Consider the following 72,089-nt stretch of genomic DNA (forward strand, 5'->3'; position numbering starts at 1 on the left):
CTCTTATAATACATCTCCAATATTTCTCAGATTTTGCCAGTCTCATTCTTGCTGTCACCACAGTGTATTCCTTAGTCATAAACAGAGGGTACTACATATTATAAGGAGCCTGTATTCAGAATGAATGCAGAATTCAAAACAGTGGAGTCACCAACATGAAAGAAGGCCATAGGTAAGTTCTCGATGGTTTGTAACGTTTGGCAAGGTTTGAGGATCGAAGGCACTGTTTCATTTGCTGCAACAGAGTTTGTGCTTTATGGGCCATGCTGTATTATCAAAGCCTTTTAGCTGTATATGAAATGGTACTCATAAAGAATGTGAAAAAGTAAGGGATTTTTCTGTGCTGTTAGTGAGAGGAAGGTGGCCAGGTGCAATACTATGTTTAATAACTTAAAAGCTTGTCAGAGGGTGTTAAATTGCTGTTCATGTCCAGAGCCATCTTGGATTGGGTGTATTGATCATTTGTAATTGTCAAGCTATTATTTAGTCATAATCTTATGCTCCACATAGAACTATAAGCAATATGGGAACATAAACTAAAATAAGAAAACAAACCCTCTTATTGCTGCTATCTGTTCTAGCTTTCTCCCTTAAAAAAAATTCTCAGTACTAATCATTTTTCTTGTGAGATTTGGCTATTCAGCTTCTGTCAAGGACAACCTTATGGTATTTTGGTTAATTCTTCTGCCAAATCTCTCTGCTTTGCCTGCTAATGATGTGTAAAAGCAGCTATGGTCTCTTCCTCTTGCATGGCCAGTTTATAGCACTGTGTTGCAGCATGTGTCCAGGTGCCAGTGATCTCTCTGACATGCTATTTATTGTATTAAATAAATAAAAGGGCATAAAACAAATAAAACAAATTAAATAAACAAGGGTGTAAAACAAAACATAAAGAGGCTGCTTCAGAAGACTCCAAAGTGTGGCTGACACACACACACACACACACACACACATATATATATATATATATATATATATATATATAGTCTCTCGCAGAATGTTCTAGAAGCCTTCTGGCCAATCACGGGCTGTTGTTCTGCATGGCTACTCCCAACTGCTTCCAGAGCCCTTTGAAAGTCCTTTGCTCCTCACCATAAGCTGCCTGGATGTAATAAATTGTGGCTTCTTGTTTCTTGAGGCCCAGTGTTTTTTGTCTGCGGCGTGGCTGTGTGGGTACTCTCTAGCCTGTTCCCTCCAGGACCAACTCACACACTGTGTAGGTAACATCTTTGTTGCTGCTCTTTGAGGATTGTTCCACAAGTTGAATTTTCAACAGTCAAATCACCTAATACACAGTTCTGTTTATTGGGTCATTATCCTGCCCTATTTTTCATGCAACATTAAACTGACTGACTTGGTTTATGTTGTGCTTCCAGATTTTCTGCTTTTGTTTGCAGAGTACTATAGTCGTCAAGTCACTGTTTCTCTCTCAGCATAACAGAAGTTGTATTTCAGTCCTTCAGACCTCCTACTAAGTTCACAGGGAACTATTATTTCCAAATTTTCAGAGACCTTTCTTTACTGCTTTATTTTATAGTGGACTTTCCATAATAAATACTTATCTAAATGTCAATTTTCAGTGGGGAAGTATGTGGAAAACAATACTAACATCAAGAGAACTGTACCATGACTTGCATGAAAAGAGGGAGAGCAGAGGGGTTGGGTGGCTCAAAACTAGTCTGACAGGAAGCAAGGTGATAGAGGGGTTGGAGAAGAACACTTCATTTATTAAAGTTCATGTTAAATATTTCAAAATTATAATGAGATCTTACAGTGAGATCTTTCAGAATCTCAGGGTAATCCTTTGCTTTCATTCCTCATTGGATTCCTTGTGCTTCTTTTACTGCTCCCTTCCTTTTCCCTTCTTTTTCTTGCACTTGTCTTTTCTGCACTTATCTTTTGTGTCCCACATGGCCTACTCTTCTCCCCAAAAAAACTTTTGGCTGCCAAGTTCACATCTTTCAAATTCCTCCCTAAAACCTATTTCATCAGGGAATTTTCACTTTTTATCCAAGCCAGATGCCTTTCTTGCTCTGAATATTTTTTTCATATCTTTTCTTGTCTGTCTTAAGGCCAGCATATCTGGTAGTAAAGGATTATCAATAATTTTCATTCTTGAAACAGAATGAGAATTCTTTACAAATTCACTATTTTGACTGAAGTAGCCTAAGGGTCCCTCTATCTTTCTGTTGCCATTCTAAAGCTTCCTCTCTCTTAAAAATATTAGTGAGTTGGAGGCAGGGAAAGGGGCAGGGATCACCTTACTGTGGCAAGAAAATGGCCCTAAGGAGTCCAGGTTTCTAGAGTTTGCTTTATGTGATATAAAATTGCTTGAAACAAATAACTTTCCAATAAAAATTTCAAAATAGTGTCCTTGGTCATACTTCCATGAATATTAAAGGTGTGCCTTCATTTGTGTTAAGAGAATAGAAAAAGAGTTCACTAGGAAAAGAAATAGTCACACTTAAATCTGCTGGAATGTTGCTTTACATTATTTACCTAGACAGCCATTGCCTTCAAGAACTATAGGAAAAAATATCATGGTTTCAAAAATAAAATAAAAATGTACTAACTGCTGCTGACACTAGCAGTCAATTTTCAGGGGCCTTGAAAGGACATGCTCATTTCTCTCGTTAAATTTCATCCTCTGTGAAATACTGACTGCAACCTCACTAACATTATAATGAATATTTACATAGAGAACAACTAGTGCACTTCTCGTGTTTCATTCCAGTAAATTTCAATGGTTCTGCTTTGGCACATAATGGGAGTAACATGATAATGATTCAATCCCAGAAAGAAAGGGCCTCCTTAATCACCTGTGTAATATTTGCAGAGTTTAAGTCCTCATTTATTCCTGTTCAGATCACAAGTCATCATACCCATGTACAGATGTAACTCAAAGACAGAGCAAAGATATTTCACCATCAGATGGAGATGCTAATACTATGAACATAGTTACAAACATGCCTAATTTTGAAAGAACATTTCTTTTATTAACAGAGTGATTAGTACTAATGGTGAGTGCACTTCTTAGAGAAATCCACCCCTGACTTTTGAGTCAGTAAACTGGCAGTTGAGGAACAAATGGGACCATATTATTTTTTTTTTTTTTTCTGGCTTGGGCATCATCATACACTGTGAACAAATGTACTTATGTAAGTCGGACTGGACTATGAAATTTATTGAGCTCTTCTTTTCCTCCTTCAAAAATATTTCAGCTCTTTAAGAGAATGACACACGTATTGAATTCCTTAAGCTTACTAGATGCCAAAGGGTGTATCTCCTTACATAGCCATCCCTTGGGAACAACTACAGTGTGTCATCAGATAAATCCAAATCTCTATTTGACTCTGATGAAAACTTTGAGTGTTAAACCTCGGCTGAATGTCAGTCTTTGCCTCTCTCCCTTTCTCCCTCTCTCTTTCCCCCATACATAATATACACATGAAAACACTTCTCTGACTCAAGGCATTTGAAATATGGCAACTTCAAGTCACTACTAGAAGTCACATTTTGATCACATGGAAAAAATAAAATAGACAGAACGACACCATTGCCACCTTTCTTTTACCCGTCAAGACTGTCAAATGGGAACTAAAATACATATTTACAATAGTGTTGGGAACACTATTAAAATATTTTAGACATTCTAAGGAGAAAAATATATATATATACATACAAGGGTCCAGTTTGTCCTTCTCCTATAGACTGGTATTATGCTGTGTTTTACCTTTCCTTGCATTATATTCCAAAGTCATTCTTTGCTAGGGCTTGCAGTCACAGGCACTGTGGTAGGACTGGATTTGCTGCCAAAGGACACTCTGACAAGCCCTAATCTGCTTCTAAGACCTGAATGGTTACAGTGCTTGGACCACACTAAATCACCAAAAAAGAACCCTGTTTTGCTCCCTTGTGTCCTTCTTCCAGGTAAAGAAGTTAAGTCAGGAAGATAAGGAATATAATTTCAGAATCACCCTCCTGATCCAAGAGAAAATGTAGAGGTAAGATTAATGTAATTTGACTTATTTATCCTTCTTTGAGATTTCTAATCTTAAATGCAAAAGCAGAATTTGGATGGTAGAGATTTTTGAAGACCCACCAACTCTACAAATGGCTTTTCATTTCCTTTAAAATATTAAATCCTTCACTGTATCTATGTTTTCACTAATACTGTGTTCATTGAAACTTTTAAAGATTTTCAGATAATTTTGCCATTCTTATCTTATTTTTAAAGATTTTTTTACTTGATTTGTAATTTATTTTATTTCTGTTCTTTCTTCTGTCTACTATCGTCTGCAGAAAAATCTCTGATAATTATTTCACAGTACACTATTACTTTCGATTCTTTCTTCCTTTTACTTGTTTCTTATATGGGACCAGAATTCAATTTGTTTGAAAACTATGGCTTATGAAGCTACTTTAGAGGCATGAATATAGGATTTGGAATAGATACCTTCCAAAAATAGAGAATATAGAGGCTATGGAGAGAAATACCACAAGTTTTATGTCCAGTTCTTCACGGAAAAAGGCGTTCTAAGAGGAGTCAGAGGGTGAAAGTCTCATCTGTATTTTGTTTCAACTATCTTATTAAAAAGAAAAATAATTAAAAAGTGACCAGTGTATCCAAATGAACGAAACCCTTTTTCCTTTTAATACTGTGCAAATTCTCCATACCTGCTGCTTAAAAACTTTTGTTGTGCCATGTTCTTATTAATGGGCAGGGTTTGTACCATGTACAAGGTTGTTTGTAAGGCTGAACCTGTGTAAGAAAGAGTTGACTTGTGGCTCTGGATTCAGTCCTGAGAAAATGTGAGCCTGTCAGTAGCCGGCTGTGTGCTGGCTGCCTGTAGGGCACCATCCCAGGGCTTATCTGGCAGCTGCTGGTGCTGGGACATAGGTGTTCAGAGAGGGTCCTTATGAGAATAAGCAGCTATAAGGAACAGATGAGGAAGCAGGATGATTAAAGACAATGGATTAGAGGAGGAAAGAAGAGGGAAAAGAACAGGCTAGTTACATGACAGTATGTGAGTACAGGAAAAATGTATCAGGTATAAATCACAAAGGAGATTGCCTTCCCTCGCCTCCTCTTCTTTCTCTTCACTGTTTCTTGCCCATATGTCTGTTAGATTTGTTATGCACTTACCACTGCAAAGCCAAGGGCTGGCTCTTTGCAAATTGCTTACTGTTCTGTGTGTTCATGTTTTCCCAGTTATAATACTGGCAAAATATATACATATAGCAGACGTAGTTTATTTCTGATGACCTGAACACGCCACTGGTGCCTCTGATACATTTTGCCCAATGGTAAACCGGTATAATAGAAAAGACTAATGAAGGGAGAAGTACCAGGTTTTGTAGGTGAATTTTAATATTTTTCAACATACAGATTACATTCATGTAGCATGATGAACAATTTTAATAGTCTGAGAAATTTATCTAGAGAAAACATAGAAACACCTTCTAACTACTCTTTAGTGTTTTTGTTGAGGCCACAAAGCAAATGCAAGGAGAACTTGACATCTAACACTGACATGAGCACATAAATTCAAACTGTACTTGCAGAATATACTGGAAAAGGAAAATTTTCATAACACTACAGTGAACTGCCACTGCAAACAGGAGTAGATATTTCTTGATTTGAGTTTTAAAATGAGTTAGCTGTGAGCCAGACATTAAGGATTTCTTTTCACAATTAATCACATTAAGTTTTTTCTACGCTATTCCCTATATTGTTAATGTAAGAGGGTACCTCTTATACAGTCAGAAAGCAGAAAAGTTAATGCATCACTTGGACAACAAAACAATTGAGAATTCAGATAGCTTTCCAATTAACACTGAAGATGTTAATTTCTGCACCTCAAAGAGCATTACGAGTTCTTTTGAGGAATTTTGATGGTGACAGTCTTAACTTCTGTGTATTCATGAAGTCCATATTCTCCCCTAGATAAAAGAGAATGAAGAGTAGCATTTATGCTAATGTTTTTTATATTAATTATTTTCTGATGGGATTTTCAGTGGTAGTGTGCAATTGGCCGGATATATTACAAGTACACTAGACATATTTGGAAGACAGCTGTGCAGCTAGACTGCTGCTGGAAACCTTTTGAAAAGCTACATCAACAGTCTCCTGAGAAAAATTGCAGAGAGAGTAGTTTTACTTCTGTGAGTGGTGTTTGTAAAGCTCTTCTTCTGATATCAAGAGTTTTCACCAGAGTCAAAAAATAGGAACTTCATCTCAAGTAAATGGGGGACAAAATTATCCCACGGTAAAAACTGAGACAGTGAAAAAGAGTTGCAATCTTTGACATGTTATGAGCATGTTTCACCTGTATGTTTTCAGTGATGAGATGAAGCTTGTTTGTATTCCTAACTATTTGATATTTGATGTAGTCAAACTGTTTAGACATAACTGATTGCTCTGTTGAACAAGGGTTTGCTACAGTGTAATGTTACACAGATTTCACTGCTGTCTTATTAGATAGATATATAAAAAAGACAGAAATCAGTGCTCAGGATGCTTGCACTGGGTGAAAGTGTTTACTGATTCCCTTCATTTTTGAGGAGGAATTTTTTTAGTATATGACATTTAGTAGCTTAATTCTTAATGGCATTGTCACTCCAAGAATTATATGGATAATTTTATTTTGGGATCAAGGAAGTCAGTGACTTAACAGAACCACATCCTAATTTTTTCCATGTAGGTTTTGCACACATATTTCCACTTCTCCTAAAAATGGTTGTCACATATTTACAAATTTTCTCATGACAGACATCCATCTGGTGATGATTTTTTCCTTGTCCTATAGTGGGAATATTTTTATTGGTCTGATAATTGTGACTTTGAACCCGAAAACTTTGTTAGCATGAAAGATTCATTCCTTCAAAATGTACTGTTATAGAGAAAATTTTTTGATAGTCTGTTATTTCCAGCAAATAAATCCAAAAAATATTTCTGAAAAAGACTGTAATTCAGAATTGATTATCTCCCAATTATTGGCACCCTCACCCAACAAAGGCAAAGCTGTGTTTGATAAAAATGGTCTAAATTATTAAAGGGTTTCAATTTCCAGTTTTCTAAAGCTCTCAACGTTGGCTTGACTGTTTCCTTTGAAGTCAGTGGGAGCTTTGCCATCAGAAGCAGATTGTGCCCAGTGATGAGCAAGTATGAAAACACTAGCCTCTGTCTCTGAAGAAACTACATAAAGAGAAACTCTAAAGTGCCTAACCTATACATATTTTTTTAATCACTTCCATTGTTCATTAGAAGTGTTATGTATTTATCTTAATAAAAAAAGAAGCCTTACATGTACTAATTTTTTCTCATTGCTTTAAAAATAGTTTGTTCTTGTACACATGACATTTTTAACAAAGAATACAAGTAAGACTGGATATGATTCAAGTTGAAACTAAGAAGTTTGAAAAAATTGATTAGTTTATAATATATGTATGCTACTCTGCTTCTATTCTGGGAAAAAAAAAACAAAGGTCCAAAGACTACAGAGGGTTATTTTCATCAAAACTTTTGGCCTAGCTGGCACATACTGTAAAAACATTAGTTTCACAAACTTTTAACTGAAAAATCTTGTTTAAATCAAGGATTTTGGAAAGTCTTGTGTTTTCAAAACCTAGCATTTAAAGGGGATTTCACAACCCACAGGTTAATCTTCATGAAAATGGTAGTTTCTCTATATATGCAAAAACTGTAAACCATAAGCACAATGGTCAGTTTTGCTTACCATATACTGCAACCACAATATACTGCAAGTTAGTACTATTGAAAAAGTGTGCCTCTAAGAAATTTTCTTATTTATTTTGTGGAGGAATTGCTGGTTAACATTGCCTCTGGCAACATGATGCCTCTAAGCACTCTAGAGACTTATTTGCCAAAATCTCAAACTGGTCATCCTAGTTATGCATATTTTAAGTCAGGGTATGGAATTTAATTTTGAATTTCCTGTGAATCTACACCTTTAAAAGTATTCACTTACATTTCTCGTCCATTTCCTGACATCTTAAAACCTCCAAAGGGACATTGAGCAGACAATGCGCTATAGCAATTAACCCTGGAAGAACAGGAAAATTAGTTTCAACAGTGCAAAACAATTTTTTTCACTTCTGAAAAATCAGAGGTTTTCTGTCACCTCTCAAAAGCCTATGGTCATAGTCACAAACAACATCTAAGTATATATTTGCAAAAATATATGTAGTTTGAAGTTCAGAATAAATGAAGCATCAAAAACAACTACAGTTATTATCAGAGTACTAAAACTCAGCAAGGATCTTCACTCTAAGAGACAGTCATATCTTTCTCTGATCACTGCAATAACATTTCTAATTTGTACATAAGCTCTCTCACAAAAGGTTATCCACAGATAAGTGTTCTGCAGAAGAGTTTATGTACCCTTCCAATAGATAAATGCAGGATGACTTCACTGTATATTTAGGGAGTTTTCTTTGGTTCTATTCAGTTAAACCTTCTTCTGTACTGTGATTAAGAACAAAGACACAATAATGAGTAAGAAAGCAATATCACAGGCAAATTTTTAGGTATGAGGAATTCTGGCAGAATGTGCATCCCATTTCCTAGCTGAGAAGCTCTTTTTTGTCTTACAACCTTGTCAAATCAAATATTCTCTATTTTCATATATTTTATTCTATCCTCCTTGCCAGTATACTGGTTTCAACAAAAGAGATTCTGTTCATAGCTAAGGATTCCTAGACCACCAATCATGTAAGAGCAAATCCCAAATATTCCACTTCTGTTCTATATTTTCTCCCATATAAAGAATACCAACTCTGAAGGCAAGCTTGTTAACTTATTTTTGGAAAGCATATGTTCTTAGATCACAGGACTTGGGCAGGAATTTGTGCTGGTTGTGAGTGCTTACAGATAAAATGTAAATTGGACACAGGTTTTGCATTCAAGTAAAATTGGTTGTTCTCCTTCTGATGCATTGAAATAACTGTAAGGAAATTCAGGTCTTTGTCAGTGATTGTCATTAGACCCTGCTATGCCTCCAAGCTCTCACTCTTTCATTTCATAGCTTTTTCTTTTCCAGTTCCATATAGGTTGCCTATTCTTTTCTACTGCTGGAAATTGGCCTTGTAGTTGTTCTCCCAGCTTGTATATAATTTCTTTGTTCAATCACATTTCATAAATCTTTCCCATTACGAATGGGAAAGGCTCTGCCCAGGCTAATGGCCACTGAACTTCAGATAATTAACTTCTTTACACAATACCAAAACTTATCTCATTATCTATTGGGCTATCCCCAGATCCTGAAGTAAAGGGCACTCTCACAGCATTTTGTTTTGTTTCCTTTTCTTTTTAGCAAGTAAATTTCCTTTTTTTTGACTAAGTTTATTGGAAAATGATATGATGACTAACAAGAAGTAATTATTTAGAAAACACATGAAATGGGGAAACGTGGGAAAGATAAACAGAAGAGACAATGATCTACCTCTATAAAGAAGACAAGGAATTCATATAAAAAAAGACCACCCAAAATACGGTGAATGTGTCTTACAATTAGTGCCATTGACGCCCACAGATCTAAAGTAAGAAGTAAAGAAAACTTTACTTACCATACTGTTCCAGCCTGAAGGGCAGCTGCAAATGTCAATGCTTTGTCAATGTCTTTGGTAAAAACTGCTGCTGCTAAGCCATAGGTGGTATTATTTGCCCTCTTTATAACTTCATCTATGGTTTTAAACTTCATGATTTGTTGAACAGGTCCAAATATCTGTATCAAACACATGTAAACATATGAAGTGAACTGGAAGAACTTATTATTTGAAGTAATTGATATATTTTAAGTTTACTTCTGTCAGATGGCCTTATTCCTGAATTCATTCAGTCAAGAGTGAATAAAGTTCTAAAAGATACCATAAATTTGCACAAAGACTTTTGCAATATGAAGGAAGTCAAGATTACCTATTTTAAATAAATCATAAAACAATAAATGAACAATGAAAACAAATAAACAATGATCAAAAGGCACCCATCATAAAGGTAGTTAACATGGTGTCACAATGTCCTATGTATCTATTCTGGTTACCAACAAACTCGTGTTTTCTCTTTTTTTAAAGTCAAGAAAGACATTCAATTTTTCATTCACCTAAATTTACTATTAGAATTTTATCCCTGTAGGTAGCTGCTCAACTGAGAATGTACTCCAAGTGAAACAAGTAATTTTGCTTTCCATGTGGGTGACAGGTAAGAAAATAGTCCTTCAGTTCAGCTTTCCTGCTACCGTTGTTCAGAGTTCTCAGCCAGAGGTGCCCATCCCTACCACAGAACACCAAGACTACGTAAGCTGAGGGAGGCATTACAACATCTAACTAATTCTATTTCCATAGACTGTGAGCTTTCTATTTGACTGAGTTTTTAGTGTTGTTTCTAGCTAGTGTTCTAAGGATTGATTTCTGTAGATCAGAAAACCGCTGGACATTCCTCCAGTGTTCAAGTTGTGAGCTTTAAAACTCAGATGTTCTTTAAACATTAATATTAATTACACTGCCTTGGCTACTCGTAGCTTCTTTGTTCATTACAATTAATATAATGCGAGGAGCAGTTCTCATACTGCTGACCAAAGGGTAACTAACAGAACTGCGAAAAAATTGTAACTGTGCTGTTTCCTACTTGACTCATAGTATGGTGGAAAGAATCCAAATTCTGTCTCAAAGAGGTCTATCACGTTTTACAGCCCTCTTCCTGTCACAATTGATTCTAAATGCTGTGGTCATTTTAACTCAGGCTGTTGGCTCTTGCTGGATGTAGTAAGTATGTTTAGGAGACTGCATTAGCTTTCTAATATGAAGTAGTATAATGGACACCAATTGCAGCCCAATTGCAGCAGGTATTAAATAAGATAAATGTAAAAAAAAACACAGCGAAGAGGTCATGACTTGACTTTGAGTCTTTATGTAGAGAACTAGCTCAGATGGCAGCTCAGCACTCCCAAATGTTTTTGGTTCCTTCCAGACAGTCACTGGTGCCCTAGCATTGTCATCTTAGTTGGAACAGCAGCAGATTCTCCAATGAAGGATAGACACATCTGCAAACTGATCGAAATTAAGTAATCCCACAGGGGCAAAATGAAATGCTACAAACAAAATGCCTCTGGAGCATAATCCAACTAGTTTCTCACATTGCAAAGCAGCTGCCTAGTGCATACAAGCACCAAGTGGCTCCTCAGGCAGTGTAAAACATTCACAAGTTGTGCCTCCAAGGTTTACGGGTCACTGTGACTTTGATATGTGAGAAATTGACAGTATGGAGCAATGAAAAGAATCCAAACCTCAGCATTTATCTACTGCAAGAGCCTTTGCTGGCAGGGCAGCCTCATACTCCTCTCCCTTCTTGAGCAATCTGGTGAAATGGGCACCAGAAAACAATGAAAGAACTTTAAACACCACCAGGATGGAAAAACAGGTTTAATGAGAGAATATTCATGTAGTCACTTGACCTTCTAAATGAATGTTTTGTACAGATATTTAAACAGACGACTTCTAGTGAGAGAAGAGACTGCTGAAAATTAATTTACCTCTTCTTTGGCGATGCGCATGTCATCTGTAACATTAGAAAAAACTGTGGGCTGGATGAAGTAACCCTTGTCTCCCCACGGACCTCCTCCACATTCCAGTTTGGCTCCTTCTTTCTTCCCACTCTCAATTAGCTCCAGGATTTTTTTATACTGCTCCTTATCAATCTAAATGAAAAGATATTTCAGGAATGAAAGCAACACACACTGATAACAGCTGGTCTTCTAGCTTATTAACCTAAACCTGCATCCCTATGAGCTGGAGAAAAATATGGCTTTTTCTCTGTGGTAATACACCACAGTGAATAGATCTGATGCAGGCTGTAATTTTTTTGTTCCTAGAAAGAATTACTCTAGAAATCATAACAAGGAATCTGATTACAAAGAGAGATATTTAACATAACTACCAAAAAGGAAATGCAGCTACATCCATTATTACAATTTTCCATTAAATGGGATCATACCAGTTCTAAAAGGAGTAAATTTTCTAATCTATAAAATAGTTAAGTTTCAGCTAAAAGTTGCTAAGGATAAAAATAAGTCAAAAAAGGCAAATTTTGAGACTGGAGGAGAAAAGACTCTTTATGCTCATTCAAATATTTTCATTATTGCTTTTCTCACATGTTTAACTCGTTTAAATTTTTAGTAAGAGTGTATTTACATCTCTCATTTAAATTGTTAGCATGAAATTCAAACTCAGGAAAGCCCCAATAATGTGAGAAATCATTTCTGTTAATTTTATATTAGCTGTACACCAGACAAATGGAGTTTACTTTTTTGAATCTTCCTGCCCTTTGACTTTTAAATTTATTCTGCTGAATTTATTTTCTTGTACCAAAATATATTCCAGGATATCAAAATAAGATTTTTTAATTTCCCTAATATTTTGTGGCTTGGAGTGCATTTTTTCCAATTTACTATGCGTCTTTTATTACTCAAAATGACTGTGATAACCAATAAAGAATATGTTACTCTATCAAATGCATGGGAGTGGTTTTGTCTCCTACTTTGTCTCTACTACAGCACTTTTTTCCATGCTTTTATTCCTGCAGTATAAGCTGATGTAGGAATAAAACTAGATGAGAACTACTGTAACAGTGTTGAGTTCACAGCATTGTGATAGCAATACTTTTTGATGCTGCATTTTAACATTCATTTAATGGGAAAGCTGTTGGTATGATCTTTTAACAAAAGGATCAAAAAACCCAAGCTCTTGCATTTTAATTGTGTAATATTCTAAAACTGAGAACAACATAATAAAAGTCTAGTGCCTTGAAAACGGGGAAAAGACATTGAAACTCTTATTTCTTCAAGCTAGTCACTTATAGTGGCACTATCTGAATGAAAAATTAGCAAGCTCTAACATGACATGCATGATTGTACTTGCAGTTTTACAGATCTGGTATTGGAGCTTTCTCAAAGCATTTCAATTTTTTATAATTGTTCCTCTTCAATAATAAAAAGAGAAAGAGACCTTAGGCCTGTGATACTGGCACAAGCAACAATCACTCTGATTTCTTCTTCTTCTTTGTACTCCAGACTAACCTCTACAAAACTGTACTTAGCCTTGAAACTGCTGCAACGGTAGGTTTAGAAAGACATTGATTTGTGATGCCATGACAGAATTAGGCTGAAACCATGTAATATTACTCACTTGAGGGCCTTGCTGTACACCAGGTTTCAAAGGATCCCCAAGAGTATACTTCTTTGCTCTTTCAATGCTCCGGCGAACAAACTCATCATAAATAGGCTCTTCCACAAAAATCCTAGATCCTGCTATACAACATTGTCCCTGGTGATAGAACAGACCAATATGGGCAAATTCCACAGCAGCATCCACTGCAAAGAAATACAAAGTTCATCAGATCATGAACCTGAATTTTCACATCATAAATTCTTTACTACCATTTGTCACCCATCTAATTTCCCATTCTAACACCTTTTATTTTTATGGCCCTTTAAAACACAGATATACAACCCATTTACTTATGTCCAACCTACCCTTCTCAAGAACATCATGGTACACCTAGCTGAACACACACTCAGATATTCTGTGGGAAATGTAGATTTAACATTATTTGCCCTGTCAGGAGTATCAAGAAAAGTATTCAGATAGAAAGTTAATAAACCTGTTTAAGATCCTTCTATCTTTTTTTCATTCCTCATTCATGTTTCATTAGGATGATCATTAATTACATTAAGAATGAACAGGCTTTCAGAGCTCCAAATCTATTCAGGAGCAATTGATTTTGGTGGCAATCTAACTTAAAATTATGGCATGACCAGAAAACATTAAAAATTGCTTCTTTTTTGTAAAGGTTAAAATAATTTGTTGACAAAGAAAGGAAAAAGTGTGTTGGATTTGTAATAGTAGTAGTTCATATAATAAAATTGCTACTAACAATCTGCATCTGCAAATATAATGTTAGGACTTTTTCCTCCAAGTTCCAGGGTAACTCTCTTCAGATTGCTCTTCCCTGCGGCTTCTTTTATCAGTTTGCCAACCTAAAAGGTAGGAAGAGGACAGCTTCATGTCAAAAAGTTTGTAATGACTTCTATAATACCTTTCTGATTTCCTCAAAGTGAAAAATCAGTTAAGAGATTTCTACTATCCCAGTAATAAAATGAATAATAAGTTAAAATAAAACAACTGAGAAGAGTCAGGGTACAGGGGGCTTGTACCCTGTGAACTGGAAATGTTTTCTAGAAGAGTTTCCCCCTGTAATATTAACTGCCAAAGATACATGGTGCTTTTTTGGTTACTACCACTCTGCTTGCACTTATCCCTAATCTAAAGCAGGCACAGGTTGCTTCTTCACCTGTTACTCCCATTAAGTTAAAATTGCTTTGTTTTATGCATGAGAAGGCTCTTTAATGCACAAAGTTTGTAAGACAATCTACACTGGCTGCATGGACACTCTCTTGTTTCAATTTCTCTCTTGGATGAATAAAGAGGAGAAAATGAACACTGCAAGCTTACCTTGAGCAGCTAAGAACCCTTACACTGCTTTTTTCTACTGATGACATGATTGAAGGAACTCCTTATTATGAACTGCCCTGGAAAAGTTGTGAAGGAAAAATCTGCGAAGGAAAAATCTGCTTGTAGCTCTTGTGGCTTTGGTCTCTTAACTGCCTGTGTGTAGCAACCATCAGGAAAATTTTCTCCCTCTGTCAGCCTTCCTGCCATCATTTCTCATTGACAAGTTGCACTGCTAGAAGAGAACAGTCACCAAACTCTAGAATACACCCTCTGGTCCATCTGCCTTTGGAGGATCACTGGGCGCTGGGAACTATAGTTGTTGTTGTCTATTGGGAACATCTGTGGGATATTTCTCAGATGTCAGGGGTTTGGGTTGTTTTCATTTCCCATTACTGTAGAGCTGAAGGTTTCTGAGAGTAAACATAGCTCTTGCACTCAGTGTGTACTGATCCCTGACATGAAGCAATGATATTTATCTTTGGAGTCTATATCCAAGAAGTTAAGAGACCAGATGGCAGCTTTTCCCTTTAGCATGCATTTAGACAGACAATATAATGAACTGTATCAAAGAAATAGCTAATCCTTAATCCTATATATAGCCTGCAATGAGAAATATTCAATTATAGCACTTACAGTTCTTCAGAGTGAAGGTTAGGGAAAATTAACAGTGACCTTCCTTTTAAACAGATACATATTCAAACCCTTTTTTAAGACCACCCAGATGGTATTAAGTATCACTGAGATACCAAAAATCTGTCACCTCACCTAAATGTGTGTAGACTGAAGAATGAGGTTTCCTATGTACCTTTCTGTCATCCTGCTGTTATTAAACTCAAAGATAACTGAACTTCTTAAAAAAAAGAATGTCATGAATGAAAAAGTTTTGGTTTAAAGGAGTAAGACTTAAAATACCCTTGGTATACTGGGATCTACTGCATCTCATGGACTGCCTTTGTTTAAAGGGCTTTCCAGCAATACAAACATAGTTTAAATATGTTTAAAGTTAATAATAACCAACAAACCATTAAACAAACTTTGTTTAAAAAACCAACAGCCTTAAGAAAGAAGAGAGTTAAAATAATTATACAGAATAAGTTAGACATTAAATCATTGCTGGGAATCAGAGGGGCACATTTCCTGCTTATATTTTCTTGTACTCATTATAGTACCTCTGTAGAGCCGGTGAAAGCTACTTTATCTATATCCATGTGGTGAGAAATTGCTGCTCCAGCGGTGGGTCCAAAGCCTGGCACAATATTCACTACTCCAGGTGGAAATCCTGCCTGAATTGGAAGAAAGAATCCTGTAAATTTGGGGAAGGATAATAACTATAAGAACATGTGTTGCATGGTCTTCCCTTTTCAGTTGTCCAGCCACACTTTCTTAGCCATATATTTACTCTCAGCCCTAGAGCCCCACAAGGTTTCATTCTCACCTGATTTACACCCTCTTTCTGTTACCTGTATTTTAGGTTATTGAACTCTTTTTTTTTTTTCCCCAAAGCATATATTACTTTCATTCTTTGTCAGTGTCATTTCTGAAGAAATATCTTTTAAAATTTTCTCACTCAGATGTATAGAGAAATATTGCTTACTTTCATATCTGCTTCCTTAAAGCTGTTTGAATCAACATACGTGCCCGCTGACTTCTGCACATTGACATCCATGCTAGATGGAATTTAATTAATGATCTGCTAGTGAAATTCTGTTAAGAAAAATGATGGAACTCTGGATGTAGGTTGAAAGTACAGTGGGCAACATGAGAGTTTACAGCAAAAAAGGGGAAGATTAGCTACCAAGCATGAACAAGCAGGCTGAGATAGGCATAGCTTAAATATCTTGCACATTTTTTATTCAAATAAGCTTTCCCTGTGGTTCAAAACAAATGCATTGTTTCCCATAAATCCTTTATTAGATATGTTTCATTCACAGCAAAATAAGTTATTTTCTTCCAGCATCTTGTATTCTTGTATGCAAAGATATGCAAAGAGTAGATGGAATTTTGTTGGTTTATGAAGCAGCTGCACAATCTCAATGACACTTGAGGAACACAGAATTAAAATATCAAATAGATTCATATCCTGCATTATCACTTCAATAAGTCTCTTTATAGCACAAAAAGGACATTGGAATTACATGCTAAAGCTCCATGTTTTTTATGGAAAACGGTGAATTTCAGGTGGTGAGTTGGAGCTCCTGAAACTTATGTCCTGTGTTTTGGATACCAGGTTGTTACTTTTGTTCAAGGAACTTTTATTCCTTACAGTTTCATGCTCAGATACAGTCTGTCAATGCTTGTTATGCTCATTTAGTTTTCCAGATAAATATTTATCCTGAAATTGGTGAGACAATGAGATTCTTTCCATTTGCTTATCATTGTCTTTCTTCCTTAATTTGTGCAGAGAAATCTCCCTTTGAGCATTTAATTTCCATGTTAGTTTTAGGAAGTCTTCTCCATATCTTAGTAAGGGAGCCTTGTGAGTACCATTAAGCAAGATAGTGAAGGTTACCAGAAGTGACTATATATATATATATTTTTTTTAAGAGGGCATTTGGGAACTAGAAAGTTAAATTAGACCTTCAGATGTTTTCACAAGTCTAAAGCTGCTATTGAAGTGATCACTGGCAGGGATTTGTCCCCCAGTGTAATTTTTATGTTCTGGATATTTGTCACATTCCCACTTCTGAGTTTTCCTTTCAAGAAATCAGAATATCACAATAGATCTCTCATTAGATCATAACAGAATTATTTTCCCTGTAAAGTTACTTTTTTCAGAGAAATACACTTTCAGATACTTGTTAAAAATTAATAGAGAAGGTTTCTCTCATATTTTTAAAACTATTCCTCCTCCCCATTATTATCTAATAGCATTTACTATGTGATGCAAGAATAGCCGAACATGGCTCCAGTCTGATAATAATTTAGTTTCTGTGTAATATTAACAAACCAGTCAGTGTGCTGCGCTGAATCACTGTTTTAAAGCAGAATTATAAAATGTGCCAAGTAATTTCCACTAAAACTCTGCAAGGTTACTGAACTGGTGATTATTGACATCTGTGTCAACCTTTGAACATCTTAGATTGTATTTGTTTATTTTATTGGGAAGAAAAAAAACTGTTTTACTGTTCTCTTTGGGTGTTTGCTGGACTGGGCACAATAGTTAGCTTTGGAGACACTAGCTTTCTGAAGAAACTGGCACACCCCCTTTTCAGGAGCACAAAGTGTCTTCTCACAGTTTCTGTGTGAAGACAATTCACAGGTTTGGCAGCAGTTACCAGCTTGATTTTACAGCTCCCTGTTAATAATAAACTTAGGTGGATGAAAACTTTGTTCCAATAAAAAAAAAAAAAAAAAAAGGAGCTGTACAAACAGGTTCTTTTATGTGATAACTGTGCTAATAAAGTCATTGCCACCTGTTGCCCTGATTTTTAAGTTTTTCTAAGCCTTCTGATGTTTACATTCTTGTAACGAACTTTCTCACACACTTTATGCAAATAACTTATTGTTTTGCATTCCTTTATGGAAGAAGAGAAATTTGATGGACTGTTGGTTTGTCCAGTGTCATTGGAGAGGCGGAACTTACACCCTCCAATCCACTGTTACTTTTAGAAATCTGTAAATATTAAAGTAAAAAAATAAAAAGTCTTTTTTTTACCTTAGAGCAACAGTGAATCCGCATCATGTTGTTTCATGTCCTATAGTGACAGCCACCCACCTCCAAACACTCTGCACTTGACTCCTTGTTTGCTTTTGACTCTGAGAGGTACTGTGCTTTTGTAACACAAAAATATTTACTAAAGAATGGAGTTTACTAAATTGATGTTGTGGGATTTTTTTGTGTGTGTGTACTAGGCTGAAAGATATGCCCGTTTTTGCCCTAGTTTGGTTTCACTGGTTTACAGCAAGGTAAGTTCCACAGTGCAAGACTAGGCATGCAATGAGCCTGTCTTATGTTACCTTTGTGGCATTTCAGCTGCAGTATACTCTTACACTTCTGAGAGGGGCAAATAACCCTGTTGTTGGTGACTTACCTCTTTAATTAAGGATCCCATGTAAAGGGCACTGAGTGGAGTTTGTTCTGCTGGTTTGACAACCACGGTGTTTCCACAACAAAGGGCAGGGGCAATCTTCCAGATGAACATAACCAATGGGAAGTTCCACTGAAAGACAGATGAGAAAGTGTATCCTATTTCTAATACATCACCAAAATACCTTAGCTTTTTCTATTATAATACTGCAAATTTTCAGTTGGGTGGTTGAACTTTTTGTTGAACTCCTTTCAGAAAGAAGATGTTTTGAAAAAAACAATTGGCAAGCCATGTAGTACAAACTGGGGATTTTTGTGTATGGGTAAGTCCAAGGGATGCAAGGTTTTAGTTACAAGCTCAAGAGACAATGAGCATACTCCTTAACAAAGTATTACAGGCAGTTTTTGGATTAGTGGTGCAATTAGGACTTTTGCTATCTTGAATGGTCACATCCATCATCAATTCAGCTTTTGAAGGGAGGGAAGGTAATAACAAATAATGCTGCCCCTGCCCTCTCCCCTGGAGGTTTCAATGGCAGCTGTCTGTTGTGAGCAGCTCAGGCTGACTGAAGAGCAGCTGAATGCTTTGGATGCCATGTTCTGCAGTGTGAGGGATGACATGACCAGGGGAAAACAGCTTTGCCCCTTTGAGAATATTTACTATAGTATGGGTGGCATTGAGGCCATGAGCCTCAGCTCAACAGATACCTTTTTGAAATGGGGAAAAAAAGCAGTTAAGAGTTACTTATTATGTCAGAAAGGCTAGGATGAATATACATGCAACACTTCTTATTTTTCTCTCCTTGTCTCCTTTCAGACTCACCCCAGCCCCAGAAATAATGGGAGCATAAATAATATAAAGTGAGGGATTACAGGGTTTTCTGCATATTCATTGTTAAAGTGGAACTGCATAAGTGAAAGGAAGTGGAAATGGTGAGCTGTCAAAAGCGGTTTGCAACATACACATAGTCCTCATAGTTTTGGTTTATAGAGAAAATTCCAGTTTGTTGCTTCATATTTCAATTGAGGGAAAATGAAGATATACTCAAAAATATTAAACATTTTATAAGGGAAGTCATTGTTTGTACTAACTGCTGCTTGTACTTCCAGGAGATAATTATATTTCAAATGGCCACATCTAGTGTTTCTAGCTCTTTATCATAGCTTGACTGAGTGTTTGACTTGAAATGTCTTGTATCTGACCTACAAGAGGATCTAAACCAGCAGTTTCCCAAGCTCTCCTAAAGGTTGGATACAAACATATTCAAGCAATGAATCAATGTTGTGGTCTAAAGATACAGCAAATTTTCAAAATCAGCTTAAAGATACTGGGAACATAAGCAGGATCCACATGTCTGAGCAGACCTTATAGACAAGATGACTTTTTCAGAATCTTGAGTTGTCAAGCAGATCAGGTGAGGCTGCTCATAACTACCGTGTGCAAGGTGGTGGGTGCATTAGGAGAGCCTAGTGCATACAACTGTTTTCACAGACACCCACCAAAACTACACAGACTTCACAAATAAATTTAGAACTTGAGCTGCTCAAGTGTTTTGAATGATCAGACTGAGATAGGCCTTTTGAAACTTCAGTTGAAAAGAGCAAGTTCAAAACTGGGAATTCAGATGTGCCAAACAGGAGCTTTATTGGACACATTCTTTGTGTTGTAACTCGTACCACCATCATGGTGACTGAGTCTTAGCCATAAACAAAGATCCAGCTGTCTGAATGCTGTACAGGGCATAACAGATATTCTAGGTCTTAAAGAGCTTATTGTTTATAGGCTTAAACATAATAGTCTGTAAATGTTACACTCTCCTGCTTTTTGTTTGTTTCTAATTCTTTCACTTTCAAAAAAACACAATTCAATTTTTCAAAATATTTCATAAGTCAAACTTTTGAGATTTATTTTCTCTCCATATACAGGGAGGAGAGGGACAAGGTTGGACCAAAGTTACTCATTGCACACTGATGAATCAGAATTACAGAAGTCAGGATAGTCTCTATTTTCAGGACCTGAAAATTTCTGGTTAGTAATGTGTCACAAATGCACTTGCATAGGCAAAATTTCAAATGCATTTCCATTTGTAACAAGGAACATTTGTGTTTACATAAATGGTTCCAACTTACAGGAATAATTTGGCCACACACCCCAATAGGCTCATGTCTAGTAAATGTAAAAAAGTTTCCATCTATGGGAAAAAGAAATAAATTAGGCATTCAGACAAAGCATTTATGAGAAACAGTTAAATCACAAAGATGACAAAGTAGGGTACCAAACTTAGCTGGACACAATTTTACTTATAAATGATATTTTCAAAATCTTAACTATGCAAAAGTCATAAAGTACATCTGGATTCAATGTCTACTTCATAGCTCCAAGGTTTGATTTTTCCAGTCTGACTGTCTTTTTGCAGTGACAACCCTGCTTCTCAATGTGGTATGCACAGCACACCAATAAGCATTCCTCATTTCTTTTTTATCACCTTTTTTTTTTTTTTCTTTCAAAGTCTTCTCTTTTAAATCCTAGGTACATATCAGACATTTTTTAATATTAGATCTTAGCTTAAATCAAATCCATTAAATATAAAACTCTCTTTGATTCACATAAATATGTGTTCCATTAAACCTAGTATAGAGGTCTACAGGAGGCAAAAAAGTTGGAAGCATTTATCATTCTAGTGTTCCTTAATTCCTTCTTTATTACCTTTTCCTTAATTCCTTCTTTATTACCATTCTTTTCTTTGTCTTGCTGAGAGTAGGTAGCTAGAGAGACAATGTTTTCATAGAGCTGCTTAATGGGAAAGAGGATGGAATGTTATTTTAGCAAATGTTGTTTCCTCATTCCTATCTGCTAGTACTTTTCCTAATACATTATCCAATCACTGAAGTAAATATTATTTCTTTGTGTTAATCTTTGCTTAAATATGTAGACACCCAGGTCTCACTATTGTAGCCTTGTATAAACTATACATTGCTATGCAAAAGTAGTGTATTGCATTTCTTAGATGCACACACAGGTTAAATTTTTTGGTCCATAAACAATACTTGTTAGTAGTATATAGAACAAGAAATAAATATGAAGATGTACACTAAATGTTTAAGCTGAGAACTATGACAACTCTTTAATAACCTATCTTAAAAAATGATAAAAATTTTCGATAAACTTTCTAAAATATTTTCCATTGGAGATATTTTCTGTATTGCACAACTTTTAGACAAAAGTCAGTTATTTACAGCTTGCGTTGACCTCAGTTCTGTAGCTTTGTTATCTTAGAACTACTCACCCATTGGAACAGTACGCCCATGGATTTTATCAGCCCAGCCTGCACAGTAGCGTAAAGTTTTGATACAGGCACCCAAATCCATTAGATAGGCTGTGGAAAAGAGCTTCCCACCATCAATGGTTTCCATTGTCTGCAGACAACAGCAATTAAACAGTTAATATCGAATACTGATAATGGTTCTTTTGCTTGTGTTTTGTAATTTAGCTTTTGGAAGTTCACTTTGAGGATTTCAGCTTTGGAACAAACACTTAGATTAACTCCCCTTTGAAGAACACATTTTGAAAAACTGAATGTAGCACTTTCAAAGTGAGAAATTTTCATGGTGGTTTATTTGTATTTAGCTATGCAGATAGCATGATCACAATGCATTTGTAGTGGTAAGATTTACTCAAAAGCATCTCTCCCATATGAATCAGTTACACAGTTCTACTTTATGTTAAATATTATGCAAGCACAGATCAAGAGATTAGGAAGGAGACAGTGCAAATAACTGATGCAAATAAAATATGAGCAAGACTCAAGTCTTGTAAAAAATACCCTAAATACACCTGGAGTGTTTGATGTGCAAAGGAAAGATCTGAGCCATCTAGAATTCTTAAGAGAGAAAAATTCATTGTGAAAAATAAATACTTACACAGAAGAGAGTCTCTAAATAGGGTTCTTTCCAGCTAAATCTAAGGAATGTGGTTTGGATTAATTTCCATGCCCCTTTACTATTGGGACATAAAGATCATGAACAGTTCTTAAATAGTGTCAACATATTTTTGACACTTTAAGAATATTTTCCTCAAGGTTTCCAAAACAGAGAGATTGAAGACTTTCCATTCTAGGAACAAACGTATTCAGCAGGAAGACCCTAAACTATAGTTTTAAGATCTAAACTATAATTTCAAGATGTAATCAGATTGGCATTCTTTAGCACTTCCAGATGGATCAACAGACTGGTCCTCCAAGAGCACTTTTTCATCAACAACTCCCCTGTGAAGTCCACATTTTTAGTTAACCGGACATGTTTCAGATACCATACTTGGGATGAGAGCAGAACAAACAGAGAAGACAGCAATCCTTGATGGCTCTTAGCAACAAGGAACTGATTAAATGAGATATGCCCTTGCCATTCCAGGCAATATATGTGGCACTGTTTTCATTCTGTTTGGATATGGGAGAAAATTCTTCCCTGGCCTTAAACTTATGAAATCTGTACATCTCTTCAGCATCACAAGAGACTGGCTTCTAAGTAACGCAGTTCTCAGTAGCTCTTCCAGTACCTTGCTTTGACTTACTCTTTCAGTTGTCTATCTATAGGTCTGCTGAGCTTCTGAAGCATCTTATCAACAGATAAAGCACTGAAATGGAATAATTTTCATCCTGGTCAAATGCATGAACACAGAAAAATGACTTTGCAATGAGATTTGGACATCTATTTTGATCTATAGTCTGTGGTAATATGTGTTGCTCTATAGTACTAGTTTTGCAGGTAGGATAAACTGAGTGGAGAAAATCTTGCTTCATCAAAATCTGGAAAGCACGTTACTCATACATACCTTTTCTAAAAAGGGAAATAATTAATAAGGTGATTAGGTTGTAGGAAATATAACTAAAGTCAATAAAATAGAGACTTGGGAGGGGCCTAAGAGAAAGGGAATTCTTTTATATTATGAAAGTGGCAAATGTAAACAAAAACTAATTAAATGTTCCATCTTTCCTGTGGAAAAAAGATTGTACCTCCATCATCTTTGCATTTGTAATGCTTTAGACTGTACCATGAAGAAAGAAATGCCAGCTCATCCAATTATTTAATAGACAAGAGGGCATACTGCTCTATTTAGAATATAGCTGTCTTTAAATTTTGTCTCTCTCAACTCAAATCTAGAATTTTAAAGGACATAAGTTCCAGTCACACAAGGTTTCTCCTGAGAAACTCTACTATACAATGGGCAACAGTGCTTTGCAGTTGGTTTAAATATTATGAGCTTGTCTACAGTGTGCTTTGTGGCTAATGGCTAAATAGTTCAAACTGTAACTAGATCAGTCTGACTGATCACCCTGAATGCTGGATTCCCTTCCTTCTCTAAATATTTATGCTGTTGGCAGAAAACCAGGATTCATCTTCAGCACAAGCAATTATCCCACCTAAATTTTAATTTCAGAATGAGCTTGAAATAGCAGAGTAGCACTATAAGTGCTCTCTTCATGATAGCACCATAAGTGGAGTTTAAAACAAGCAGGAGAGGATACTAGCCTTTATCAAATTGGGGTGTATTTCTATTTTATATGTCACTTCTTGCCTTAGTGCACAATCTGTAGGTGAGAGCATTACAAGTTATGTGTCTTTTGTTAAGTGTGATAAAATAGCCAATTCACAGTGGTTTGTAAGGAGAGGGCATCATTCCCCAGCACTCATATTATCATTATTTATAAAATATTCCATCACTGTCTTTGGTTCTCCTTAAGCTTTATCATGCATTACTATTTACAAGCTGGCATTAATGAAGGACCAGTGATAAGAAAATATAGAATAATGAAATTCAAATTTTTTGCTGTTCTGACTTGTGTCATCTATAAGTATGGAGCCAGGCTTTGAGTTTAGGCCTTGATTCAGGCTTTGATTTGAGTTTAGGCCTTGATTCAGACTCTGGTTTAGACAAGCATTAACCATGGGATCAATGTTAGTGTACCCTTAAGAATCAGTGATTCAAATTACTGTGGTTGTAGGCAGTTTAAGTATCACTTTAAAGCTAATCAAATAGTCAAGTACTTTGTGAATATAGGGTGTTGATAGACCAGAGTGCAAGCCAGCTTAGAGAAGTCCTTTTGCTACAGAGAAGAAAAGCAAGTGTTGAGACAGCCTAGCTTTCCGAAGAGCAGGCATGTTAAACTCTCCTTTATCTTTCTGTAGAAATCAGGACTTTTCTTCTTGTCCTTTTGTTCACATATCATACTCACAGCTAAAATCAGACGATCTCTTTCGACCAAGTCAGCTAGTTTATTCAAGAGTCTTCCTCGCTCTGAAGCATCCATTGTACGCCAGGTTGATCCGAGCTCAAAAGCCTTTCTAGCTGCTTTAACTGCCTTGTCTACGTCCGCCTGTGGGGAAAACAAAAACACTTATGTGATCAATAATTGGTTCTGTCATAAGCCTTTTTTTGCTGTTCAATGTGTAAAGTTTAGCAGAAGTTTTGACATAAAGTTGAAGTAGGAGGAAAAAACCCCAATCATATAAAAATTAGTACCAGTAATGTTAAATACATGAGTTATTTTCTTTCAAACATTTCTGTTGCTATATCAGGAATGTGAAATTCTATGAGAAACAGATGGGTTCTTAAAGTTTCCAAAATAAAAATACATGAAAGAACTCTATTTTTAAAATTTAGATTTTTAAGCCCTTCCTATACACCAAGCACTTACATTAATGATAAAATCTCTTTTATTTATAAAGAGATGCCTGAGTCTGTAAGGTAAATGCTTAATTACTTATCATCTGAAAGTATCTTACAGGGCAATGAAGACCAGGTTAGAAAGCCTGTTCGTTAGGATGTTTTATAAAATGAAGACAAATTTATTATTAAGGAAAATAAATCAATAAGTTTATTTTTTAAAAGTTTTAAAAAACATTTATGGATAAAATGACTTTAAAAATAAGCCAGGTTTAAAAAGCTAAGCCTAGGTATTTTGAAGTCTAAGCACTGTCTTTGCATATACAGCTAATTCATTGGTCCATTGATGTTTTTTTGTTGCATATTTTGTTACTTATCATTTGGTTTCCAGTATAGAAGAAAAATCTACAATGAAACTGGTCTGTGCAAAGGGTGTTCCAGGATTTAAGAAAAAACACTTACAATTTCTTGAAAAAAGGCTTTTTGTACTTGAAATTCTTCTATATTTCAAAATTCTTGTAAAATTTACCAATGAAAACAGCGACATAGAAAAGAGGTTTATTCTAGATTTCTTTTTGTCAGAAACAAAAATTTTTGAGAAAAAAAAAGGAATAAAAAGGAGTTTCTATATAGGCCACATTTCCTAGAGAAATTTGCATGCAGTGTTTGAAGGATATCTTTCAAACATTTTTTTGTCCTGCTGATTGGTAGTATCTCCTCCATGGAAATCATTATCAAGGTTAACTAAGTCAGCAAATTCAACTAAGTCAACACTATAGTCAATTGTTTTAAACATGAACTAGATCTTGAATCTTTAACTGATATTGGTAGTGATCAGCTAATTTTAAGAAGCTGTGAGTGGGGTGTGTTAGTGGCTTGGAAAGCCCAGCACAGACCTGTGAGGCAGAAGGCCACAGAACTTCCAAAACTTTTTCCAGAAAATTTTGGAAAAGATAGGAAGGAACTATGTGAATAGCACAGCCATTACTGTAGGGTAATACTGACCAGTCACCTACACCAGGTAGCTGAAATCTACCAATTAAAAATTGATTTTGTTCAGAATCTTTCAGCATGTTGTCAAACACCTCACCACTATATGTGACCCCTATCATTAATTTTCTACATCTTTGCAATAGGACTCAACTGGAAAAGGAGAAGGGGAAAAAATATCATATGAATATGAATGGCGTAAATTAAAGCTACCTTGTCTGGTGTTCCTTCTACTAGAAGTGCAGAAATAATTAAAACCGAGAAAAATAATACAAAAGTAATAGAGGGCTGTGAATGAAAAATAATTTAAAAAGATTGTTCTTCAACTGTATGAAATATAATTTCATTGCATAAATCTACACTGTGAGTATAAAAACTCCTTTCTGAGCCAGTTTAGATTTTTTACAGAAGTACATTTAGTTTACATAAACTGATCATTTGGTGAGCTGCTTTATTATTACTAGGGGCCTTTAGGATTAGGAATGTGTCTTGAAAGAGCCATCAAACTGGAAGAAAACAGTTCCCACCCACATATATGTCTGCTCTTTGTAATCTCCTCTTGTTTTTTAAAATACCACTCCAAGGCAATGGACAGCCCTTTGTCAACCCTATTGTAAGCACAAATTAAATTCCTAAAATCTCTTGGCTCATTATCTGAAGTCTAGCCTCTTGCATATTAGGTTCATAATGGCTGTGTAATTTACTAGATCTGCACAATTCACAAGGCAATTTAGTTAATAGCAGTTGTCATTACACATTAGTTTGCAAAATTATTGAAGAGAAAGCAAACCTGTGTTTTGAATAGTATTATCTCTTTTATTTAATGAATTGTTAGAGAGCTTGTAAGGAAAGAAAGATACAAAAATTTTTAATGATAACTGAACAGTTGCAGGTTATGAGTTATTTAATTTAGGGATGATAAATTATCAGTGTCTCAGCACTACTTATAGATAGCTGGTATTAAAGAAAATAAAAACCTTTGAAAAACTTCAGGTGTTTAGATTTTTAAAAATTATTTAATTTCAGGTGAAATAATTAAAAGTCAGACTTTCTCAGCCATGTTTCTCTAAGAAAATGTTTAAAATGTGACATCATTATGACCTTCTTACTAATTTATGGTCACCATTGCTCAAGTACTAGATAACATTAGAGACAAAGATTATTAGTTGAGATTACAGACCAGAGTGAGAAAGATTTAATGAGAAGATGATTCTGAGCATATTTCTCAATAGAGAATTTTATTTCTGTGTGAATTTCTGTACAGCAATTTAAAACATTCTAAAAAACCATGTGCTTATTATATTGGCAATAACTTGTGGTGAACTTATAACACAGACAAACTTACAATTTTAACATTAGTTCTACTGGATAAAAAGTTGTTTAACATTTTGATGCTAAGCTTAAAAAATACCTCTTATACAAAACATTCTAGAGAGGCATATTTTTTGACTAAAATGAATATATAATTTTGTGAGAAATGTGAAAAAATTCACTTTTGGATGCAAGATTAACTTTGAAGTAGAAAAGTAGAAAATTAAATATATATGTGCAAGAGCCAGACCAGTAATTATAAAACCAGCCTTATTTCCAATTACAGTCATCTCGTAACATGGAAATAAAATCTTCATTTCTTGTATTTACTTTCTCAGAATATATTAAAAACCCCTTTCTTTGGTCAGTACTTTTAATGCTGTTAAGCACACTACTGTCTATCCTATTTAAGAAAAACTACTACCTTCTTTACATCTAAACTATTAGTAGCGCTAGACAAATCCTGTTCATAAGAAAAACTCCTAATACAACAAAACTACAGAGATTATGGCCTAAGTTTTCATTATGTCTTTGATTACATGGCATTTATCTGAAACTTTCCACCACAGAATCTCATAATTTTTTTTTTTTTAAATATGTTTCTTTACAGTTTTGAACAATATATTAGTCATCTGCTTCACTGACTCAACATACTTTAAGGAGGTCAGTTTTGTGGAATTAGTGACTATTTGATAGGCCACAATCAGCTTGAAAGTAATTTTTAGGACTATGTTCCAATATGTTTTTCACAAAACAAAATATTTGTAGGGGGCAGTGAGACTACATATAGCTAAAAACAGTCATGGTAGTGATCATCTTCACAGAATTTGTGGGAAATGATAGGTATTCGTCCTTTTTACATTTTCTATAAGGAAAAGCCATTTATAAATGTGTCATGAACAAGATTATATTAATTTTTAATGAAGAAAACATAACAGAAAAATAAAAAAATAAAATAAAATACCACCTATTTTTTTAGATGTCAATTATCACAGATAAGAAAAAGAATCAATAATATTACTAAAACAAATCAGCAAAAAAATTTCTTCAGAACTTTTCTCATATGAGCCTAAGGTAAATCAGTTTTTCAGTGCCTCTTTACAAAAAATGTCATGGTTTATTAAAAAAGAGTTTGTGAAAGAAGGTATACAGGATGAAGTACTTCCATCTGAGGTGGTTCTACATTACACGAATGGCTGCTTGCCTTCCTACTTTTAAGATGAACTGAAATTAAAATTACAGTTAAGAGCAATAAAGAAAACCCTACCTTGTCACCTTCTTCAACCTCACAGATTTTCTCTTCGGTTGCAGGGTTAAAGACTGCAAATTTTTTACCACTGACTGAATCATGCCATTCATTGTTTATAAATATCTGCAGCGGAAGAAACAGTGCAATATTAGTAACACATATGTAGCTGTTGTCTCTTCTATGTTTTAGTGAATAAACCTACCTTTCATAGCTGAGAGCTGCCAGATTGATAGATGTCTGAACTAAAACTGGATAGCTGTTATTACATTATTCTGAAGAGATGAGTAATCACTTACACACTTAACCGGACAAGTTTTTAAAAATTCACTTCCCTTGGAGAGGAAAACTTTCTCTACATTGCATTTTTACATTGTTAATGTCATAAAAGTATGCTGCTGTAAAGTGGTCCTTCCTCTTGGTGAAGTAGAAGGGAGGTTCAGCCCTAAATGACCTATGGAAACTTACCTGAATTTCCTGTGCCCACAGGGTTGGTAACAATACAGGCCCTTTCTGTTACATGGCTTGACAGAAGTAAACCAGTCCTTGTATTTAATAAGTACAGTATATTGAATTAAGAATATCCTGGATATCACTGTTTTAATTAGCTTTGCTTTGATTTACCTCCAGTCTCTCCTGCCAAAGGAAAAAAAAAAAAATCCCAACCGAAAACAAACCAAACCATCCCCCCAAACAAACAAGAGCAATAGCAGGATATTTTGAAATTGAAGCCAAGACTGAAATAATCCCTGTCATAGCCAATTGTATGAGTTAAAGAATCATGGAATGGATAAGGCTGGAAGGAACTACAGTGGGGTCATAAGGTCCAATTTCCCTGCTCAAGAAGGGTTATATTGGAGCACATTGCACAGAATTGCACCCAGATGGTTTTGTGTACTTAGGACATACAAAAGGACCTCTGGCTGAAATTTGAGGTACTTATCTCTGTTCACAAAAGCAAAACACAGCCTGGGTCTTACCTGTGGATGCACAAGATCTATCCTACTCTAGAGCCTGCCATCTCTGGAGCACTGTTGGTAAAATAATCAAAGTGGTTTAATATCTTTTTAAACTGTAGGTTAACCTTGAAGCAGAAAGGAAATGGCCATTGAAAAGACCTGATAAATGCACAGCTGTTAAAAAGAGGAGGATAAGTTGCTAATAATTGTTGTGTACACTTGGAGTGGGCATGAAGTATACAGTCCAAAGTTAACAGCACCTGTCCTTCTCTGCCTGGTCCTCTGTGATCTCTGGGTTCTAGTCAGTGCTGAAACGGGTGTGCCATGCTAAGCTGTCCTACCAGTACCTTGAGCCCACCCTCCTGATGGTGGTGGGCTGGTGCCCTCCCTTCTCCGTGGCTTCCAGTGCCATTGCATTCTAGGCGTGCGTGTGAGATCTCGAATGTACTCACCTGCAAGGACATGTCAGGCTCTGACTCACTGTACCAGGTGTTTTGAGCTCAAATTGTGCTTCTCTCTAGAGTCAAGGCATCTTGCCCCACAGTTAGTTACTGGAGTCTGGCAGTGAGATCAGCTAGCACTCTCCACTAGGACAAAGAACCTAGGGTTGATGCTTAAAGTTACAGGAACTTTGAAATAGAAAACCAGAAAATACTTTGGTGTAGGCAAAGTATATGACAGGTGACTCATGACATGGCAGAACAGTATCCAGATGCCAGAACTGTAGGATAAATGCTTTTTGTCACAGAAACTTGAGGAATAAATCCTTCTACCACAACCACATATGTTATTAAAATGTGACAGATTTCAGGGAATAATTTTTCTGCATAGTATTAAAACTGGTTGAGTAGTTGTTAGTAATTGGTAAATAGTTTATTAATAGCTATCAAAATTGATAAAATTAAGATCCATAAATGGATATGGCAATAATCTGTAAATATATTAATATATTCCTGTATTATATTAATACAGTTCTGTATTTTTCTGCTTGTCATTATGTGGGCAACATACTGTGTCATTGCCACCTCTGACCATCAGGATGGACCAGAAAACTCCTGATTTAACAAAAGCTGTCTGTGAATAAATATCTAAGTCCATAGAAATTTCTGATCAGTGATGAAGCAAGTTATAAGAATACCCACACAAAATTCCAATTGTGGTGAAAGGACAGAGACAGCAGTTAAGTGGTTAAAATGACAAAAGCCATTGCCAAGAAAAGAGGCAAAGTAAAAGGTAAATATTAACATAACACTGCTATGATGTTACAGTATGCCAAATTCATATCTGTCTGTGAAAGGAATAATAGAAAAATATACCATTTTTGGAAATATTTAAAGTGCTTGTTTAAATACTACATTTATTGCCTCAATCAATATCACCCATAATATTAGTTTAGAATTAATTTCTTATTAATGTTTCTAATACCATTCCTGTTTAAAACATAACTTCATTATATTTGATATATATATATATATATATACATATATATATATATCTATATATACACACACACACACACACACAATATTGTATCAGAGTTGTGTAAATCAAGCTACCCGTATGTCTTTCATAAGCTAGATAGTGGCCTTGCAAAATGGGGGTAAGAAAGATGGGAGAGGAAAAATATCAAAACTCTCATGTAAGATGTATTAACACATTTCAGGGCATCTGCACTCATTAATGTGCATGCAGCCATGCTCATAAAATGCTGTGGAGTGTTTTCTACAAACAGGATGTGGAGCTCTAAATCCAGGCAACACTGAAGTACTGGCTAAGAGCAGCCTCTAGCAACAACCTTGACCTGCTGAGGAAAACAATGCTTGGGATCACCTTGCAATAGGTTAGAGTGTTTTGTCAGTGAGTCAGAACTCCACTGTCAGTTCTTCAGACACAAATGCAAAGGACCTACCCCTCTGTGGGAAGTGCTGTGCACTGGATTGTCTGTGGTGACTGCCTACGGCCCGCCAGGTTTAGGGCTACAAATTTATTTTGCAAAGATTTAGAAATATTGTTACAGATGTTTTGTAACTCTTACTTCACTGAAATTTTAGGAGAGAAGATTTTTGTTATTATTTCAACAACTCAAAGAGTAACAACTGTTCAGATTTCTTTGCAGTAGAACTGGAAATACAGATTTCCAGTAGATGAGACTGTACACTGTTCGAGCGTAGTATTTTAAATAAAGCACAGGCAACATCATTCAAAAACCATCTGATGTCTTTATTCCTCAATGTCATAGGGCAATAAAATCTTGCATTTCTGAAATTATTGATTTCAGTTCAAATGATCTAATACCATCCATTGATGTTGAAGTTACCTGTAGGGCTACAGTATTTCTGTCCTTGTTTCCACAGTTGATTTCACCACTCAGGTGACCTGTGCAGAGAGTGGAGACACAAGACCTGAACTTTGCCCTCTTTTTTTGTTGGTTTTTTTTGGTCATCTCAGTGGTTTCTTTTCCTTCAGTTCTGGAGTATTTAGAAAGAATTTTAAATTAATTTCAGAGTACCTGCTAGATGGGAAGTGACATATTGGTGTCTGTGCTGCATAAGGGAAGAAAGCATTTTACTCTGTACAGCTTTGCTTCTGAAAAACAACACCATGGCTTTGCTGAAAGAAATTTTAGGGTCTTTACATTAGGTGTCATTATCTTATGAATCATAACTTTTTGCTATGCAGTCTGTACAGGGTTTCAGGCTTCAGTCCCTCTGCAAAATAGCTTAGAAGTACAGCTTAAAAAGAATAATTCTGCTGTTCCATTGATCCCATATTCAGCATCTTTCTATAAACTCCCTGTTCAGGAGAAAGTTCAGGAGGAAGTTCTATATAATTCATTAATAATGATTTTACATTATAATTCATACAGAGATGTAGTCAAGAAAGGTAATGGAACTATCTAAAAAGTGGACCTTCACTAACTTAGCTGTTAAGGATAGCTTTTAAAACATGAAAATAAAGGCCTAAGCTATCTTCTGTTTAGATATCAGAAACTCTTCCAAACTTACCGTATAAGAAAAAGCAAAACTTCTTCCCACCTTAAATCTGCCCCTGGCTATAACAAAACTTTTCTTGACAATCCTTTTCCAGAGATAAAAGCAACCACCAGATTTGAGCCCTTGCTCATCTGACTGGTCTCAAGCTTTCTCGTGTGGACTGTGAAGCAGGGAATTTCACAAAGAGCACGTTTTTACAGGCCAGGAACAATGAGGAGACACCAGGGCTGAGGCTGGACACATGCTGGAGGCAGTTCAGCACCACTCAGTGTGAGGTGGTGAGCAGTGCTGAATAACTGTTGTACCTGTTCACTCCTGCTTATACAGATTGTGATAGCCACTCAGGTAATCTTGAGTACAATAACTCACTAAGAATTTACCTGGCAGTAAATTTTACAGATACATCTAAGCCTTAAAATTTTGTGCCCAAGACAAGTCTCATTTCAAGTGCCAGAATCTCTAATTTACTAGTCTCAAATTATGTCATGGAATCTCACTGTATTCTTTGAGCGATAAAATTAAAATATGTGGCATTTCTTAAGGTACTACCAAAGAATGAAAATTGAAGCTTTAAAGAAATATGTCAATACAGATGCTGGTGTGAAATCTTTTTTTTCTCCCCTTCAAGTTTTTCCTTAGAAGAATTTTATATTTGGCAAATATTCTATGTAAGTTTCTTTCTCTCTCTTGCAATATGCTATTATTTATGCAGGAATTACATTTTACTGCTGCAATGGACTAATAATCAGAGAACATACTCTTTCTATTAAATATTATGTATCTTTTTTTGATTTTCCACTTAGTGACTCTGTGTACACAAAGTGAGCTGATCGTAGAAAGAGTCAGTTTCTATAGTAACTTTATAGCTCATTACCTTTCCCCAGATATTCCAATTACGTTTTTGAGCTTTTATGCCTGACTTTTGTTTTTGAAGCTAGTGGCTGCAGCATTTTAATGTTCAGCTTTAATTTTTTTTTTTAATTTTTCTTTACTCAAAGTGTCTGACCCTTCCACAGTTCCTGATATTACACATGTGGCTGAGCAAGAGAATATTGAGCCCTTCCCGTCGTGCAATGTGACAACCTAATAATTAACTAATCTTAGTTTCTCAGATTAAAGGAGTACTACAGGGTTTAGTGTATGTGAAAGTATTATGACAGAAAGCATTTGTCAAGTAATCATTGTCTAATTCCTCAGTGTTGACTAAGTAAAATATTTACTAACACATTTTTAGCTAGCTACCAAAAGTCATTGGGTTAATGGAGATATCTTTAAAGGAGGTTTATTTATGAAACCAACTCAAGATTACTTTATGGTTCAAAATCCAAGCCAATTTCAGTGTTTAAAATACATTTGAATTGATGTCTGAAAATCAAATTTCATGAGGAGTGTTCAGTGTTATACCATATGTAAAAGGCTTATTCTGAAGTATATCTATACTGATCTATAGATCATTTAGTTAAGGGAACTTTGTGAACAGCCATAAATGATCCCAAACATAGAAAATAAAATAGAAAGACTGTTAAATAAACAGAGTCCTTGGAACATCTCCTGCAGTTCTCTCTTCAGATCCTTTTGTTGATGACTGGTAGAAAAAGATGAATTGGAGGTTACAAAGATGAAGGACGTAGTTCTAGCTAATTTAGACAGAAAGTTTAATACATAAGCAGCAATTAGTGCTTCCCTCATCTTGATCCTTCCAGTGTTATTGGTCACCCATATTCCATGTTCCAACTTACATGGGACAGGAGAGGCATGGGATGGGTACACAAGAGAGCAAAGGCCTTATTAAATTTGGGCATGAGTGTTGTGTATGGGGTGACATTTCTGTTTTCCCAACTCCCTATCCCTCAGTACACTGCTGGGGCTTTCAGAAAATCCTGTGTGGTATTTGAAGAGAGGAGGAAAGCATTGCAAAAATCAAGCCTCCCCAGATGTGTGCTAGATTTTGTAAACAAGGGCGTTGCTTTTCTACACAGTTAGAATTTGTATGCAGCTTTTAAGGAAAGGGTACCTATCGTCAAGGCAAGATAAATATTTATTATGTGACACTCTACTTGATTGCACACTACAAATTAGATTTTTCAGCAATGCTGGCTGTCTTTTGGTTGCTTTTTTGTACAAACAGAATAGATTCTTAACAACGAAATATTTTAAAAGGATGAAAATATTTACAGGAATTTGTGTATTGCATATTCTGTTACATCACTTGGTGTTTTTTGAATATTAGTTTTAATTCATATTGTTGTTTTCCTTTAGAAAGCTAAAAAATCAAAGAGTAAAATTTTTTTTGAGACAGGAAGAGCAGTAGCAGGCTACTACATGGCAGAACTACATATCTTTCCTGTTAAATATTTACAAAGTAAGATCCTGTGTGATTTATTCAAGAAAGAAATGTAGTGGAACATAGTTAAGTTTTTTCCATTAGAAAAAAAAAAAAAGATAGCATGGAATTTAAAATAACTAATTTAGATTAATACCTACTTTAGGAAAAGAAACTAAACAGTGGTTCTAGAAAATAAAATTATTTCCCTTGTTATGGTATCAAGAAAAATAAAAGAACAGTAACCAAGAATTTCCAGAGTTAAGAGGTTCTCTCTGATCAATTCAAACCTGAATGTTTCGGAGGGCAAAGTTTCTATCAACACTTTTCCAAAGTTCTAGCAGATATGTGTGTTACAATACAATATTATAAAACCAGCAAAGAGTCTCTTAAAGCTGGAAGCACAAGTCTGGATTCAGACCTTTTTTACATGTATATTTCTAACTCTATATGGAAAGAATTTGCTATTTCAAGGAGTTTATGGTAATATTGCATTGTTAGATTGGTAGACTATATCTAGTTTATTAGCTACTTTTTTACTTGAAAAACAGATTCAAAACCAGGTTCATTTTCTCTAATGTAAATATGTGACCAGAATTAATTTTATTTTAGTTTTGTTTTCACACATCCCTTTCCATGTAAGCTTATCTGGTATAATTATTTGAATCTGATTATAACACAATGCAATATGCTAACATTTTAATTTGCTGTTTTAATTCACTGTTCTGAAAAATAATATAGTAGAAATGTTTCCTTCTTTGTTCCATTTATACCTTCTGGTAAACTTATCACTGATGAAAATTTGTTTCAGGAGAAAAACAACACCCACACCAAGCGGAATATGGAACAATTTTATCATGCATGCACACATGGGTGCTTTAAATTAGGTTAAAAGGTTAACTGAATATCACTTGCTAGTATGTGTAAAATTAGAATTCAGACAGAATAAACATAATAAGCACTGATTTACAGTGTCTTCCATAGTTCATATAAAGTTAAAATGAGCACATCCTACTGTCTGAAGTGAATGCATAAGAAAGATTAGGAAAAGCAAGTGCTACTAACCTTGGTGTACTTAATTTTCAGATCTTTTAATGGTTCTGGCAGCGCTGGCATAACTGGCGCAGGATTGCCATCTGAGCCTTGTTTCTTCATGATTTCAGCTGAGAAGTTCGAGGATGTTCCTGAAACACAGGTGAAATAAGGTATAAAGGGAATACAGTGATTTTTGCCCTGACTGAGCTCTTGGCTTTATTTGTGCTTTTTATCTGAACCAGCCATGGTACATTTGCATACAGGAATATGATTGGGTGAAAGAATTCATCGCAAAGAGAAAATGACACTACTTATTTTTATGACCAAAAGCCTTTTCAGTGAGCTGAGACCTTGATGAAGCACATGCTGCTGAAACAATCTGCCTAAGCAGACACTGCGAATTCCTTACTGGAGAACAGAGCTTAAGACCTCCTCATCTTACCTGTAAAATTGCTTTCTCTCAGCAGGCAGGTATCCAGATTCTAAGGGAACTCCTTCACGTACTTGAAGGCAGGTCAGAAGGTAAAGACAGACTTGGTAGCTCTGAAAACAAACCAAGCCCTGCTTACTAGGAGGTTGATGAGAATAATTACCAGAGCTAGAAAGCACTCATTAAAAACAAGCCACCTTAGGTTACATTTTAATATGTTCAAAGTACATTAGAAGTAATATAATAATGTTTGTTTTGTAGATCACAGAGATAAGAAAATACTAGGGTGATAAAAAATCCTTCATGTGTTTTTCAAAAATGTGAAGGTGGAAAAAATTATCAATCCAGAAAAAAATTCTCCTTGAGTAGATCTCAACAAAAAATTGTTTGTTTTTTTTTTTTTTTCTTCTAGACAACACCACAAATTTAAGGACAAAGTTTTTAACACAGTGCCCTTTGAAATATCTGAGTCCGAAACAAATTGATAAATAAACTAGACTTTTCTACCCTGGATGGAAGCCACTTTTCTCTTCTGATTATTCAAAGAAAAACATATATCTTGCACAGGCAAATCATTTTATAAGGTACAAGAAACTCCTTTTTTCATCAAGTCCTGCCTTTTCTGATTAGTGGTCTCACAGAACCTGTTTTTATATGCTAGGATTCTGATTAATGCACAATGGATCCACGCCATAGAAATAGAATAAAATTATCTTTTTGCTTTCATTAAGTACATAAATGCTTGGAGAATTCACAGCTCACAGTTATTTCATGTAGTTCATATTTTGGAACAGCATTTTCAGACTTTAACATTTTGGGTTACATTTTTTGTCTGCCTTAGGGAATGCCTTTGAGTCTCATGTCTCATGCAGAAAGCAGAATGTGTAAATAGGTTTTGTTTATTTTTTATTTGGAATATAACTTTGCAGTCCTATTCTTGTGCAGAATTGTTTTTTACAGACTTACACACTAAAGTCTACTCTAGCAGTCTTCCTGCCATTAATTTCTCCATTAACCACAAATAGTTTGTCTCTAGTTAACACCTCTGCAGATTGCTCAGATTTGCCTAACTGGAGATGCAAAACAGAGATCAGTGGATTTCTCTGGTTTCAGGTAAAGCAAAGGTTTTCTCACAGATGAGAGTGTTTTAAATGCATTCTCATTTAGGTACCATTGTATCCCCAATTTTAAAAGAAACACATTTTAACTAGAAGTTAATTATTATAATTCCTTAGGAAAATGATAAAAAATATCTTTGCATATCTATAAAGGATGGCCTGAAATCTCTGTAGGCAGGCGTTAAAGATGCTGGATGACAAGTCTAATTTTTTCCAAAAATGCTAGTTATCACTGTTTTGTTTTCCTCATCATTTATTCATTTAAGACATACTTTAACCTTAAGATATACTTTAACCCTAACACTAACCCTAACACTAACCATTGTCTCTTTTTCTGTTTCCGTCTTTCACCCTTGGATTTCATGAATCACCTTCACTTTCCTACTTATTTTCAGTCTAAGAATGCTTTTAGACTAGAGCAGAAAGTATTTTATTTTCCTCATATATAAGCTTCCTGTTTATTCTAGCTTTCTGCTATTTTCATTCTAGGACTTTTTTCACATCCTGAGTCACAATTCTTTCACATTTCACCTAAATAACAATATGCAATTCAAAAATTATAACTATTTATAGGACTGTACTATTATTTCAAGTAGTGAATTATACAAAAATTGGATAATACAGCTATTGAAGCTTACATAATTTTGTTGCTAATGTTTTCTTGGAAATGTTATATTCTACCTAATTCTTTCCTTTCTTTGGTCAATAATTTGCTTGTTACTTGTTATCTTTTCACTGCCAAAGGAAGGATCCCTAGAGACTCTACACCCTGGCAAGTATGTGATGTATTTTCTAATTTTGTGATAGCTCTTTCTATATTCCAAAGCGTAACATTTATTCCAGTTCAAAACTAGTGACTTCCCCTCTTTAATACAACAAGTTCAGAGAGGAACAAGAGTAGAGGTCCACCATGCAAGTTGTGATTAAGCTGTGATATGCTTTGCTGAATGACATTGGCCGTGGTAAAATACGAGACCAATGGCTGCATGAACTTTAGGTTTGACCTGGGTCACTCTGAGTCAGGAAGTTAAGTGAAAGTTTTATGCTAGAAAAAAACTGTAAGTAGTTTTTCTATGTGTCTCTTCTCAAAGATTGGACAAAAAAAATTAATAAACAAACACAGCATACCAAATTACAAGTTCTCCTCATGTGAGACCATACAGTGGGACATCAACAAAGTTGTAACATTTTCACTGAGTTCATTGCGGTCTAGGTGTGCAAACTATTGGGCCTATATTGAGTCCATATTCATTATATAAGATTTAATTTAATAACCAGAACTGCACAGATGAAGGCAGAGCTTCTAGTTAGGCTAGCTGAAAATCCAGCTAATGAAACCAGTGTGTCACAAGAACAAGCCAGATGTGACCTGTGACTGGACTCTTGTCCCTAAGCACAGTGCTAGCTCCATCTGTAATGCCCTGGCCTTTCCTACCCACCCTGAGATATCAGTCCAGGAGCAATTTTTGATTTTACTTGGCATTTTTATATTGCTGTATGCTGAACTAATACTGTCTGAAAGCCATGATTTTATTCTATGCCCTTCTAGCATTTCATAGAGAAATATTTACTTTATATTGTAGAGGAAGATTATTTTGGGAATTTCTTTTATCCAGAAATTACTTTGATTTTTCTAAAGGCCATAAATTCTTGGGATTTTGCCCCCCATAAGTAGGCACAAGCTTATGGTTTTTTCCCTTTTTTTCCCTTTTTTTTTGGGGTTTTTTTAAATGACTGCCATATTGTCTTCCAGGTTCCCACAGTTCAGGTGCTGCCATTCTCCAGCAATAGGGGATAATTGACTAAATCTTTGTATAAAGCTGAAATTGTAATCAGAGCAGTAAGAAAATCTGGGCCTTAGGTTTCTGTAGAAAAAACCTTTGTCCTCCATATATTTGATCTTTAAAGAAATCTAATTCTTATTTTGTTCTAGACATACTCAAAGCTGCATAGATCAGATAAGATTGCATGTATTTATCTTTAACCATCTCTAATGTCAGAGGACATTGGAGTGCAAGGGGCTTTATTGGAAGTAAACAGAGAGTAGATGCACTCTACCTTTGTGTTTTGTCACTTACAGCTCTGGAAACTTTTCAAACTAAATATCTCTCTCATCCAATGTGCCAATGAACCTGAATTACACAATGCCTTCCAAAAGGGAACATAAAAATCTAAGTAACCTCTACAAAGTTGCTATAATTTAAAACACTGGAGATAAATAATCTTTCATGGTGACTTTTACAGTACTGTCCAAAGTTCTCTGGAGTAGGGGTTGCACAGGATACGCTGCTGCACTCAGTAGTTGTATTGCATCATCTCTGCTGAATTCAGTCTGAGTATTGAATGCTGAAGTACATGTATAGGGTTTATAAAACCTCACAATTTAAAAAAAGAGAAAAATCTCTGTTGAAAAAATATCTCTGTTACTAAAAACCTTGATTATCTGAAATATTTTTCCCAAATTCAGAATATACAGGGAGTTCTGAAAGGCAATTTTTCAGGATTTGAGCAGATCCCCCATTGATACTGGCAGAAATGAGCATTAAGTTAGAAGTGGAATATCTAAGGATCAAAAGCACCAATATATGTTTTGAAAGTGGAAATCTCCAAGATTTGCAAAATCACTGGATTCTTGTTCTGAAATTCTCAATGCTCTTTGGTAATCTTCCTTATGGCATTGCATTAATGACAGTAGAACAGAAACAGTGACTGCTGTTTATTGTGATGTGGAAAGGCAGACACACCAGAAATGAGGCAGAACTGGTGGGAAATTCATGCTTTTTTTGCCCACCCAAATTGAGAGTCCAAATCTTGGTAGAATGTGCAAGTTCTCCTAACTCTAATTGCAAAGTACTAAAGTAAAAATGACAAGATTTTCAAGGCTACAGAGCAAATTCCTTTGCCTTTTTGCAGGACACTGACTATCCTGCATTTCTGAAAATCCAAGTGTTCCTTTAATGTAATTACCAATATCTCTGAGAACAAGTAGCAGTTCATATAAAATTTCAGCAGTCATCATAAAATTTCTGTAATATATATACTCATGGAATGAGGCAATAGACACATGCATATCTATCTATTTGAGTTTGAAATTTGAACTCTGTTAATGAAAAATCTTTCGTTTTGCAACATCGACAATAACAGTGTACGAAGGTAAGTCTTGGAATATAATTCTCCATTCTCTTCATTCTCATGACAAGTGACAGGATTCAAGGAAATTACATGAAACTGAATGAGGGGAAGTTTATGTTGGATATCAGAAAAAATTTATCACCCAGAGGATGATTGGACACTGGAACAGCATCCCCAGAGAAGTGCTCACAGCACCAGCTCTTCCTGAGTTCAAGAATAATTTGGAACACACTCTCAGGCTCATGGTGTTGCTCTTGGGGTGTGCAGAGCCAGGAGCTGGACTTGATAATCCTTGTAGGTCCCGTCCAACTCAGTAGAATCCCTTCCGTGCTTCTGTGACTTCCATCTCACAATGACATTTCAAAAGTACAAGAATAAATTGTGACAGTGGATAGGTTTAGGCTGCTGCATTTCATCATAAAAGTTGGAGGGAAGGGATTCCATCCAGAGGGACTTGAACAGGCTTGAGAGGTGGACCTGTGAGAGCCTCATAAACTTCAGCAGTCCTGCATCTGGGTTAAGGCAATCCAAAGCACAAAAATTATGTTGGCAAAGAATAGGTTGGGAGCAGCCCTAAGGAGAAGGACTTGGGGGTGTTGGTGGGTAAGAATATCAACAGTTCCCATATCTGGAAGTGTTCAAGGCCAGGCTGGATGAGACTCTGAGAAACCTGGTCTGGGGAAAGTGTCCCTGCCCATGGCATGGGGGTTGGAATTAGATGATACTTAAGGTCCCTTCCAGTCCAAATCATTCTGTCATTCTATGATGCCAAATACATTTTTGGAATTATTTATTTCTCTTTCTGCTAGTCGGATATCTGCTCACTGTAGTCTGTATTTTTTGATAGCATTAACCATAATGTATATTGATTTTTGGAAACAGGTGTTTTATTTTTGTATATAGGACAATTTACACATAAAATAATGACTAAAATGTGATCATAAAAACATAAAACTAAAATGAAAGGAACTGGATATATTACGGGACAATGAGAGAGTGAGTAGTGATGCAGGAAGTATTACACCATTAAAAAAAAACATTTATCTATAGAACTCATTTCAGTTACAGGAAGTAAATTAAAAGACTATTTCATCATTACAGCATTTTTTAAAACTTGCAGGAATATTTGGTGGAATGTATATTTTGCATTCTTAAATTGAAATGAGTTACAACTGTTTTTTTCTTTTTTTTTTTTTTCAGTTTATCATAAAAAAAACCTCATACAAAAGTAAAAGGTACTTTTACTTTTGTAAGAGTTTCTGTGGAGAGAACAATCAAGCAGAAACAAATGAAAAGTATAGCCTGATGCAACAAAAGTGTATCTGTTTCTAGAGAAAGAAGAAAATTCTCACAAAACTGGGATAAGACTTGTAAAAATAACATAACTGGCTTGAAAAGGTCTGTCTTTTCATTTGCCCTAAAATATGGAATACAAGCAACTCTGTTTTACTCATATCAATAGAATTTTCCATACTTGCCTGATTCCTACTTCTTATTCAGTCCTGAGAATATTTGCCATTAAAGTCATAGAAACAGTCAATTAATAAGTTATCATATGACAAAAGTATGGTTTTTTCAATTAGGCTAAATGAGTTTTCACATCAACAGGACAACTTTAATTAATACATGTCAATTGCTTTTCTAACTTTATGATCACAGTAAAAATTTTTGTCCTTTTTGCAATACTGGATGGAATATCTGGATGGAGAAAATGACAACTCTTAAGAGAACAGTATTATCAGAACAATGTGTTAGTTAATAAATGAGTACAGTTTTATTAATGACTATAAGTCCAGTCTTGGCAGCATAGAATGATTTATATTTAGAGTATCTTTTTGTGAACCAGAACAAATTTATTCCTGGTTTTCCTGTTAAAAATTAAACTAATTTTTAAAAAAATTTTTGGTACACAGTTCAAATGAGGGAGCAAGTAATATGTGATGTAATAATTTGAAGGTTTCTCAAACAATTGATTACAAATAAAGAGAAGGATTTTGTGCCACAGGTCACAATAAAAGCTCTTATCAGTGAACTTCATGAATAATTTGATGTAAATCAGTTGAAAAAACTGGTCAGGGTTAGATCAGAATCAGACCCAACACTAGTTATTAACCTACATTGTTAGGAACAATTACTGCTAAGTAATTTTCAGCATTTCCTCCATGAACCTTTGTTTCAAAGCCAAGTTTTAGACAGCCTCAACTGATTTTACATAATTGCTATGTGTGCTTTTTAAGCCTCTGTATAGTAATTGTGTTCTTCGGCCATGAAAGACTCACAAGTGAAAACAACCCTCTTTCCTTCTAATTTTAATGTTCTGAAGAGAATCTACAAGAAGTCTCTGTACAGCTAAAATTAAAAATAGTCAGAGGTATATTTAATTCCTACCTCCTTCTTTGATATTTAGAAACAATTATCTGAATCAATATTCCATAATTTCTTTACATCAATTTATTATATTCATGTTACTATCTTATATTAATTATCAGCATCATCATTACTGCAGCACTTTTGAAAGGCTTATTTTTGTGTGTTTTGATATAAGATGTATTAGGTTCTGAGTTCTCTGCAATGAAAAAAATCCAAATCTTTTTACTCAAGATGAGTACCTTTTCCCTACATCATGGGAGTTAACTGCTAGAATAGAATTTGAAACTTGCAATTAATAGAAGGTGTCAAGAGAATGACTACTGAAATTGTTGAAATTGCAACCGAACTGATGTAAAACTAATAAGAAGTCCATGATTATTCATTTTTGTCATCCTGTCTTCCCACTCGCCACTCCAACTTGCTATTTATTATTTATACTATTATTTTCAGGAAGTTCCTACAGAGCTGGCTAGAAACCATGAATCAGAAAAATAATCTTGAGGTCAAAATTCCCCTTTATAACCCTTGAAATGTAATTGGAACTGCTAAGAAAGAACCATATTTGCAGAAGGAAAGTGACTTATTAGGAATAAAAAGCTTGGCACAGTGACTAATCACATGGCATTTCCAAATTGACTGTGACACTCAAGTACTTCCCTTGTATTGTCATGTCAATGGAGGATTTTGATGGATTTCCAACTCCTCTGTTTCCCAACTTTCTAGTTTAACTTAAACAAACAAACAAATAATATGAAGCAAGACTTGCCTTTGTTTGCAAATTTCAGGGAGGTTTCTATGGATGCTGTCAGAGATTGCTGATTCTAATGAAAAGTGAACTTTAACCTGGTTGTAAATCTGTGCATCTCTGGTCTGGCGAGCTAGGACTTAGATTCAAAATCCAATATAGAATAAAACTTTTGCAGTGCATTATGAAGACTTTCTGTTTTGCAGATGATTGAGTTTACTCTCCTTTTAAGGTAATTGGCAAGATTTTTTTTATCTCCTGTTCTGTAGTTAAAACCTTAGTTTCAAATTTAGATGTAGTGAGTTGGCTGCATTACCTTGTTATTTTTTCTCTCTACTTTGTCATGATTACAGGATCACAGAATCACAGAATCAGCTATTTTGTAAAAGATCTTTAAGGTAATCAAGCCCAACCTGTGACCACCTTTTCAACTAGACCATGGCACTGAGCACCACATCCAGGTTTTCATAAATGTCTCCAGGAACAGTGACTCCACCACCTCCCTGGGCAGCCCATTTCAATGCCCAATTTTCCTTTCTGTGAGGAACTTCTTCCTGATGTCCAAATGGTTATGATCCAATTCTCATGTGTTTGTTGGTAGAAATATTGTACTGTTGTGTGTATGCTACTCATCAGCATCACTGGCGAATGAGAATTAACAGCTAAAGCAGTTGACTAGGATTTTTTAAAAGATTATGTGATCAGTCCAGCATCCACTGAATCCTGTCAAGAGCTTTCCTATTGTCTTACAAATCTTCTGAAGGAGCAGTTTTAAGTCCTGGTAATCATCTAATTAAATAATTGCATTTAAAAAGGAATATGAGTTGTGAGAAATTTACAGTGTACCAGTAGTTTCTGTAAGATGCCTTGAATGCATTTCAGGATGGAAAATAGGTAATAACAATGTACTACAGGAAATCAGGTTAATAACATTCACTTTGGGAGCTAATCTTTTAGCTTTTCTACAGATGTGAATGTGTTAGCCAGCAGAATTACAAGTGCAAACCCAGCAACAGTAAATCTCAGAAGAAACCAAACTTAGTGTGAAACCATACCCCTGTATGTGGTGTGTGACATTACACACTTTTCATCTAAAATTAGAAGTACATTTTGTGTGCCACCCGTGTGTGTATTTGTTTTTTACTGCAGATATATAGAACAGGATTCACTTTTTGGGACTGATTCAATAAATATACTTCACTTCTAAGAAGAAGCAAAATTCCTTATCAAAGGAGTAAGAATATTTGAAATGGTAACATTGTAGTCCAATAAAATGTTACAGTATTTAAATAACTTATTGTAATTCTGAGGAAAAAAAATGCTTGCAATTATTTTCTGTTTGTTACAGAATTTGTAACAAAACAAGAGTAACATTGCAGGGGTTTTGTCCAAGAATTGTGCCATGTTTTCTGCTTCTCTTTCCATAAACACATGAAAACCTACAGTCTCAGAGTTCTTTTCCTGTTGTTTGATATTTTGTAATATTAGACTAATGCTCTGATTATCTGTGGATGCAGCCCTGGTAATTGATGTAATTAAGAACATAAGTAAACCTTTTTTAGATGATTTTTGTGTAATGTCACCTGCTGTCAGAGTGTCCTAAGAAAAAACTCAAGTTCAGACCTTTAAAGTAAACCTCTGAGGAGTTCTATATATTTTTTTAAATTAAGTTATAATTATTTCTATATTAATTTAACTGTACAAATTAGAAGACAGTAGAAAAATTTAAAACATTTTTGTTTCTTTTAATTTGTGTAAGAAAACCTATGAGAACTCAGAACGTCAAGGTTTCTTATTCCTGAGATAAATAATTATGTTGATAAAATTTTAGTGCCTTTTTCAATATGTTGCTGAAGCCTGCCAAATACATATTCTCTGGCATATTGCTTTGGTAGTGGGAATTCTAGGGTTTATGCACAATAATTATACTAAGTGCTGAAAAAGTTCTTTGAATTATGCATTTCCTGGATGATAGTTGTATTCTGGGATGATAATGATAGCAATAAATTGAAATTTACTTGGATGATCAGCACATCATGCTGGAGAAAGCAGAGGCAAAAATGAATCAAGTGCAGGAGACAGTGGTCAAAAGCAGAATTACCATTTATTCCTTACAAATTTTTAATGAAAAACAAGTGGCATATAGTTAAAGTTATAAATCTGGCTTGAAAAATTAAACTATTACTTGTTTTTCTTGTTTGCTTATCTTGCCAGACCCCACTGACGCAGAAATTTTGCATGCAGTGGAAGACAGCATTTAATCTTTCATAACCAACATAAATTCACAGTCATTTTGCTCAGGATAAGGTTTACATAAAACTATTCTTTTATTACTCCTTTTATCATTGTCAAGAAAGATTTAAAATGTCATATCAAAACTAAGTAAAATTCTGATATTTTCTCAAAACATCCCTGGAAACTTTGTATTAATTTGGCATAAGTAAGTAGGAAAACTTCTACTTAAACAGAAGGTAAAAAACAAGAGAGATTGAAGGGAGAAGCAGCAGAGGAAAAAGAGATTGCCAAACTGCATGCAAGCTAAAGCTTAGAACACTGATCGAAATAAAATTTTGGTGAGATGAAGATTCAGCTACTGAGGGCTAAGATATGAATTAAAATAAGAGAGAATTGGATATATTGATCTACTTAAACAACCTGAGTGAATGCAAGCAAACTTGTTAGGAAAGATCTCAATAGGAAACTTTTGTTTTGTAGTTTGCACTCTGAATATTTTCCCATTCTAGAATAATGATGGCTAAATCCTCCTTTTGCTACCTTAGTGAGAGCGCGAGCATGCAATTTGTGTTTCCTTGCAGTGGATAAACATCCATATCTCTGTGATGTGCCTTTTGAAGAGAAATGTTCCCAAAGCAATTGTCCAATTTTCAACTGCTGGAAGCTAGAGCTTGAGCTGCAGTTCCACTTTTCTGGGCAGAAACCAGGTTTTTTTTCTGGGCAGAGCAACTTTTCTTCCACTGTGCTCTAGTCAGTTAATCACAGTGGGTGGGGGCATACAAGGGCACTGAAACTTCTCACATTTTTATTCACCATTCCTTGATAAACCTGCTTTCCCTGTGTTTTCTTTTAAATCACTACAGTGCACTAGAAGTGTAAGTGGTAAAGCCAACAACTACACACTAGGTACACTAAAATACGTTCTATTTTGTTCTTCTCTCACAGGTAACTTTGCACTGATGAAACTGCAGTATCAGTTTGGAGTCTACTGTCTATGAATACTTACACTTTCTTGTCTGTTTTTCACAAGATTAACTTTCCTTTTTTATTCTTTCATCAATAGCAACTCTTTCAGCAAAATCCACATAGCTGATTTATTGTGAGAAATAAAATTAAAAAAAATTACAAACTTGCAATAATTACGTAGTATCAGTGTAACAGCTGTCTAATATTTACCAAGATTGTAAGGTCTTAGGAACTCAAACCTCTCTATAGACTCCTTTTCAAAGTGTCCTTCATTGCCAAGGACACTTAATGATGGAAAATAATACTGTCGTATCTCTGTGAAAAGACAAGAAAATTTCTACTCAGTAGTTTTTCTGAAAGCACTGCTCAGGAGTGTTCTGAGAAAAAGTACAGAATAGCTGTTCACTGAGGAGAAATTACATGAGATTCAAGTGCTGTAGTTTGCAATGAAGAGCAAGAAAAATTTAAAACCAGAGCATGTTTATCTAGCTAGAAAAGTCATGTAAGTTCATATAAAGTCAAAGAGTATGGTTAAAATGCCACAGGATGGAAGTAAATTTATCAATGCTTTTAGTACTCACAGTTCAGAAATGTTCAGTGCTCAAGGAATTGCATTTTCAGTTCACTTAATACAATCACAACTATTTAATCATAGACAGCAGATTTTGGATGGAAAGACAATCAGTTTAAAATGTTCTGAAAGACAAAGTGGAAAAGTTGCTTTGACAATATTTTTCTCATGATTTATTTTTCCCATCTTTTCTCTTTCTGATAGTATGTAAAGCAAAGCAATATGAACATTTTATTCTATTGGCCTATAAAGTCTGTCTTGCTCTAGTGTAGCTACAGTTGTAAAATAAAGCATTTAAAAACAAGACAATATCAAATACACTGTTTTTTATGAGGATAGAAAATTAGCTCTCTTGCCATGCTACATCTGTGACAACTGTAAGAGTGAATAAGGGTAAAGTTCCAATAAGGCATTTCAAATCCATCCCCGTTTTTCCTATCTAATCCCTAACTCCATCTTGAACTGAAGTACAGAATTAGTTAAATAACATACACTGACAACATACTCTGAAGGCTATGTGTTTTTGTACAATATTTCAATGTTCAGTTTATACAAATACCACAAAAAATATTTCTTAAAATTAGTCATGGCAATTTTTTTTCAAAAAATTTTAAAATTTCAAACACACAAAAATGTCATAACTTCACACATACATCCAAATAAAAGTTCTCTGATTTTTTTTCTATTTTTCTCCAGACCTGACCATAAAAGAAGAAAAGCTGCTTCCTTTGATCTAAAAAGGTATTACTTCTCAGGGCTCTAAATTTTATTTACTACTAATTTTGCTTTAATTTTGGAATAAATATTAATGCTAATGGAATTTTAAAAAGAAAATCAATGAAATTCATTGACTGAAATTAAGGCTGAAGCAATACACTAGCAACCAAGAAAAGATACTAACTTGAGTCTCATGTAAAGACATTTTGTCAAATAGGTTTCTGCCTGTAGCTGTACAGCCAATATGGAGAATTGAGAATGAATATTCAGTGATAGAAAGTGCTTTGCTTGATGGTGAACATTTGCATAAGCCTGCGATCTGTGAAATGCCATGCAGTGGTTTAAAAATGAAGTGTTTGTAGAAAGGGATGGTCAGGGTTCAAAAACTGAAAGGATATTTGGGTAGTTAACTCCATTACAGTAAAAATATGCCCACTTAATCCCAACAATTTCAGTTATCTATCTCCATGATTAAAGTATAAAAGCATTCAAATATCTCTGGAGAAAAGATGAAAAAGATTTTTGTATCGATTTTTATGCAGCTATATGAAGATGCAAACTTTTCTGTACACAGTAAGCTGTATTTATTATCACTAAATCTTTTTGCAGCATTCCTATTAACAGATTAAGTCTTATTAATTATCAGCATTTCCTACTGAACCTCTGGTGCCAGAGGAAATTAACAATCCAATTAATATTCTGCATGCACCTGTGCACAAAATGATTCTGGCTCATCATAGTTAGCATTTTTCTATATAGCCTAAACAAATTATTTGAGTTCACAAATTCTATTGCTTCAGCTCAAACATTATAAGCCTCTGTTTTTCTGGATTTCTTCTTTGTTTAGCTAGAAATATCTGCTTTTATGTGCTTTTTAGCAATTTGTCTAAACATATAAGCAATGAATTTTAAAATAACACTTAGTCCGAGGTGTATTTAAACACTAAATTCTGAGGTGTATTTAAACACTGTATCAAAACCAAAAAGGTCATTGTTTCAAGTATCAAAATGCCACTGCATACTTTAAGTATATTTATTTCTGTGAATCTACCTCTATATTTCTCACGAGTAAGTCTAAATCAACTGCAAGCATAAGCATTAGCTGCACAAGATAAACTATCATCAAGCCTAACTTATTTAGAGCAGTTTTTAGTATCAAAGTTGTCGATCCCCTAGGAGCAGTGTTTCTTAAAGGATAATTTATAAAACAATTGGCTCTATGTTTTTGTCTGGTTAGACAGCCACATGTACGAATCGCTATGTGCTACTAATACCTACAGGACACAGACACCTCTGCATTACCTGTGCATAGAAGTTACTTTTTGCTTGGTTCTGCAGCTGTTTGTTATCATACCCTGCATTCTGAAGCTTTCACAAACTGTCATACTGAGCGTGGCTCAAGCTGAGCTTGCTGTCCAAGCTGTGTCTGAACTGGACTTCAGGGACAGCAGTGAATTGAGAGCATTCAGGACTGTAGATTCTGCTTTGTGTTATGTAACAATCTTCTAGTCATTCCTCTCAGCTTGTGACAAATGCCCACCCTGGTTTATTACATATTAAAATGCAAACTTACACCACAACACTATCTTCCTTCTACTCTTGCCATACCAGTTTATATGTTGATGGAAGACAGGAGTTTATGTGCATTGTACAGAAAATCATGCTGTTTTAGGCATGGAACAATTTCAGGGGCAAGCCTAGTGGTTTGACTTGAGGAAAGCTACAAGATATGATAGAAACAATGGTTCTAATCTGAGCATGTGAAGAGATCTTTACTCTTGAAGAATTACTGGTATGTTTATTATATGTGTGATAAAGTGGAAATTATTTCCTCCCTTTCTAAAAGTTTTTACTTTCTGGATACCTTTTTGGTAGATTTCAGATTAACTTAGTTTTACTATTCCCTCCTAATATTTTTCTTTCTAACTAACAAATGGATTTATATGAGTTTATACACGTTTTATGGCTTCTGTGTAGCACTGGAAGTGATATAGTTTCAGAGGTCAATACTTCATAAAGTTATTAATGTAATCACTGCATAAAATTATTAATAGTACAGAGATTTTTAAAGTCCTGAATGTTCATTAAAATACATGTTTATACCTTTTTGTTATGCCACTCTTACATAAGAGTTGTAATCTAAAACACATAAAAATTGTATAAATTAAATAGTATTAACTGCTCATACTGAAATGGAGGTGTTAATGTAAATTATTTTCATTCTATTGGTAAAAAAAGAACAATTTTTCCTCTGTGGTGTAAAGTAGACCCACAACAATCACATTTTGCATTACTATAGAAAGAAAAGATCAAAGGGAGGAACAGCATAAAGGCCAAATCTATCTCCTTGCTGGATTTAATGCAGTTTGCACACAACTGTACCGATAGCTAGGGTAATAAATAAACAAACAGTATATTAATAATAAATTGAAAAAACTCCTAAACTTCTTGCAACTTGCAACTTCTTGGATCTAAACTTGCAACTTCTTGGATCTCCGTATGGAGATGTTTGGTCTCATGCTGTCTACATCCAGCCAGAAACTTCTTGCCCCCCTACCACCGAGTAAAACCTCCAAGGATGTCTTTTTGAGGGGTTATTATCTTCTCCAGTGCTGTAGCACTCTGGTATGTTCTGATAATCAAGCTTATATTTTGTCATTCATTAAGCATTCCTTTTGTGTCTCATTAGTTTGATGTCTTCTCTGTCATAAAGAGATGTTTCTGGCAGAAAGGAAATTATATTTTCTTAACACAGATAATGACATTTTGATGGTAGTACTTACAATGTCTCTGTTTCCTTTTTTCCAATAGATTTTTCATTCTATATCCTGGATATCAGATTTCAAAAAAGATCATTGTAAGTTGTGTAACTTTAAAGCTTTATTGCATTAGCATTGCTAATTAATGGGTAAATTATTGGCAGAAATTGCTGCCACAAAACTTCATATACATGCAGGCACATACGTACCAAATTAGAAATTTAATTTAACAATTATTATAAATGTGGCTGTCTACAGTTCACGAAACTTACACAACAATCTTTGAAAATTAAAACTTTACATATTTACGCATTTAAATATGTATCTGTAAACAGCCTCATTAACACTAAAAAGCACTCACATTTATGTTTAATGCAGGCATACATTTTTGTATTAGTTGCACAGCTATACCTGTGTTTCCTAAGCATGCATTTCATCCAAAGAGCACTGTATTAGTCAGTCAAAAAATGTAAGGCCTTACCTTCAGAATCAGGACTTGATTCCATAGACGTGTTACAATTCACTTCCACAACACACTCTGCCCTAAGGTCTGTGATCAGCACTACAGGAAAAATACCAAGCATGACCTTTATATATACACAGTTCACTAATAGAAACAAGTGAATTTAGATTCACTTAGATTCTTGTTTCAGTTAGACATTTATCAAATGATATTACTGTTAGAAAGAGATCCTTCAAGCAAACAGTTTGCATTGAATTGGGAGTGATCTTGATGATACACTTCGGGGAAAAAAAGGACCTTATTGTACAACACAGCAGATGAAAATACCCACAGCCATTGCACGTACCACTCATTCTGTTAACCATGTAATATAAATTGTCATTTTGACATGTAGACTATTTCTCTTCCTCTATCACCTCCATGTCAATCCAATTCACTCATTCTTGCCAATGATGAAATAAAGAAAAAAAAAAAAGAAAAAAAAAAAAAAAAAAAAAAAAAAAAAAAAAAAAAAGAAAAGAAAACAGGGAAAGATTGTTGTCCCAGATCTGCAATTGCGGAATATTTTAAAGCCAGTTAAGTTAACCATTGGGAAGATGTTAGTCTAGATAAGAGAATCCCCACTGGTTTTCTGTCTCCCTTAGACAATGAAATCACGTAGTTGTGTCTGTGCCTCTGTTTTGGATTGTTCTGTTTTAACACATAACAGATTGAGGGCTGCCTACTATTCCTAATTAACTCAAACTAATGAGAGAGTGGGTGGAGAGAGTGCCAAAAAAAGAAAAGAGATCATGTGTTGGAAGGGATTGAATTACAACTTGAAAGGGATAGAGAAAGTAAAAGAAAAAGAAGGTGAAGGAGATGCAAATACCATTAATGTTGAAAAGTAGGGGAGACGAATTGCCTGAGAACAGATTTGCCTTTTATTTGCCTTTTATTTCTGAGGCAAAGATGTCTTGCAAAAACACCAAAGAAACATAAGCAATACAATATCGCACTAATGTTAGATTATTGCTTCTCTTCAGAAACTACTTCACCACCCACTGCTGTCCTGGTTCTGCTCTCACTCTCCTATTACCAGTAAGTTAGTCATTTGACTTGATAGCACAGCCCCTAATTAAACCAGTTTCAAGATAAAGCAAGTAAAAGTCACTTTTCAGGTGTGCACATACTGTGTGAAACATCATGTTTAGAAGGGTATATTTTTTGCCCCAGGCCCAGAAGAAGACTATAGCCAAAGCTGCCCGTTTCTGTGCCTGAGGTCTCCCTTCTCCAGGAGCCAAGGCTTGGATGGGAGCCTGCAGGAGGCAGAGGACATCAGGAGTGTGTTTGCTGTGGTTGCAGCTGAGGCTCTAGGACTGCCTGGAGTGAGACCTCACCTCTTCCATGGATGTCCCTGTTCAATTGATTCAGGCTGGGCAGGAGAGAAGAGGGCAGGAAGCAATGTGGGAGAAGAGGTGGAATGGAAGGCCAGGTCATGACAGGGAGGAGGGGCAGGCTGGTGTGGGGAGTTGCTGGGGATCAGGTTAAAAGAAGGAACTGCCATGAAGATAATAGTTTGTCAGAACAAGGGAGTGGAAGCATAGAATGAGTCAACCTTTTGCACTAACAAAATTAGGGAAAAACTGGGAAAGCAGTGAGAGAGGCTGAAAGCAGCGTGGAGCTGAGTGAGGAGAAGTCTAAGCAGGCAGTGAGCTGCATGGAGAGGAAAGGGACAAAGGAGAGGGAGAGGCAAGGGCTGGGGATGTAGCCTAGTCCCCACCACTCTCAGCCCAGAGCCAGAAGCTCTTGCTGGGCCCTATGCCTGCATGTGCCTGCACACACATATGCACAGGCATGTGTGCTTCTTTACCACGGCCCAGACTGGGGTTAGTAACAGCACTGAATAGTTTAGCAAAAGCCATGGTGACAGGTAAGCAGGATGAAAATAGCCAGCTCGTTTTGGCCGGCCGTGGCTGTTTGCATGTAAGGAAGCCGGGCTGTTGCCAGGCTCTGTGCAGATGAAATGAAGCAATGGGCTGCAGCAGGGCAAAGGACGCGCCGCCAAGTCCTGACAGGCTGAGGTGTGACCTGACAAATCCTAACCACCCTGGACATCCTCAGGACAGGAGGGGAGCGATGGCATGTGCGCAGGGTGCCAGGACACAGCCCGGGCTTGGGCTTGGGGAAATGGAGCTGGGTGGGGAGGATGGGAAAGGGGACCTACAGCACCTTGCTTTAGACTGAGCACAAATGCAAATTTAATTACAAATGCAGCCAGTGGAGGACAGAACTTTGCACCAACGTTTTCTTAGATAAATTTTTTTTCCCCAAGGAAAATTTTGGCGCATTTTTTTTACATAGGCAAATATAACTTTAAAAATTCCAACATCTTCATCTCATTAACAACAGAGGTTTTTTTGAATTGAGTCTTTGGTTTTTTGGTTTCGTTATTTTTTGTTCCCTCCCCCAGTTCATGTTTCTTTTCCTTTGGAGCAGGATATGTCCTGTATAAGAGATGTACAAAAAATAGCTTTTGAAATGTATTCTGCAACATAGGCAAATGGTGTAAGAGCATGATATCTGTGCCCCAGATATATGAGCACCTGTGTCTTTGCAATCACTAAGTGACTTTGGACATCCATAGAATTTAACATATTGCATTGGTGAGCAAGTATGGCCACAATAATCATAAGAAAATATGTCATAGCTAGTGCAGCTGTGGGAATATTTTTTTGGGTATATGTCCAGGTCCACATGGGCCACAGAATTTACTAACCTACAAATATATCCCACTTGAAAACTTTCAGGAGAAGCTGTTGCAACATGATGAGAGATGTTCTATTTTAACCTGCATCTAACACTAGTTGTTTAACAAAGCAAAAAAAAGGATTGTGAATTGTAGTTTTAAAATTAAAAGTAATAGAAGGAAAATTCTGGTTACCTTTAAACAGTTCCCACCAAGACCTATTGCTAGCAGGTTGAAAAGCTAGCCAACAGAGATGTGAAGGAATACCTGTGCAGGTATAGAACAACTGTGCTTTGCATTCTCTGCTGTTGTAATTTCCTGAAAAAAAAAAAAAAAAGGAAATTTTGAGAGAACAGATTAACTCAGTTAGAGCATGGTGCTAACAATGCTGAGATGATCCTTGTGGGTCCCTTCCAACTCAGAATATTCTGTGAATGAATACTAAATAGAAAAAAACCCATATATACTACAGTTTATTTATCTTAGTAATGCAAAGCCAATAGATTGTACTTTTGTTTTGAGTAAGGTAGATTTGACCCAAAGAGAGAGGAGAGGTCCCAGTTGACTGGAAGCTGGCTAACTTCATCCTGTCTTTCAAAAACAGCAAAAATAATAACTCTGGAAGTTACAGGTCTTTTAGTCCCACTAACAGTGCCCAATAAAGTTATGGAGAAGATTATTCTGGAAGGTATTGGGAAAGAACTAAAAGACAACATAGTCATTGGTCACAGCCAGCATGGCTTCATAAGAGGTAAGTCTTGCTTATCAAACCTGTGATCCTTTTATGACAAGATAACCCACCCCAGCTCATCAAGGGAAGCCAGTGGGTGCACTCTTTTTGGATTTCAGAAAAGCTTTCAATAGTGTCTCACCCATTATCCTTCTGGACAAAATGTGCAGCACACAGCTGCATAAACACATCATGGGATGGCTCACAGGTCAGGCATGAGGGTGATAGTGAATGGGGTGACATCAGACTGGTGACCTGTCACCAGTCAGATTCTACAGAGCTTCATCCTCAGCCCTGTGCTCTTCAACATCTCCATAAATGACTTGAACTCAGGAGTGGGAGGGATACTGAGCAAGTTCACAGGTGATACAAAATTGGGATGAGCTGTTGACTCCCTCAAAGGCAAGGAGGCCCTGCAGGGAGACCTCACAATTAGAGAACTGGAGTTACCAACCATATGAAGTACAGCAAGGGAAGGTGCCAAATTCAGTACCTGGGATGGGACATCCTGGCTGTGTTAAATAAACTGGGGAATGAGACGCTGGAGAGCAGTGCTGCAGAAAGGAACCTGGGGGTCCTGGTCAGCGGGAAAGTTGTACCTGAGTCGGCAGTGCCCTGGCAGCCGGGAGAGTCAACCATGTCTCGTGGTCTCTTCTGTTTGGTGACCACTGACAGGACCTGAGGGAATGGCATGAAATTGTGTTGGGGAGGTTTAGGATGGATATTAAAAAAAAAGTTCTTTACCCAGGGGGTGGTTGGGCACTGGGACTGGCTCCCCAGGGAAGTGCTCACAGCACCAAGCATGGCAAAGTTCAAGAATCATTTGGGTGATGCTCTCAGGCTCATGGTATGTCTTTTGGGGCATTCTACAGAGGGCCAGGAATTGGACTTGGTGATCCTTGTGGGACCCTTCCAACTCAGTGGAATCCCTTCTGTGCTTCTGTGACTTCCATCTCACAATGACATTTCAAAAGTACAAGAATAAATTGTGACACTTGATATATTTAGGCTGCTGCATTTCATGTATTTCATGTAATCTCACACTTGGGAGTGGTATTTTACAGAAGACATATTATGGTTAACATACAGTCTTTTTTTTAAAGTCTGATTGTAGTCAGCACAAAGCACAAAAACAGCTTAGTGCAGGGTGCCAAAAAGGCAAATGTTTTAACATTTTTAGTCATGATTATTTAGCACATAACATTTCTGCACACATGACACCATCCTGTCTAAAATACACAGGTTAGAAATCTCTGGTTCTAAATACCTATTAAGAACACACAAAGAAAACAGAATAGTTGATCTGTGTTTTTGCCAGATTTAATTGGCAGATCCTTCTGATCCTTACTTGCATGCCCACATAGGTAAAGGAGAAAGATACATTTACAAAGTTGCAAATTAACTTATCTTTCTGAAATGGGTTTTGTACATTGTACAATTGTGAGATGAGTGAGGGTCTGTGGAGGCAGAGTCCCCAGGCATGTGCAAAGAAGACCTGCTTAATTGTTAAAGCCAGGCCTTTTAAAGCAGTCAGCCCTTTATCAGTTACATTCTTTTAAATGATGACAAACATTATTCAACCAATGACCATACACCATGATATGAACAGGTGATGGTTATATAACTTGTTTTTCTACTTCTAATTCAGCAGAGTCACTTTCCCATAGGCCTTTTCTGCTTAGATGAAATAGCAGGCCTGGGTCATGACTTTACAAATCCTTCCCTTTGTAAGGTTTTATTTATACACAACATATTTTATTTATATGCAACATACTTCCCCCCCCCCCTTTTTCAAAGAGACTTTTGCATATCCAGATGAATGTTTTTTGCCAGCTGAAAAATTACATTAATGAGAAAAACAGGAGAAAAGGGAAAAGTGAGGACAATTTTGCTGAAGTCCCAGAACAAATAGGCAAAGCTCTGTCGAGAACTGCTATTAAACTTGTTGCATACACACGTTACACTACATATTTACACAAAGCTTGTGCAGACAGTCCTGTCTCACTAGACCACACCAGTGTATAAACCCTCTTTGGCTAAGTGAAGCTGTAACAGTATGCTTTAACCACGGATAACCTTGCACAAAAACTCCAGAAATGGAGTTTTGCAACTGCCAGGTGACTTTGAAAATTAGATTGCCATAGGATTAAGCATCAAGTATTTGACTTCTCTTGCTCTCAGAAGGCTGAAAATAGATTGAGGATATAAGGTGGAGATACTGTCCCCACTTGCACATTTTGCCAGTCTGCTTGCTAAAGGAGTATTAGAAGATTAGGCTTTCTTTTTCCAAACTGACATAGTAATGGGAATGATGGCAGACAAAAATAAAATCAACTACCTGGTGAACTAAATGTTTTCCAGAATATATGCAGATGCAACCCCCAAATATCAATATACACAGAGTAGCACCCAACAACCAAAGAAGAGAGAGAGAAAAAAAAAAGAAGTGAAAATGTGCACTTCTGTTATAATCCTGATGTAGGAAAAAAGGGAAATACTTATATCCCACAGTGTAAATAATGAAAAACTACATTCAGGTTACTGATAAGTGTTGGAATCAATGAAGTTACGCCGGATTAAAATGTTAATTTATTACACACCTACAGCAATTTTTCATTAAAAATTGAGTTCCACTAAATAATATGGAATTTTTCATTCCTCTCATTCATATCAAATAATTATTTTTTAATTTCTGTAATTATCTTCAAATTATTCAATCAACATTTGTTTTGAGGAGACGCGCAAAGTCAAACAATTAATGTTTTCTGCATTATAGTTATCATAGACTTCTTGGGCAAATAACTTCAGAAATAAATTTTGCTTTTAAAAGACAATAAATATTCTAAGCATATTAAAACTTTATCTGGAAATCTATAACCTCCCCATCGTAAAAAGAAAATGCCTTCAACATATACCTTACTGCATGGTAACAAATATCCCATAGATGTGTGTATTATCAGCAGCCACACGCACATCAAAATTTACATTTTACCAGGAAAAGTGTCCTGCAAATTCTACAGGCTGGAGCTCAGTGAGTCTTTATGAGTATGCACCTCTCTGAGACTTCACAGAACATGAAAAAGAATCAGTATGTGAACTGATTGTATACCCTCTCCAATCTGGTGATTTACAAATGCTGAGGCCATGCAGATAACAAATCTAAGTTTTGTTTTTAAAATAAAGATGGCATGAAATCTTCAATTTTGTAATAATTATTGGGCCACAAGGTATTCTATTCTGCTGCTATTTTGTGTTCTATCACAGGGTGCTAGCAGGAACTTCCTAAAGGAGTTCCTTTAGCAAAGTTAGTTTCCCGATGCTCCTACTTTATTGTAACCCAAGTGAAATGATAACAATGTTATGAAATCTTTTGAAAAAATGTATTGTAGCCTGGATGGAAAGGTATCATCCTTACTGGACTGTGTGGGAGAAGTCCAGTGTGTTTTGGCCAGAATGGAAAATGACAGATAACTAAAGCAAATTGTCTCACAACTCCATGACCAGCAGTCCAAGATCCCCTCTGGAAGCAGCCCTCTGAGCTCTCCTGAGGCATGACGCCTGTGCCAGTACCCCCATCCCAGTGGGATGGCTCTTGGAGCCTGCCAGCTCTCCAGCGGACAATACTTAAAAGACTGTCACCGATTATGAGGACTCAGCTGATACTGCCCCAACACACACATGCTCCTTGAGGTGCACAGAGCCCATTAAGAGAAGCTAGGGGATTTGATGTGAGCATTTGACTGAACTCAAGGGTAATTTTTGATGGATTCCTTTAAACATACAGATGTAGATGTAGACAACTCTTTGCCTGTGCGCATGCGTGAGAGCTGGTTATGGCATGAATGCTCTTATCCTGAATTTGAATTAAGCCACTGTTATAATTGTAGCATATCTTTTTGAATAAGTGTATAGATGTTAAATTAGTCAATGATTAAATTCTACTATACCCTTTTGAACCCTTCTGAACCCTTCTGAACCCTTAGCTTCTTGTATCCACATTCTTTGTACTTTAAGCCTCTTACAGTCTCTACATAAATCACTCTACATTGATTGTAGTCTGACTTCCTTATGTATGATTCATCAGTAAGTGATAGAGTGAACCTTACCACTGAGCTCTGTTAAAATGGCACTTTCTCAAACTTATATAAAGCCTGCTCTTTTGCCAACAGCTTTGATGACAAATCCTTAAGCAGCCTTACAATTCATTTGTGACATGAGGTTGTCAAGCACAGGCATTAGTGCCCAGACAGATGGGAACACACGAGAACAGTCAATAGTCTTAGCATCCACTCTTAGCAATTCTGTACATCCTGCTTAAATTATGTCAGCAACTGACTGGACTGTGAGTATCCTAGCCACTCATACATGCAGCAATTACCTGAATGATGCAGCATTTGCACCAAGTTTTAAGTCTGTTTATTTTGTGTAAACCCTTTCTACATCTTTCTTTTTCTGGCCTTGGGTTACTGAAAGCTCTAAAATAATGATCAGCACTCAATGTAGACTTTTGCCTGAAGCTAATGTCACACCAAATTTCCATCAGCTCACTGACTCACTGACTTTAGTCACACTACTGCTAAAGTTCTCCAGCAGTGAAACAATGTCAGATCTGTACAATCAGAGGTGACTTACATTTCAGTTGGGACTTTTTTAGTATTTGGATGTGTTTCAATCATTGGCAAATATTACAACACCTATTGTGTCTCCATTAGTTCTAGCGTGGATTCCTGAGAAACATAAATGTGGTGGAACGTTGTGCTCACAAAAGCTGAATATCTTCCTGTAGATAGTAATGCACTCTTCAGAGGGGAAGCCATATTTTATAATATGGAGAAATTGCCATATTACTCATCATTTTTTCATTCAATCACTTACAGATCAGTGGAGGATAAGGGGTTTTTGGCTCTTGTCCATCAGATTTTGTCTTTGTTCTGCTGTAGAATGTCCTAACAGTTGCCAAGTCAAGCTAACTGGAGCTTAGAGAATTCAGACAAGTCCATCCCCTAAATCATGTCTGGCATGACTGAATATTCAGCTGGATCACTTACCATGGGTTAATTTCAGGCACTGGTATGTCCGCCAGAGAAAGACAATGTATGTTAGTTCAGAGGAAATGCAAAAATTATCTAATAATACATGTACTACTTTTACTGAACTTTTTTCAGGACAAAACAGCATCTTGAAGTGAACTGTATGTCTGCTACACCTCAGTGTGTCACATTCATGCAGGATACAAAGTACAGTTTCGTTTAACTTGATATCTATTGGAAATTAAGGTAAGCAGCAAATGTCTGAGAAATAGTACAGGTATTTAGCACATGCTCCACGTTAACTGTAACTCAGATTTTTACAGTAAGACAAAAATGCTTCAGTGTTCAATTTGCTATAGAAGCCTTGAATATCTGGCTCTGAAAATCCGTTGTCCAGGAAAATTCTAGGCATCACACTGCTAAATTTGTTGCCAAGCAACAAACCTCTGGCTCCAAAACCCATGGTCCTGTTTCTGTTAGAGAAAAACATGTTAGAGAACCAGTTAGAGAACCAGTTAGAGAACTTTCCTCCAAACCAAATGCAATGGATGAGTCTTTGACAGCTGCTGGAAAATTAGTACAGCAGACAATTTTATGGGAAATGCTTCAGTCATTGTGTTACTTTTTACAATTTGTGGCCTTGTAGTTGTAGAGGGCAGGACCAGAACTGTCAGGAAAATGCTGAGCTTTATGAAGTGTCACATATTGAAGGAAGAGAGAACAAAGTTCCCAGAGCCCATCACTATTCAGATTGTGGTAGTGTGAGAGCCAACAGGCTGGCTCTGCCACAAGTGATGAACTAGGATTTCCAGCATGGGACAATCATAATCTCTCAGAAGAGCAATCTGTCCTTCAGCCTGGAAATGTCTGTGTTAATTACAGTTTTAAAGTAACCTTAAAATCTTGGAGTTTGTTGTTTCTGACATTTTTATTATATGGTATGAATAGTTAACTGTGAGGAGATGGATTTGCACCTTGTCATGGTAAGTTTAGTTGAACTGGAGCTAACCATGCTGTGTAAAGGTCCTGTCACCAGAAGCTTTATTTACCATTTCTTCATACAAGCAAGCCCCCCTACTTTTTAAATATTTTTTCCTAGAGCTGCCTTTTTATTCTTGTTTGTCTTTGAAGACAGCAATGCGTCTGAATGAAATGCTTCCTTCTGTGGATGACCACCTGAGATAAATTTGAAGAAGAGATTTTACTGATCAAAGGAATTTAATTTATCTGGTTCTTCAGTAATTTTTTAGGTGGGGTTTCATTACCTTTATGAACTCATGCTTTCCTGCACTTTTTATTTTTACAAAGATGGCTGCTTTCTCAGTAAAATGTTACTTAAGTGTGACTACTAAAGTCAGTTATTTTCTATATTAAAAGAACTTTTGTATCCAAAGAAGTTTTGCTGTTCTCAGGGAACTGGGGTACTGATTTAATGTTGGCTGAGTCCCAAAGATATTTTAACACCATGTACTCAGCTGACATGATTGCTTTATGATTGGAATTTTAACATATTTTTCTTCATAATTGAATAAATACTACTTTTGAGTACAATAGAGATTTCATTATATTAATTTGTTAATGCATCAGTGGAAGAATTTGGTATACATGCTTAATCCTCATCACTTGTTGCATCATGTTCTCTTTCAAGTGGCAATAATAAACTGCAATATAGATGAATGAATTGTTGAAGTGAATTACCTTGCAGTCTATATTTTATAGAATCACTTTTGTTCCTGACAACCTGATAAATTAATAAAGTATATACTATAAACCTTATCTACAGACTATTATGAAATATTTTGCAAAAGTACAGGCCTTTCCCTTTTTACTTGTTTGCTATTTCCATTGATAAGAATCTGTTGATTTCAAAACCTAACTTTCACAGCTGAAATCCCTTAAACCCCAGGTAACTCAAGTTGCTTAAAAGGCTGCAGTGGCAAATAGTCTTGTGCTGCCAATTCATTACTGTTCATAATGTACTTTCAATATTTTGAATGTTGTGCATGTGGTTAGGATTTGTTAATGCATTATTTGCATACAATCCCTTTTGAAATAATGGACAACAGTAATTTAGGGCTCAGTCCTCATTTAATTTGCATCCATACTTAGCAAATTATGACTAACGGTGAAATAATTTAAATTTATAGCACATGTAATCAAAATTAAGTTGTTAGCCTTTCTGGTAAAGAAAGAAGTTGTAGTTGTATCTTTCAAGCTACATTGGCAAAACTGTTGTAGATTTCTGAGAGTTAATAATCAGTTATTTTGGGGGTTTTCTACTGTTATTTGAGAAATATCTTGCAGTTCAGTTTTCTGTTTAATAGTTATCAGCAGCATTTTTAGAAGGTATTTGAAGTGACTTCTCAATCCAAGATAACCATTATTTTCTTTTTTTGTTCCATAGTAGCAACAGTTTTTCATCTGAGAAATTCTGTTAATTCTGTTTTAAACTGCCGGGTTTTCATTATGATGAGATCCATACTTTTGCAAGGAGCCATGGCAAGAGAAACCATGAAAATGGCATTGAAGGGAGAACCAAGAAAAAGTCTGGATTCAGACTGCATTCAGTCTGGATTCTGAATTCATGGGCGCAGAGCAATCATTCTCCAGAAAAAGAAGCTTCATTGTGGAATTTTCATAAACTTCAATTTGCTCAACCCTTTTAGGAACATTAAAGTATTTCTGAGCTGTTGGAACCTCTTTTCTAGAAATTCAGAAATGAAAATTACCTAGGTGGCAGCTACTGAAAATGCTTTCTATCTTTTCTGTAAACTGTCAATTTTACTGTCAGTTTTACCTTGAGATGTCATCTGAACAGGTTTTTTTTTTTGTTTATTCATAGCTGCTTACAGGGCTTGTCTTTATCACATCTGTATGAGAAATGTCTAGAGTCCTTTTCAAGCCTATACGAACACATCACAAACCATAAAGCCACTTCTGTGTGTTGATGTGTAGCTTAAACACTGCCTATATTTAGCAGTAATATCTGGGAATCATGCTCTCAGCCAGACCTTTACATAAACGATAGATGAGTGAAGTGATACTCATGTTGTGGTTGTGTGATGAATTTAACTGCAGTTTAAGCTGAGGTGAAATATAAATAAGAATGAACTTTGGTCATTATCTGCCAAGGTTTTATTTCATCAGTTCTGGAAGTTTCTTATTCATCTCATAAAGCAATTTCCTGTTCATAGGATGTTAAAGATTTAGTAGTTTTTCTGGACCATGTTCTGTTGCTGCTTTTTGTTATACAGATAGCAGCTATAAAGTTTTGCACTAAATTCTGCTCACAAGGTGTTACATTTCCAGACTCAAACTCAGTATAAAGTTTTAAAGTGTGTTTATATTTTGTCTTAAATTACCTGATAATAATATTATTGAATAATTTAAAATTAAAAATTGATTATAAATTAATAGCAACATGTGTTACCCATTTTATTAAGCGTAGTGGTGGATTCAGTAAAAAAAAATTGTAACACTGCAGAAAATCAGAAACCTTTGATGAGATTTGTGGCAGAGCAAAGTAAATAAGAAACTAAGATAATGAGATACATAGAAGTCAATAAAAACTAAGACTCCTGCAACACAGGCTTTTTGAAGACATTGCCAGAGATTTCAGACAATATGTACTCAAAAGGCAAAGTTAAATATCTACTACTATTTAATGTGCAGCCATTCAGCCTTGAGGTCTGTTCTGTGAATATTGCCAAAATGGAGTGATTGGTGACTTTGGATGGATGATTTCAAAGTGGGGGAAAAATGACTGCTGGATGTTTTCTGCTCACCAGGAATGACACTAAGAGGGCTATAAGGAATTTCTATACTTTCTTTCACAGTGGCTCAGTGTAAGCAGAATGTAAGAGCAAGAAATTATTAATTTCAGTGATCTATATTGCCCTGAAGTGAGGAATAATTGCAGTATGACTAGTCATTTTTGATCTAGTTAGAGGAAAACGCCTTGGAATGCATCCACAGAGGATGTGCTAGAGCAGATCTCAGTGAAGGCTGGGTGACAGAGCATACTGTGCCCCTTTTACCAAGATGTCTGCAGAATTAAGTAGAAATCATTTACTAACACTTCCAGCATTCATTCTTAGTAGTATAGTAATATTTAAAGATGCACAGTAAGGACTAAAAGAGTCACAGTTGACATGGGGCTGTTTCAATAAACAGGAAGAAGTATGCCCTGACCTTGGAAGTATTAGAGTTACTTTTCTAATTCAGGGGCTGGAATTTAGCCTGAAGTGAAATTCCTGGTAGAGAACTCATCCCACAGCACTACACTAGCTTAATAAGGACTTTTTTTTTTTTTTGAGAGAGAGAGAGAGGGAAAAATCAAAATGTTATTTTAGTAGGGCAAAAGAAAAAGAAAATCCTGACTGGAGTTCTGACTTTTAGTTTTCTTTAGTTTTCTGGAGTACTGAAATTTCTCCATGGATTCCACCTCTAAATCCCCTCTAAGAGCGAAAAACTAACTTCATCAAAGTTCATTCCTCATTGCTGTGATCAGAGGGGAGTCAGGCTCAGTCCTTGAGAAGGCTTGTGGTTAAGAGTGATACCATGAGGTGCTCAGTGAGGTGATGCACATGTAGTCATCAGAGAAGTGGTAATACACAGTGCTGTAGTTATTACCATAATTAAGTTTAATTCATTGGCTATTCTCACCCATAATCAAATCCCCGTGGAGCGCACCCTGGACTTCTCCATTGTCCTGTATTACCCACAAAGCTGCTCCCCAGTGCTCGAGCAAAAGTACCGTCCCACAGATGGGTTTGCCTTTGCCTGAGGTAGGAATAATGCAGACAGTTTTCCCAAGCATGTTTTTAATGTGTACTTTTTATCCCTTTCCACAATCCATGAAAATTTTGATTGGGCCAGGCCAGCCTGATTGGCAGAGCCTCTGCTGTTGACAGACTAGGTGGTCTTTGCTGAATGTGTATCCCAGTGTTTGAAAGGACACAACATTGTATCCCAAAGTTTGAATTCCCAGGCACTCAGTGTAGTCTTTAACAGTCTATTACATCATTTGATCTTTCCAGAGGCTGGTCCATGAGAGGGAAGGTGATGTACTCACTCAGTGCCACATTCTTTGGCCTAAATGTCTATGAGCTGGTTTCAGAAACTAGTTTCATTTTCTGGTTTAATTCTTTCTGGAGTACCGTGTTACCGTAAGACTTGCTTTTCAAAGCCTAGGAGACTGCTCTGGGTGGTGGCATGGGACACAGGGTATGTTTCCAGCCATTCAGTGCTTGCTTCCATCACCATAAGCACATAGTGCTTGCCACCATGGTTTTAGGGGTGTGTGACATAGTCTGCCAGGCCTTCCTATACTTACATTTCAGCCACTGTCCTCCAAACCAAAGAGGCTTTACCCACTCGGCCCTGCTTGACAGCAGCATATTTCATGATCATGGATAACTGGGAGATAGTATCCATGGGTAGGTTCACCCCTGTAACACCCCTGTTGGATCTCCTCCTTGATGTCCAAAGGTGTCATGGACCCACCAGGCTAGGAATAACTCACACTCATTTGTCAGTCCAAACCCAGCCGAGCCGCTTCAATCCTAACAGCCTGGTGCCCGTGCTGGTTCTTCTGATGTTCTTGTGTGGCGTGACCCTTGGTTACACGAGCATCTCTGCAATCTACCTTCACAGCCATGTTCTCCACCTGGCAGCGATGTCTTGCCACAATGCAGCAGCCCTGACAGATTTACCACTATGCTACCAGGTATTCTGCTTCCTTTTTTGCAGCCACCCCCACAGGGTGTTTACCACCATCCATGAATCAGGATAAAGTATTGTCCCTTTCTCTCGTTCAGCAATGTCTAAGGCCAGCTGGATGGGTTTCACCTATGCAAACTGACTCAATTCACCTTCTCCCTCAGCAGTTCCTGTGACTTGTCATAGGGGACTCCTACACACAGCTGCTTTCCATCTCCAATACTTCCCCATAAGATGGCAGGGTCCATCAGTATAAAAGGCATATTGCTTCTCACTTTCAGGTAATTTATTATATAGTGGGGCCCCTTTGTCATGCTTCTCTGGTGACATTTCTAAATCTTTGCCTTCTGGCCAGTCCATGATATACTTCTAGGTTCCAGGAGAGCTGGGGTTTCCTGTCCAAGCTCATTATGTGGTCAGTATGACCTGCTTACTCCATGTAGCATCTGTTGCATAATGTCTAGAGGAGATGCTCCCTTTGAACATCCAATCCAACATGAGCAACCTCAGTGCCAGGAGGAGTTGTGCCCCAGTACCAATCACCTCTGAAGTGGCTCAGACACTTTCATAAGCTGCTGGTACCTCCTTTTCAGTTTGAATATAGAGGACTTCAGGTCCTCTGTATGCCCAATTCCAAAAGCCTAGAAGTCAATCTTGAGTGTTGCCTGGGCTGCTTTCTGCCAGAGCCTCCAGGTAGGGCCGTTCTCCCCAGCTACAGTACAAAGCACATTTTTTACATCTTGCCCTGTTTGGACTGGCCAGAGGGCTACAGCATGAACTACCTCTTGCGTGATTTGCTCAAAGGTTTGTCACTTGGCAGAAAGGGCTCACCATCAGACTGTAATTTGGAATGTGCATTCTCCGAAATCCCACAACATTTGAAAAACTTCTGCTACATATCTTGGTGAAGATGAAGATTTGTTTTTCACTTTTTAGTGGGAGAATTGCAAGAAAATTCCTGAAAGAAAGTAGGAGAGGTTCCATTTTGCTGTGATGATCCAATTTTTTTGAGGCTGAGATGCTGAGTGCAAGCATAAATGAATCTTCAGCTCCTGCACAACTTGCTATTTTCATTTCGGGAATAGTAAATGAACACAGACAGACTTGATGAGATGTCCTTCCTTTGCAGGACAAAGGGATCACTATGATGAACACTAGAAGTTTTCACTGTTGGGGAGTAGCTAAGGTTTGCACTGTTTTTTAAGACAGATTGATCAACTCAGCTCATCATACAAGTGCAGGCAGTAAGGATGGATCCATCATTACTGCCTGAAAATAGAAGAAATGAAAGGTATCCAAAAGAGACCTCTTTGGAGTGGCACTTCTCACGGAGAGACAGGGAGCAAAATGTTCCACCAAACATATAAATGGTTCAGTTCTTGTCCCTTCTTTACTGTGCAAATGATGATTTTGTTTTACATCCAGGGTCTCAACATACTGCTTGAAATGCAACTAAAAATTCATATTTTTTCGAAATACATTTTTGTCTTTTAAGGATACGTAAATGAAAAATGCAACCACCTTTACATAATTTGTTTATTAACCAACAGATAAAATTTGAAAACTGCTAAAAGATGCTATAAATATGTTCCCACCATAGGAGGACATACTAGTAGAGCCCGTTATCTTTCAGGAGGTTATTAATTTTACAGATTAAAAGAACTAAAGAAAATATAGCTTTATTGTATAGAAAGGCTGAGTGAAATGTCACAGGGCAATGCAATCACACGTTTTTACACAGAGTAAAGAGAAGAAACAATAAAGCTCAGCTGTGGAAACAGATAGCTCAAACAATGAAAGCAACACACTCCAAACATGCAGAGAGGTGTGAGTGGAAACTGAGTGATGTGATCCAAAACTGATGCAGAAAAAAAAAAGCAATGGCTAAGGCACTGTTTGAGGGAACTTTGGGGCAAGTATATCACCATCTCAGTCAGTTTAGTCCTGTTAATATGTCATTTAGAGGAAGAGCTAAGAAAGAGATTGAAGATAAAGTGCTGACCAAAAGCAGGAAGGGACTGCGAGCACAAGGACAATTAGTTAAATTCCAAGGGGATCAGCACATCCATGCATCTTTTGTCGAAATGCTCAAGGAATGTCTTTGTAGGAGGTGTGCTTCTTTCTGTCTTCAGGTTTTCAATCTACAAAAAAAAAGGAGAAAATAACAATTGCTGAAGTATGAGGATTAGGTAACTGTTCAGGTTGAAAGAAGGCAATACTCCATTTCGGAGAGAAGAAAGGCAAAGTGAGATGACATGATTGATTTTGTCTGGGAGGCTACAACCACATTTTTGTGAATATATGTTCTGTTCAAATGTATCAGACCAGTAGTTGGTTTTACTTGAATAGTGTATATGATAAATGCTAGTAAGGTCAAGTGAAAAGATTATTTTAATTATTTTTTTTTCCTTTTCTATCAGAAAGAAAGAAAGAAAGATGGCTGATGATTGATCTAAAATACATATTGCAGATATTTTATTAATAATTTCAATGGAATCAGCAGCTAGATATCGTCTTCACACTGAACTAGCACCCTCTCTTTATGGTGTGGAAATACCTCACGAACTTAATTCTTCAGTTTACTAATCCAAAAAACATCTAACTTCCATACCTTCTACAAGCCAAAAACATCTCAGGATTGTGACAGTAGTTTGGGGGTTTTCTCATGATTTTTTTTGCTTCTTACACCATTGCAAGCAGGGCACAGGACGTGAGTTTAGCAAGGAAACAGAAATACTCCTACTGTTCTACCCAAAGAATAGGTCATACTTTAGGTAAGAACAAAAGAATAGGAGTATTGGATATTGAGTGTTTTCACCTAAAGCCAAATAGGAAACACCAAAGAAAAACATCAAAGCTTACTGGAAATGAATTTTTATTAAGTGTGGAAGTTCAAATTAAAAAAAGAAAAAAGAAGAAAGAAAAAAAATACCAATTGCACCTCCTTGTGGTCTACAAAAAAAGTGATGAGTCTTGGACACATGGTTGTTGTAGAGCTTTCTGAATCAGATTACTCTGAGGGTATGAGGCACTGGCACAGAGCTGTGGATGCCCCACCCCTGGAAGTGTTCATGGCCAGGTTGGGCAGGGGTTTGAAAAACCTGCTCTAGCGAAAGGTGTCCCTGTCCACCACAGGGACACAGGGGTTGGAATGAGGTGAACTTCAAGGTCCCTTCCAACACAAGCCATTCTATGATTCTATGGTTATTGCAAAAAAATACACTAAACAGGCATCTGTAGTTTATTTGCTATTTGCATAGGAATTGGCCTACAGAGGCATACTTTTGAGCAGTGTGAATATATCAAAGTCAAAAATCAAATATAAAACTGCGACCCAAATGCAGGCCACTGCATCTGTCTGCTGCCAACTATTCACCCGCTTCAAGGGCACCATGTCAGGTGCTTTTTTTTCCCTATTCTTCTTCCTGCTTTCAAATACCTTGCAGCAGACTATCTGCTAGAGATTGTTTAACTATACTGACCAGCACAGGTGACTGTAGAGCATTCAAAGTTATATTTGGGCTCCTTATGCATCCCTAGGATCTTCAAGGATCCATTAATTTTTACCTTGCTTTCCCTTAGAGATTGTATCTGCTACAGTCATGGTTTTGATACAGTTTTACCTTCTAAGCTGTGGACAAAACAAACATTTAATAAGATGCCTCCATCACTTTCTTTCAATGTCCTGCAGGACCTGAGCAGTGTTCACCAAATCAGGGGTTTCCCTGGAGTTGTATGGGAGAAACTTTTACTTGAAAATCAAAAATTTCCACTTGTAAAGATGGATATTAAGGTCTCTAAATTTGTCAGTAAAGAATAAAAAAAAAAAAAAAAAAATCCCCAAACTAAAAAAGTCAAACAAAAAAAAGCCCCAAAAAACCCAAAGCCAAACAAACTAAACATCCAACTACATCAACAAAAAAAATCATAAAAATACAGTTCTCTAAAGACAGATTACAAAATCAATGACAAAGACAAATAAGAAAAAGGTATTAGTAGCTTTAAAGTTTAACTTTTATACATGTTTGTGTTAGGCACATCTAGGAAGACTATGGCAATTTTCTATTCTCTGCTTGCTTATTCCACTTGAGATCATGTGCATATGTGCATACACTTATTTTAAATCTATAATATAGTCTTGGTTTGAGTAACCTCCTTATTTGTTATTTTCAGACAAAATGTATCTGTCTAATAATTAATTCTGATTTTCTGAAATTGATTTCTGTATTTACAGAAACTTTATTGTGTGAAGGTGGGTCCCATGGACTAGGAAACAAGTAAGGAATTAATAAAGACCTTGTTCTTTCATTACTGTTAAATATTGTTAGCTGGAAAAGTACAGAATGTATTTCAGAATACTCTGTTTTTTCTGAACCATCCTCTTATGTATAAAATACTGAAAAATAATTTTTCCAGCAAAAGTAAATAATATATGTCCATTTTTAGAAAACACCTGCATGACCTCTATATTCTCTTTAATTTGAAATGCTGACTTGAAAATTATCTTTTCTGTCATTTCTCATTCCCTGACCAGAAAACCTGAGGAAAGCCTAATTTCCACAAAGAGAAAGCAAGGCACAGAACTACTTGTTTAACACAGAAGGTGAAAAAAGGCTTGAACTCCCTTAAATTATCAGTCTTTGTTTCCAAAGTGGGAATGAAACAGCTTAGTATTAAAAACCTTCAAATAATATTTGATGTTCATAGCCACACTTTCATTGTCAACCCACAGCCATAGGATGCCAGGATTTTTGCTGCTGGGACAATGAGATAAAGAGAATGACTGATGCTGTGGAGGGCAAAACTTGTTCTTGCAGACAGAGAAATTTATAATCTATCTGTAACCCCTCGTTGTTGTTGCCTTTAGCACTGGTCACAGCCTGTGACAGGATTTATTTAGATACTGTGATACAACTATGTTCAGCTCTCCTGAAGCTGTTCAGAACTTCTGTCTGGAAGTTGCAATTGTCATCAGGCTTCTTGGGAGTGGTGAGCCCAAAGTCCCTCATATCTTGCATGAGATTCACCTTATCATGACCTGACATAATTTCCAGAAAGATCATGGAAGGATTTGGTACTCCTGTACCTGGAAATGCAAGTTTCACCCAGGGAACCATGGGAGCTTTCAGTAGAAACACTGGGACATTTGGGAGTGCCTTAACTAATTGTGGGCTCTTAATTTTGCCAAATTAGTGCCTTTGCTTTGATAGATTACTACTTTGATAGATACAGCAATTCACTCTCTGTAGCATTTATTTCTATCTTATTGTGTGTGCAGCCCCTTGTGTGAACTGGACCGTGTGATAAAATCCTCTGCTTACACTACGATAATGTTTCTACATTAAAGAATGAAACATATGTGTAAAAAATCCTCTGCATTCGAACTTAATCACAGAAAAATTTTGGAAGAAAGTGGATGTCATGGTGTCTTTTGAATATATAATCTTCAATCCACTGTAGTGGATTGATCGTGGCTGGGTGCCAGGCACCCACCAAAGCAGCTCTCACTCCCTTCCAGAGCTGCAAAGGGGAGAGGAGATATACTGAAGGGTCCATAGGTTGAGATAAAGACTGGGAGAGATCACTCATCAAATGCCATCATGGGGAAACAGATTCAAATTAGAGATACCAATTGAATTTATTGCTGACAAAATCAGAGCAGAAAAATGAGAAGTAAAATAAGATCTTAAAAATACCTCTGGAATAAGTTGTGACCTGCTTCATGACAAGCATGGATATGTTGGTGGACAAGAGGCCAGAAGCCAGAGGCTCCAGCCAGTCATGCCTCCTGCTGCAACGGGGAACCGCTACCGGAATGAAAAACTGTGACAACTGAACTCACTCATTCACTCAAGAATTTATTTGCTTGGATGCTGTTCAATTATTTATTAGTGCTTGTGATGGCCAAGACTTGCCTGAGTGAGGTTGCTGGTCTTTTGTCAGCCTTTTTGTTCTTTAAATGGCACCTGCTGCTGTATGAAGTGGGAAGGCCATGGTGCTGGGTTATGACAGATAAATTTTACGTGAAAATGTCTCTCATTTCAAAACCAGATTTGTTACTCTTGGTAGCAAGTCAGAGTATAAATGGTGTGTGCAAATTAAGTACAGATTCTCACAGCAAATATCTGATCTTTCTGCACTCTGATCAAAGTTTGTCCCCATAGATTCAGCAGTGTTTTTTCTGGAAGACTCTTCTGCATCTATGAGCATCTGCATAAAAGAAAGCTGATGAGGCATGCAAACTAGAACAGAACAGACTCTTCCTATAAAGAACACAAATTTGCTAAACAGACTGGTTCT

At 36.2% G+C, this 72,089-nt stretch overlaps 1 protein-coding gene across 1 annotated transcript; it reads right to left on the reverse strand.

Annotated features, from left to right (window-relative positions):
* Nucleotides 1–5,870: 5,870 nt before the first annotated feature.
* On the reverse strand, nucleotides 5,871–36,215 carry ALDH1A1 (aldehyde dehydrogenase 1 family member A1). The gene is made up of 13 exons (XM_041458437.1): nucleotides 36,105–36,215; nucleotides 28,786–28,890; nucleotides 24,787–24,927; nucleotides 21,841–21,970; nucleotides 20,684–20,745; nucleotides 18,558–18,686; nucleotides 15,696–15,809; nucleotides 13,949–14,051; nucleotides 13,201–13,385; nucleotides 11,550–11,714; nucleotides 9,589–9,746; nucleotides 7,992–8,066; nucleotides 5,871–5,943 (listed from the first exon to the last, which is right to left on the reverse strand). Exons 1-13 carry the CDS (start codon nucleotides 36,192–36,194, stop codon nucleotides 5,871–5,873), a joined length of 1,530 nt encoding a protein of 509 aa, XP_041314371.1. The 5' UTR covers nucleotides 36,195–36,215.
* Between the last annotated feature and the right edge of the window lie 35,874 nt (nucleotides 36,216–72,089).

This window comes from Pyrgilauda ruficollis, unplaced genomic scaffold (genome assembly GCF_017590135.1).
Source record: "Pyrgilauda ruficollis isolate IOZ18807 unplaced genomic scaffold, ASM1759013v1 scaffold128, whole genome shotgun sequence".
NCBI classification, from domain to species: domain Eukaryota; kingdom Metazoa; phylum Chordata; class Aves; order Passeriformes; family Passeridae; genus Pyrgilauda; species Pyrgilauda ruficollis.

Excerpts from the sequence above, each read along its gene's own strand:
- ALDH1A1 (XM_041458437.1), bottom strand. The coding sequence starts at position 36,194 with ATGAAGAAACAAGGCTCAGATGGCAATCCTGCGCCAGTTATGCCAGCG. Across the intron at positions 20,746-21,840 it reads TGGGCGTACTGTTCCAATGG|ATGGAAACTTTTTTACATTT; the intron begins GTGAGTAGTTCT and ends TTTTTCCCATAG. Across the intron at positions 9,747-11,549 it reads TGCGCATCGCCAAAGAAGAG|ATATTTGGACCTGTTCAACA; the intron begins GTAAATTAATTT and ends TGTTTGATACAG.